The sequence below is a fragment of the Sparus aurata genome, chromosome 7, assembly GCF_900880675.1.
Source record: "Sparus aurata chromosome 7, fSpaAur1.1, whole genome shotgun sequence".
NCBI lineage: Eukaryota > Metazoa > Chordata > Actinopteri > Spariformes > Sparidae > Sparus > Sparus aurata.
This window is the reverse complement of record NC_044193.1, coordinates 28,330,438-28,402,526: the sequence shown is the minus strand read 5'-3', so window position 1 is coordinate 28,402,526 and position 72,089 is coordinate 28,330,438. Positions and strand designations below refer to the sequence as shown.

Here is a 72,089-nt window from a genome sequence, read left to right as displayed (position 1 = left end):
TGACTTGCCAGGAAAAAATGACTAAGGACTGGCTTGAGAGATGACTTGAGTCACATGTCTACATATTAGCTATAAAAACACCAACACATGAGCTGGTGTTAACTGTCGGTGATGTTTGAAGTGAGAGCCTTTTTAAATGATGTAAGTTGTACACGGAGTTCTGGCAGGTCTCTGCTTTAACTCACCACTCCACAGAGCAGAACAGCTCTGCAATGCACAGAATGCCTTTTGTTGTGTGCATGTGTTGGCTCATACAGTATATAACTATATATCTGTCTGTGCATTGTGTGTGCACTTTTTCTGCATGAAGGCGTTAATGAAGTGTTGAAAATGCCAGGGCTCACACAGTCATGGTGATCTGAAAGCAAAGAACACCATAAAACACATACTGTACGCATGGAAAGACACACACACACACAAAAAACGAAATGTATAGGAAGACATAAGGAAAGGCAGTCTTAGTGTTTCCTGGTTTTGATTATAGTTAATATGAGTCGAAAATAAACAGTGAGGGCCTGTAAACCAGATTTCCATAACCTCCCGGGGCTTTCCACCTCTGAATAGAGGGATAAAGGAATCCATAACTATAACAGGGATCACGTTACTATAAACTTAAATAAGACCAGGACCAGGAGCCTGTTACAGACAGATCACCCTGACGGACCACCATGCTGTCGACTCACTGCACCTGAGAGGTTTTTTCCGACTCACAGATCTTGGAAAATTGCTCTTCATACATGTCAACTCTAATATCTTAAACATTTTTTTACAATCTTCTGTGTTTTGATTGCAGCAGTTAGGAGTGAGTCTTAACTGTTCAAGTGTTCTTACACAAACAAAGTCTCACCTCTGGGATCTGTTTTTAGCCCTAGTATAAAGTTGCAAGTAGGTGAGAATTCTGCCAGGTGACTGGCTTTTTCTTTTTTTTTTTTTTTTTTTGAACGACTCTTAAAAGCAGCAAAGACATGCAAATTTATTCTTTTGGGGCTCCTCTCTCTTTAGTCTATGCTGCCATCTAGTGGACAAATTGTGATCTGTCATTGAGTAGTGAGGTGGCTCAGCAGTCCACTGCAAAAAAGGAGAGCTGTAATAAAAGAAATACACTCTGGTACTGAGGAGAAAAAAGCCATTATACCAGTGGGATTATCTGTCAAGGCAGGGAGATCATTTTACTCAACAAGACGTCTTGAAATAAGTCGATTCAGACTACAAATAGATAAGTGAACTTGCTTAAGGATTCAGGATAGTAGTAAGTAATTACAGTAAACATTAGCAAATAACTCTTAATTAAATTCAGGCGCACTGTGTGAAATTAAAATTCTGAATTGTAATAAATACAATATTATTAATGTATTAATACAAACTAAGTACTATTCATTTTATCCATAACTGAATGAACAAGCTGTTCTCAGAGGAAAATACGGTCCCAGCACACTGTTTGTAGGTAGAAAGGTGGCAGGGTCTGCCACATATAAACAAAGTAAAACAGTATGAAATTGTGTTGTCCTTTAAGGGTCAGTTTGTTTATCCAGTCCTGAAAATTAAGAGAGTTTGTTTATTTTGTTTGTTTAGGCATTTAAAAAATCAGTCAGTGAAGATCTTTCTCTACTAATTTACATTTCTCACTCAAAACTACATAATGCTCCTTTAATTTCAACCCACCAAGACAATGAAAGTCAAGGAACAAAAAAAAAAACTACCAGTCAATTAATACATTTTTGCAGGTTTTCTGACTAATTGAGGCATAAAAGACTTATTTCATGATACATTTTAAGAAAGGAAATACTTTTCAAAACTCCATATTTACATATTTCCCATAAGATTTTAAATCTTTGGCAGGCCCAGAACTTTTTGCAGTGAACTGTCAACTGAAAGAAGTTAACACTGTTAGCTAAAGAGTGTTAGCGTTGCTCTGGGGCACTTCAGCTGCAGAAACAGGGGAGCTGAATTCACTCGTTAAACGCCAGGAGGTCCTGCAGCCTCGACAGAAAAACTGGGGATGTATATTTGGGAGAACACTTGAGCAGTATGGTACAAATGATTAGCACGTGGATTGCCGCTGAGCTGCCCGGGTGTTGATTCATCTGCAGCCAGCCCTGCGTCGTGTTCGCTGTTAGTGAGGTATTTTTTGATCAGTTAAGTGCATTTTTTTTGGTTGATCTATCCATGTGGTCGCCTGCCCCCGAACAAGGCAAATCCACCCACTGCTATTATCACACAGCTCCACAGCATCTAAGTTGGAAACGTATGGACTCGCTGAGCTGAGCCAGCACACGGCAATGTTTTACTCTTAAAGGAACAGTTCACACAAAAGGTGAAAACTGCATCACGAGTTGGGTGAAGTTTTGTAGTCGACTAAACATTTCTGGAGCTTCGCAGAGACACAACGTTGCAGCAGACCCACTTCAGGAGGGGGCGCGCTAACACTTTTAGCTTAGCGGCTAGGGCGAAGATCGCAGATAAAAAGGTGTAAATAAAAAATTTTAGAATCAGTTCATGTGGTGAGATGAGTGTCACTTTTGTGAGTATCTGAAGTTTGGTTCAACTGTGAAGAAAAAATCCAAAACAACTTCAGGACAGATTTTTCTTAAGTTATTGCATACAGACGATGGTTCAGTTCCTGATTACTATATTCATCTTTCTGCAATCTGGTTCAGTCATTGTATTTGGCAGGTGTAGTTTGATGATATAACTGAATAAATGTGGTTACTTAAGTTCTGACAACATTATTAAAGAAGTTGATATTTACCTTTTAAATGAGAGGATTCACAATTTCTTTTGCCGTCCTCTCCACCGCCCTCCGCTAGAAGACAAAAGGAAGGAGATGGGAGCTACAGTTTAAAATATCAGAAACAAGGTCAGCACATCATCATGAAATGAAGTGTGGGCATGTCATTAAAGGAATGTATATTTACCATTTTTCGAGATTCTTCCACTCCCCTCTCCTCTCCTCTTCTTCTTCACACATGAATATGATTGATGACTGATATGCACATGTCTAGCTGGATTTCAGGTTCATGAAAGTTTATTTATGTGAATGTTTTCATGTATTTATGTTTATTGTGGGAATGTCAACATCTGGCGACCAATTTGATTCTGAAATGGTAGCTTTGTATTTCTATGAGGTAATGTTCTGCTTTCAGAGAGGCTGAGCAGATACATGGGTCTGACATTAAGCTTTATGTTACTAGAATCCAGCTGATTTGGTTAGATATGAATTCATGCTTCACATGCCTAAATTAACAGTGACAATCAGTGGTGTCCATCAGCCTGGGATATGATTCAAAAATGGAAGTTTGATACGTGAACACTGTTTGCTTACTGGAGTTTAGTTGAAATTGTGAAATCGGACTGCATCAAGATTAGGACTCACAATAAGGATATTGAGTTTAATGATTCTATGAGAGCTGTCCCTGACTTTACTTCCAGGCTCTGGTAAATTATACAATCCATATGTGCAGGTGGTGTGGGTGTACCAGGTGAGTTGACTGCAGAGGCACCTGACAGTACAGTCGTGTCCACTGCAGCATTTTTCGCACACAACAACTATAATAAAACTAAAATCTTACTTCCTCTGATACTGTTTTTATGTTATCTTGCATTTCTACCGTCAATTACGATCATTTGATCAGTTAGTTACCAAACAGTCCGGTCTTTTGCGCTGTGCTCCAGGGGATGGAATGTGAATGTGAGACAGTGCTACCTCTGATGTTTTAATATGAAGTGAGATTAAATCTGAGTTGCATCATTATGTGTAAAATAATGCCTTTCATATTTAAATTCTACATTTGGGCTTTAATTTACCACCTTTGTGTCGCCAGTTTCCACAGTTTCCACAATGTATGTATGCATGAGGAAAATAAATTGTTGTGATTTTTTTTTCTTCTCTTAGTTCCATATATGAAAAGAAAAAGTTGAACTGAAAAAAAACATTTTCTCATTTACCCCTCAGGGCTTCCGTAGTTCTGATTACAGTTCTAATTTCAATATTAAATAATAAATATTTGTATATCAATTTCAAATATAATTACTAAATTGAACATTAAAAAGGTTTTACCTATTAATTGTAAAGACCTCTCGCAGCTCGGAGTGTAGACACACTTTGGGAATCACTGCACTAAGGTATCAAAAATATAAGACAGGACACCTTGCTTATTGCAAAAGAAGAGGGTAAATGTCATTGAGCACTGAATATCTTTTTGATAATGAGTTATAATATAGCTATACCACCACAGTACAAAGCTGACACATTAATTATTGCTGGTACAGGTATGAGCTACAGCCAGCAGTTACAGCAGCTAGACATCAGATATGTCTTCAGAGCAAAAGTACAAGAAGACATTCTCACTCTGTCAACGAGATGAATAAAACACTCAAACGGAATCTGTAGACACAGACCTCTAAAGTATTAACACCATCACTGTGACATAAGCATTAAACGTGACAGTGATCAACGGTGAAAGGATCATCACGCTGCTTCATGTTACACAAGCAAGCTAGTGGAGGGCAACAAGTCAGACCTGAGTGACGTGACAGACGTGCCATGAGTCGAGAAGACATTCTTGATGAAAGATATTGATTACGTACTTCAATCACTTGCAAGTGGGTCATCCTTTAAGGGTAACCCCGAGAGTTTACCACATTCAAGTGTGTTTACAGCTCTTGGGGGGTGCCACTGCATCTGTGGAGCAAGTAGTATAAAGGTGATTGTGGCTCCAGAGGAAGCTGCGTGCAGAGAATTTTAAAAAGGATAAAAAAAAGGTGATATATTTTGATCAACTGTCTGTAATAAGTCGAAGAGTGCAATGATAGACCAGTGGCTGCTTCTCAAAACATGGTGCCTTCATTAGCCACAATGCAACATGGACATTGAGTGACATCACAGGAAGCAATTTATCAGATTACATGCAGCTTCCTCTGGAGTCACAAAATACTTTATGCTACTTTTGATTATCTTTTTCACTGATGCAGCAGTAGTCCCCGGGACCAGTAAACATTGAGTTGATATTCCCTATAAGATCAAAAGACGCTGATCTGTTTTTGAACCCTTCTCATTTTGCTGAAAACTGACTCCAACCTTCAACGTGACTTATCTGGTTCTAGTGTAACACCAGTTTCCGAGTCCACCTTTTACATTATAAATCAGGAGACGGCAGTGAGTTATCTGCTGTGCTGTAAAATGTGTTCTTTCTTTCGATGAATGAAAAAGTGACGGTGTTGTATCTGCCTGCTGCTGTCACCAGCCTACCAGAGATGGAAGGAGACAGGAGGAGGGATATCATTATCTGCCAATGCCATGAAATTCAAGACGGTTCTCCATGATGCATGCGCACTAGCTCACACTTTGCATGCACGCACGCACACACACACACACACACACACACACACACGCACACACGCACACACACACACACACACACTGAGATTAACGCACAGACGTATGGGCAAAAATGCCCGAGCAAACAGAAAGCGGAACATACACATAGCCCTAATATAGTCAGGCATTTACACTCACATGCACACAGCATAGCAAGCATACACACAGTTATTCTTGGGAGCTTGAGCTCACATCGCCTTCACACGCTCGGGACACAAAGGTAAGGACAATAAATCAAATCTTAGCCTCTAAAACAGAAACTTATCTCCACTGTGCATATTGTAAGCTTATTATCTATGGCCTAAGCAGCAGTAATGTGCTTTTCAAACATAAGTTAATGGTTTTGCTGAGCGAATGTCTTCATTTTCTATGCAGTTTTGGCAGCTCCAGCCGTAGACTAACCCTAACCCACTCACGTTAAGTCTCAGTGGGCTAATGTGTATGTGTCTGGGGAAAACCAAGGAAGTCCCTTCTAAAATAACTCCCCATGATTGTTCTTCACCTGTCCTTCTCATTGTAATTGTCACAATTGTAACATCTGTTAATATGATCAGTTTTTCCTGTTTTGGTGTCCTCAACATAAATAATTTTCAGCCTATTTGTTTTTATGAATAAAGATTGTATCATTCCTGACATGGCAGAATGTTTTTGTTTTTGTTTTTTTTCAAAGCATGTCTATCCATTGCCACTTAATTGTACTAAAACACCAGCGGCAGCAGTACTACTTTCCATCAAATTCATGCAGCTGCTCACTGTCTTCACGGGGGCGGGGCTACACGTTGGCACTACTCGAGCGTATATCCAATCAGAGAGCGCCTTGTCTTGTAACCTTAGTTACCGAAGCGGCAGTATTATGGTCTGTACACATGGCAGCTTCCAGTGGAGATGTTGTTTTGCATGATGTCAACAGAAGATATTTGTACATTTTATTGTTCTCACGGGCATGTTATGGGGCTGAACATAAACGAGGACATTTCGAGACATTTCCGGGACTCCGTCGTCGATATTTTGTGAACGGTATTTATATCTTTAACTTTAACTTGCTTACAGCATTTCAAACGTCAGTCATTTTACTTTGGGTTTGTCGCTGAATGAATGTGCTGCTGTCAGGCTTTGCTGCCAATAACAGACCCATGTATGAAACTCTTCGTCGTGTCGGGGTGAATGCTCAGCTACACTAAGGACGCAATGTTATCGTTTGCACTTGAACACTGCTGAACTGACATGGCAAGGGGTTAAATTAGGATGTGTCATGTGGGGGCTGAGGGGTGGGTGGAGGCTGTTCCACACCGTCCGATATTAACTTTTGACTCAGATGCTAGGCTCGCTAACCACTACATACTAGACACAGAGACACTTGGAGACATGTTGTCCCAAGAAAATGGTTGAGGTTCCTGATAACGATTATTCCCATTGCAATTTAGATATCCAAGTCTGAGGCAACACTGGTCCAATTTAACCCCTGATAGTGATAGGGGATAGTGTACATGTTTTTGACAGAACATTTGCCACAGTTTTGCACATTTGTCAAATAAATTGTAAAATTGTGTAATTAAATAATACAGTAATGTGACTTATAGGGTCTACCAATGGGAAGTTGAGGAGAGAGGCTTTGCAATTGTTCAAGGTGAACATTTAAGAGCTTATAATACAACAACATTTTTTTAATTGAAATATAGAAAAAGAACAGTTTTTCTATGTATGACAGTTGACAATGCTAATACAGGGTGGCTGTGGGTCCATGTTGCATCTTTTATTTCACTCACTTTGATATCAAACATTATTATTGGTCCACAGGGGTAACCATATCAACGAAACTGAAAGTTCCATGTCCATATTTTGATATAAAAATATTTATTTTTAAATTTACCTACTCAATGGAGTTTAAAGGATGACTGTTAAGTGTTGTATTTCTTTATTGATTCATGTCTACTAGCCTACTTTATTTTTGATTTGTCCAATAACCTTTTTCTGCTTTCTGTCAGTTTGCGGGCTTCATTCTTGTATAAAGGAGATTTTTGGGTACAAGCAGATTCAAAACAACCCACTTACTCTCCCATTTTATCCTGTATCACCAGATTGAGCCAGCACTGCCACACTCGTCATAGCCACCACTGCCATCATGCCCGGTGAGGATAAACCACAACAACATACCCGCCAGCGGAAAAAGAACAAAAAGTCCCGCTCCAAGGGGAAGAGCCCTGGTGGGAGTCCCACTGGCCGTCTGGGAGGTACCATAGACAGCCAAGATGACCTCCTCCTACAACCAGTTCCCCAACCTCCTCCTAAAAAAGTGGCGGAGGAGAGGCCAAAAGTGTCCGTTGCCAAAGTGGAAGAGGAGTCGTCCATTGCCATCTGTCTCCAGGTGCTTTTTCCCTACCTGCTGGCTGGGATGGGCATGGTGATGGCCGGCATGGTGTTGGACAATGTACAGGTTAGTGCACCATCACAAAGCTGGTTTTGAGACAGTAGTATTACAAATTTTATGAAATGACAGTGTGCACATTATACCACAATGGTGTCAGCTTGGTAGTGTTTTTACATTTACAGCAAAACTTGTAAAATTTGTCAAGCAATGTTATGCGTGCGGTAAATGACTTGCTTGTTTGTAAATGAAAAATCTGTATCTGTAGCTGGTGCATCCATAACCCTTACCGTGTACTCATTGTGCATGAATGGAGTCCTACACTAGGCTAGACGGGTATATTGCTAAAGATATTAGCGAGCTAGTGGCACAAGAACGGAAGAGAAATTGCAGCCAAAGTTTCCCAATCCGAACATGCTATCTTGCCAGCAGTGAGTACTAACAATAGCCATGTTTGTTGTTTACATTCATCATGACATTGATAGGTGTGTCCCTACATGTGACTGAGACATGAGGTAATTGGATATGGTAAGCGACAACAATGCGCTGCACTCAGACTACACTGCCTCTGAGCCGTCATTCAGCAGCTTGCTAATTCAGTAGCATTAAACACACAACCCATGAGCCAAAGAAGAAATAAGCGGCAGTGACAGACTTTTGTTTAGCAGCTAACCGAGTAGCAAGAAGCACACAGCCCCAGAGAGAAACAGAGCCACAGCAGCAGCCCCCTCCAGTGGCTAACAAACACAAAGCATGCATCTGTCGCACTTGGTATCCTTTTTTCCAAATGAGGTACATTTGTGATGGGTATTTTGCTGTGTTTTATATGACTGTTATTTAACAGAGTTAGAAATGTATGAATTTATTTGGTTAAAAGGCTAAGAGAGCTCGTGAATGTAATGAACTAGCCACTAACATATTTGGTCAGTGTGAGCTATTGGGCAGTCTGTTGGTGTAGTCAATGGGCAATATGTTTTCATGTGTTTCAGAAGAGTGGATCTGGAAGGAAGTCTTGAAGGAGGGGGTGGGATTTTTAGGGTTGGATACTTTGAAAACTTAGCTTGCTCTTACTGGTCTTACTAACGCAGGCTAAAAGATGGCTTAAAAATGCTGTAGATGATCCCTTCCTTTTTGCTGGAAAACATAATAAGGTGGTCCTTGTCTTTTAATTGATGTGGATTGCCTACTTTATGTGTGGCCCTGCTGTCTTTATGCTCTGCCAGGCGTTTGTTTAGCTGGGTTGCGGTGAATTAGATGTGCTGCTGTCTGCTTTGTAATTAGCTGGTACCTGTTTCCTCCTCTCTGTCGTCCACTGATTAACACACGTCTCTCCTCACATGGCTGATTCCCCCTCACTCCATCTGTTGCTCATCAGTATTTCCTCCACCCTCTCTCCTCTACAGTATCTGTTACCCTCTTATGTCTAATAGAGGATGATTAGTCATGAGTTTGGCCGAGGGCTGTGTCTCTGGCACAGGGGACAGTAGAAGGACATTGAGAGTAGCTTATCTGAGTGGAGAGGAGATAAAGACAAGAACAGTACACTTTCAGCAATTAGGATTGCTACTGCAGCCTGTGGTGGCTGTGGACCTTGTCTGAAGAAGTACATCCTGTTGTCATACCTACAGCGTATATCCCACATATTATGTCATACAGCCTGTCTGCCAACAGGCTTTTTTCAATTTTTGACCCTTGTGTTTTGCCATTGCTTTCCAATTAATCGCTCACTCAGCCTTACCAAGCTTTGCCTTAGTACTTAATTATGCTAATATATTTCTGACGCCTCCGTAACATTACTAAATGGACTCAAATGGAGCCTTGAAGCACTTGTTCTTAAACTAAACTGGTCATCATCACACCAAAATTATACACCCATGATGTCTTCTGTAAATAGCGGTTCTGTAGATGTAAATTTAAACCTCAAGGTGTCCATAGTTGGTCAGCCTCCCACAAGCCTGAGGCGTTACATGCTGTGAATGTTTGAGGCAAACAGATTTAATGCCAAACTGTTAGAACACACACCAAGCGTGTGGGCTGGCCAGAGACTATGATCATTATATTTATTAACATATATGAGCAAGCTGTGTAGGTGAGGGAGCAAAAAAAAAAAAAAAAAAATACAGTTTGTGCAGTCGAATGGGGCATTTATTTTTATTTATTTATTTATGTTGTTTATTTCGGGCATGTCAATTCATTAACATCACATTTCATCATTGTTCAAATAATACATGATCCATGAAAACTCCAAAGAACTCTTCTTGTACAGTCAGATACAGTCTCTTGTTTAGAATAAACATTTATCAAATGCATATTGATTGCTGATATCAGTCTCAAATGAACACTGGTGCTCTGGCTGCAGTTTAAGTTTAGCTTAAGTGTCACTTGTTCTAGGCTATCACACTTGGTTGTTAACTCTACTTATTGTTACTATGTTGTCGTAAATCATAGCAACATGATGCTCAAGTTTGGTTGTCCCACTGTGGGGGAAGAGTTAACTATTGTTGTTGTAAATCATGTTAAGATCAGTATACTTTGAGTAAAGGTCTGTTGTTACACTTTTGGTTATGATGACGATATAGTATTTGCCGTGAATGTTTAATTGAGTAGAATTTAAATTGTGCACATAAACAGGAATCCACTGACTTAATGTGATTCAGTCTTTAGCAATGCCACATGACAAGACAATAAAGGCAGACATGTTTGCTGGATGTGAAAGTTCTATGTACCAGTTAAACCAGGTATTACCTGTTGGCTTATGATTAGACAATCTATAAATTTGTAATACATGATTTATTGACTTGTTGTCAGATAAAATACATCATTTAAGAAAAATTTAAAACACATGAAAATCTGAAAAGTTTAATTTCTTACCTAGCCTAACTAGCACTAGATCTGAGGGCAGACAGTGGCTTTGTTTGCATGCTACTTGGAATGCAAACGAAATAGGGATGGGTCAATACCACTTTTTCATGTCTGATACCGACACCAATAGGACAACATTGAGTATCTGCTGGTACCGATATCAATCCCATTTATCCCTCTCTCAAACAACAAAGCTATAGATAAGAACATCTGTATGAAGCAGATTTGCTTAACATAGCCATTTAAAAACATGCTCAAACTGTAGAACAAATGTTCTGCTTCTCTAAAGGAAGAAATGGATAGAAAACATTATGAATCAGTTTTGCAGTAGTGCTGCTTCTTTTTATTTTGACTTCTTTATACACAGAACTACTAGCAGTAGCTCCTCTAGTTCAGTTAAAAACAACTTTAATTTACTATTACTTCTTCACGATAAAGCCCCCCATTATTTAGTCATTTTAAAGGACTTGGACTTTTATCAAGTTCATAGTGTTGAAGTTTCCAACGGTGCTGCTTGCCACCGAAACACACGCCTTCCATAATTTGCACTTTATGGCATGTCATGCATAGTTTAAGCATTTATTTAAGCGTTTAGGTACGGATTGGTTGGGTCCCTTAAACGTAATAATATAATGGAACAGAGCAGTTCTTATTTAAACTGAACTAGATTTCATTGTGTTTCATGGTGTTTATAGATTAGAACCTTTATTGAAATTACATTAAGATAACATCGCCTACAAGATCTCACAGGTTCTTCGGGATGTTCTAAAAAATATCTTGATAGATTATTTTAACACGGTAATTCCTTTCATACATCGGTTTCATTGCACAGGTTTTAAAGTGAGGTGCCACTGCAATAATGGCAACTTGTTTGCTTCTATCCTTTACTTTAGAAACACTAAGGGGTTGATAATGGAGGTGATAACACACAGCTTTAAAGGCAATAAAGATGCCTCAATAGTGTAGCTGGGATTAAATTAATGACTTTGTAATAGTAAGGAAAATAATAACTATTAAAGTAATTGTAAATATTTAGTATATTGTATCGTATATATAAGTATTTTACGCATGTTTGCATGAAAGCAGTGAAGAGAGAAGTGATTTTAAGATTCTTGTGACCTGAAAAGCTCTAAAATTAACATTTTAGGTCAGGGAAGCTTCCTAAAAAGCCCTGCAATCACACAGTACAGTACGTGTCAGTTTGGTGTTAGACAACAAGGAGGCACAGTGCCAGGACCTATGACAGGACCACACTGCAGATATAGCAGATGGACCGGAGGTAGAGATGGATGGACTGGATGGAGAGAAAGTATGAGTCATGATGTAGAGAGAGAGAGAGAAAGAGAGAGAGAGAGAGAGATTAGAAAAAGGGGGATGTGAGAGGGAGAAACGCAGTAAGACTGGCCGACGTAGAAAGCAGGATGTCACATGGAAAGAGGGAGGTGGGATGAGAGGCAGACACGCAGCAAGAAATAGCAGGAGGGGGAGTGCGAGTCAGTAAGCCGGTCGTTTCCCTCATGAGTTTGCATGTCGGGCAGCGCAGACAGCCCTTCCTCTTTCTATGCTACGTCACAGCAGAGCAGAGCGGAGGGAGCAGGACTACCCTGATGCTGACAGGAGGAAAGGAGCACTCCAGCCTGCCAGTAGCCGGCTGCTGCATCTTGTCAGTGGAGGACCTTTTAAATCACCTATTGACATCACGGAGCTCTTTTTGTTTTCTCTTCGACCTCATTGTGAGCCTGCCAAAAGAGAGGAGCTGGATCGACAAAGACACAAAGGAATTCTGCTGCTTCTAACTCTGAAGATCTTTTGGACTGTTCCTCATCTTCTTGCTGCTGTCAATCATTCAGTTGTCACAACCAGCTTTACTAGCATTTGAAGAATATAGGCGTGCCTTTACACTGGAGGTCAAGTGGATTTCAGACTGGATCAAATGAATTGAGCATAGACTCAATTAACACTAAAGTCCATTTAAAAGACTCTGAACTACATCAAATGGATTTGAACCCTCCATTGTCAAGTTCCTTCTCTCGTGTGGATGTCAAAAGCCATCTTACCTTGACTTAATAAGGCAGGTTGGTTGAAACAAACCCACATTTTGACAACTAACAAGGATCATCAGAGCTTGTAGATAGAGATTGTGACCTATGAGTAAGAAATGGTGGTAATGATTGTGCTGACAAATGGATACCTCATCACTGCTGACTCACGGCTGGGCCAAAGATGCCATGCTCCATTGCCCTCGAGTTACAGCCTTCAGTTTTGACTTTGACTGGGAAAAAACATAATTAATTGGAATAAATGGAAAATTAAGTGACAGGTCATTGTTTCCCCTGATTGTCATCTCTGAAAATCTGAAGACATGGAAGTAGCTAATTACTTGATTCTTTCTTCAGAGGTAAAAAGTCTTCAAGGTAAATTATTTGAATTACTTTCATTGTCAAGAATTCATTGTTAAGAGGGATTGAAGAAGAGCCTGAAATTTCTTTGGAATCCTTAGAGAGCAGGCCAACCATGCACTTACAAATCGTGTCTCTCAGTTCTCCAAAAAAAGGCCTCAGTGAAGGCTAAAAACCAATTTGCCCTTGATCTAAACCAAGGACAACAACATTGACTGTATTGGTTCTTCAGCATTCACCCTACTTACTTCGTAGAACAGGTGAAACTCAAACCAAGTTTGTTTGGACATATCAGAAGCTGATTTTTCCTTTACGGTTGGATTGTACTTACCGTTGGATAACTATACGTTGAAGAAAGTGCTTAAGTGACCTCTCATTCAACATGGTGGTGACTCGTCTGGAGCTGGAGCTACGCTACCAGGGCAAGAAGTTACGTGGCGTGACATGGAAGTTGACTCGATCAGAACACGGGTTCCTACCGGAGAGCTCCTGGCTTATTGCTGCCCAGGTCATAGTCCCCTACCTGGTGTCGGGGCTTGGAATGGTCTCCGCTGGTATTGTTATGGACCTCATTCAAGTATGGAAATCTAAGAAAAAAAATTTGTGCAATTTGTTTTGAGCAACTGATTTACAGATGGATGAATAGGGTTGGATTTCATCTAAAATGTTATAATACCAGTGCTTCTGACACCAGAACATTTACTAGAACGTATAATGTTATATTAGAGTTAAAAAGACAAATGCGTTTTCTACAAAAATCGTTCAAGAGAAACTTGAGTTCTTAAATGTAAAATGCTGTGACAACACAGAAAATGCTGATTGACAATTGTCTATGCCTTTTTATTATGATTTTTATTCTTAAAAAATATGGCTAAAGCTTTGGACGCCCCATTCATTCCTATAAAAGCTGCTAAGTGGCAAATGAAGCCAAAAAACTTTGACTTCCTGGGTGTAAAATGACCCTGGACCTTCTTTGTAATTTTCATACTATGGGGCACACTTAAGACTTCTGCTAGCTGAGCGGCTAACTTCCAGTCCAGCCCTCCACTTGAATTGGAATAAAAGTACACAATGTTGCAGCTTTTCTTGACTTTCCAATTGATATTCAACAGAATAGATGAAATTCTAATCATGTAATTAGTCATTTCTCAGGGGCTTACTCTCAAAATAATTTATCCTACATTTTACAGCCACTTTCTTCATCATGTAAGCTTATCTTTATGGGCTAGTGGGCATCACAGGACATTGCAATTACACAATTTGGCCACTATGGTAAATTGGCTTTGAAGATCGGTGTTGCTTAACACCTAGTTAACATTACGCCAAAACCAGGTCTGTGACGGGACCTCACTCCAATGTCCTGAAATGCAGACTTGCTGCCCACATGACCATGACCCTGACCAACATTAATCTCTGTATTGGCACTGAAAATTGCATTGTATATTAGGGATGCACCGAAATGAAAATTCTTCGCCAAAACTGAAAACCGAAAATGAGGACCATTGCATTTATGGCTATGACTGTGTACTAACCTCACTAAAATCAAGGCATTGCAATTCAAAGAATAAATCAATTACAAAGCATGAAAATATTTATTTAGGACTGACATTACAACAATGCACAATATAAGATAAAATTCAAAATAAAATGTCTAACTTGACCCCACTCATGTGTATATTAAATACATAATATGTACAGGCCTTTAACTGACTGAACTGCTGAAAGTTTGTAAAATTAAATATGTTCTCTCATAAAAACATGAAGTGCATTTAAGTTGCGCTGCTTTAATCCCACATCCAAGTAATGATCTTTATAACGCGGATCAAGTACAGTTCCGATGAGGTGCAGAGGATCCGAATAGATCTCAGTGAAACGTGTGCTGACAGACTCTAAGAGTGTACTTGTCATTGTTTTCACTCCGTGGTCCGTCTCAACCTCTTTGCTTAGAAGACGCTTTAGTGCTGTGAAGAGAATGTCGTGGGGAGCTCGTGATCTGCGCTGTATGCAGCTAAGACTCGTGGGTCTTCCTCAGATATATTGAAATACGTCCACACCGCAGACATGTTGGCGCTTATCCAGACAAGCGTTTGCTGGCTGCGTTTTTTGTTTGCATAATCACAAATTTATGTTTTGGCCGTGTTGTTTCGGTGATAAAAGTAATTTTCGGTGGCCGAATATTCGGTGCATCCCTATTGTATATACTGTAAGTCAGAGCAAAATCATCTAATATGGACACAAGTAGACCTACGAGAATTTCTGTGAATAACATTTTTTATTTTAATCAGTTTGATTAAAGAATGAGTGAAGAGGATGAATCTGAGCAAACATTCGGTCCTTAACATTTGTCAATATTTGGTCCTATGAACACATTTCGGTCGGTACCATAGAAGTGCTGAGATTCAGTATGGACATTCCCAGCCTGGCGAACAGATGGGTGAATGGACTGACTTGATTTAGTTTACCATGGTGGCGTGTATTAAATATTATTGAGAGATCTTACGTGGTGTGCATAGCATACTGCATACAAATCGCAATCCACAAGGGGAATGGGTGATTGATGTTTGGAGTTCAGATAAATGGTAGAGCAAGATGCAAGGATTGAAGTTATGTGCTGCTCTTATAATTTCATTTAACAATAATTTTCTTTCAGTCACTTTCACCTTCTTCATGACTCAGCTCTTGACCACATTGAGTTGACTTAAAATTATTAAAGTTTCTATTTATAAGAAAGTTGATTTTTAGGTTTATTTTCCAACCCATCAAATACCCGTCGAATGGTGTTCAACCCGGCCTACAATCTCAAAGCGTCAGTATTTGACGAGTTAGGAAACCAAAAGCATCATCAGTTGGGAATGAGACTCAAAAAATCATTAATTCTTAGAAATAGGAGCCTAAATACCCACTGAAGTTTACTGGCTCATTGCACTTGTATCATTTTCAACAATGGGTTTAAACTCTAAAATGTGTATTGGTAAACTGTAAAATATCCTGTTTGATAACCTCATTGAAGGGTTCATTGCAAAATATGTGAGTTTATATCTGCCCATATATTGATATCAGAATTATTAACTCCCAATTACTGGTGTTGGCATCTGTTCATGATGTGACTTAGGTACTTCATTGATAAATTGCAGAATTTTGGACTAACTGAATAAGTGAATAATTGAATGCACCATAGTTTGAACAGTCCTGCTTCCCCACTGACTGAGCTGTTTTCTGATCAACATAAGGAGCCTTGTGCAACATCCACCCTTCTGAGCTTTTCAAAGCAGATTTAGATGTGGGAGGGAGAGGAGAGCTTTGGGATAAAAGCAAACGCTTAATTTAATAAGTGGTTGAAGGATGAAAGAAAGGAGGCCAGAGAGAGGGAGGGGTAAAAGCAACATTGATATCCTGGCTTTACATAGAAGAAAAGAAAAACATTCTGCATAACCGAGAACTGGAATAAAAGAAAACTGTCTGCACTGTATGCAATATTTCCAGTGTTTCTTACATAATCTTAGCCTAAAATATAGCTGATCATTTAGCTAATGATGTCTCTATTGCTCATAAGTATATATACCCATAGTTATATTGACAATAAAAGCAAAAATATTATTCTCCTGAGAGATCTTGAGTAGCACAGTGTTTAGGTCTCTTGGCTTTTAGCCTGTCACACTGAAGCCACGGCCGCCGCCGCAGCAGCAGCAGCAGCAGCAGCAGCAGTAGCAGCAGTAGCAGTAGCAGTATTACAGGAAGTGGGCCATGTCCCAAGATAGCCTCCCAAGATGACAGCATTCAGCTAGACCTGCCAGTCCAGAACCAGAGAGCAGTGTGTATAAATAGAAACACACACACATACAAGAACAAAAAGGCACACCTCTGCCCTATACTACTCAGCTCTTCTTCCTCGTGGTCCTGTTATAAGCATAGGTGCACCATAAGGAGGTACCAAGGAGGAACTCAACAGCCAATCCCAGCTAACATTGGACGAGCAGCCATTCACCAGCCATTAGAGTGACCAATTAACCTAACCTGCATGTCTTGGCACTGAGGGAGGAAGCCAGAGTCCCCAGATAAAATAAGCATATGTCATATATCACAAATAACTCAGGATTTTACGACATAGTGTACCAGAGAGCACAAAGGTTTTATGGTCTCTGTGATTGAGTAACATCCTGTTTGATAACGTATCAAAATAAAAACCCCATAAAATTGCTCCAGATTGCTTGTTATCCCATATAACATTGGCTGACTGTCAGTTTTGACAAAATGCTCCACAGCATAACAGATCCCTATCTCTTTTGTTATATATATATCCATTATTGGCAACACTTTTCACTTTTTTTTAAAAAGAAAATGTATTGTTTTAGCATTGCCTTGTGAGGTCTGGGCAGTTATCCAGTACAACATTTTGTGACGAAAATTTCTCATTATAAGTTAAACTTTGTAATACGTTCAATGAATTATCATATCACTTGATAAACAGGGATTAATACATTTAATATATCAGCTTTTTTGAAACATTTTTCTTATTTTTGCCTTTGGATATAAAAATGTCACATAATTTCTGATTGAACATTCATAAATCTCAGCTGGGCAGGCTAGTAAAGAGACATATGTCCTTTCTCTAAAGGAAGCTGTCCTTTCTGCAGAAATCAATCTTGTCAAGTTCATGCAAAAATACCTTTGCTGGATAAGCAAATACACTATATGAGTTTCAGATGTGCTCAGGCTCACTGGCTGAACTATATATATGGTCAGTTTTCGTCACTGCTCCACCAGCATTATTTCATCTCACTGATTTAACTGAATCACTGATGACATTTGTGCTTCCACGACATGAAATGTTTGTACATATCAAAACTTCTTATCGGACACTTTTCCCCTTCTTCCTTCCTCCATTCCCAGCCTGTCAGTCCCTCCTCTCATCTTCAATTCCCTCCCTACCTTCCCCCTGCTCAGCATCACTCAGCTCTTGGCAGCTGCGTGCGTTCTTTTATGTGAATCTATTTAAAGATCTAAACCGTCTTGGTCCTGCCAACTCTAGTTGTAGTCAGAAAATATGAGGCAGACTCTGTGAACTGTACGTCTAAACCCACTGAACCTGCGTGATATGGCGTGGTGTCAGAGGATGCTCAGAGATGTGGAAACAGGAAAAGTAGGCTACTGGGTTAGTCAAGAATATGTGATGTGCTTATTTAACTGCGTCAGTGAGGCGCTAGGTTCAGCGGGTTCTTCTGTGGTGGTGGAGATAATACTGTTTTTTGAAATACTGAAAACATGTCCGTATTAAGATGAGAGACCTATTGTAATTTATTGAACTCAAATATGTTGTGTGTTTTTGTGCATTGCTTTGCAACTGTTAATGAAATAATTATTTTCCAATGTGTGTGTTCCAGCACTGGGAGGTGTTCAAGGTGATAACAGAGGTGTTCATCCTGGTGCCTGCACTGGTCGGACTCAAAGGAAACCTGGAGATGACACTGGCCGCCCGCCTCTCCACTGCTGTAAGAAGGGCTTGGTGTTAAATATTTGTAGGTCTTCACGCAGTGTCCCATTCTTTTAACGACTTAAAAGCTTTCTTCAAGTTAACTCTGCGTTTGTTGAATGTATTTGTTATTATTTAGGAATACATTGTTGTATTACCATACGTACAACATATCACGCACACGATAAAAGCTAATCAATGTATCTTGGAATTATATTGGGCCTAATGCAACATTATTCAATTATTTAGATACTTCCTCACATTCTGATCAAATTTTAATTTCATTGCTGCTATCTGGGGAAACACTGACATTACTACTGTCGAGTCGAGCAGGAAAAGGAGCACACGCAGTCGAACAGCGTTCAAACACTTTTGATTGAGGCCCACATATTACTGTTATTTTTTGTATGCATATTGGATTTTTAAGAATATACTCACTGAGCGTCTTTACCCAGCAAATTTGTGTAGAGAATAAGACATACATTACACTGTAAGTATTTTTCTGCCTAAATACCTACTTAATAATTACAGGATACAGTTATATTATTACAGTATAACAAGACAGGAAAAAATAGGTGTAATCGTGCTAATGCGGCAGGTCAGATATTGTAATACTCGTATGTTGCCATGGAACAAAACATTATGCTCAGAAGCAAGTATCACTTTAAAGATACAGCTATAAAATAGTTCAAGTGTGTATGTTTTGAAACCAGTAAAATACTTAGGAACAGTAATGATGTTTCAAGGTCCAATGTAAAGTCCTACTTCCACTCACACTATCCCTTAATTATTTAATGTGTACTGGGTCATTAAAAAGTACTCAGAGTAAAATTTCTTTCTAGGTGCCTCTTAAATGCCGATATGTTACTGCATTATTCCCTGCTCTTGTTCCCTTGTACCTGTAAGTAAGATGCCAGTATATACAAAAAGATTACGCTATAATTTGTGGGCAAAGTGTAACCCAAAACTGAAGTTGTAAAAATATTTATTTGTCTTTTGTTGATTGAGTTTCTTCTTTCAGCATGAAACAATGAGCTTTAAAATTCCACATCAGCATTTAATTGTAACACTTGTAATTGTAATTTTGATTTTGATTATGATTTTGAAGCTGTTATTTTGAGATATAATACCTTGAAATAACAGCTTCCAAACTGAGTTGCTTTAACTGTGTCAAACCTTTATAACTTTGAGATTGAGATTGCCTTTTCCCCCTCATCCCGAGTAAAGTAAGTTATACGTATCTCCATGTTTTCAGGCCAACACGGGCCAAATGGATGATCCTGACAAACAATGGACTATGGTTTGCAGCAATCTGGCACTTATACAGGTAACATACTTACTGTATACTATATACTCACATAGCTTGCTGTGGTCATTTGTAGGCAAGCAGAAGAAAATACACATTAGATAACTTTGTTGAGATATTTTCTTGTGTCTTACAGGTGTCATATATACAGTAGCTGCTCAGCTATGGTGTCAGTTTTTATCGTTATTGAGTTCAAGACTAGGGTAAAATGTCAATCATGGATCCATAGTTCTAACTGACAATAGGCTAATTACAGTAAAAGGTGGCATGCTTTGTACTTTGTGGTGTCTGTTTCCAAAAAAACCTAGGGATGGAAAGTACATTTGTTAGTGCTGTGCAATATTGTTATAGCTTACTGAAAATAATTTTTAGTTAATACAAAATTCATAACCGATGCAACATTTGAAACATATTGCACACATCATTACCAGTTTAACAGTTTCATTCATTTTATAGCAACAACTGCCAAACCTCCGGATTTTCTTTGTTTTGTCTTAACATCTTTGGGGTTTGGACTGTTGGGTTCTGATATATTTTAGATTGAACTGTTTCATTGAGATAATCAATAAGCTTAATCAATAATAAAGATAATTGTAAGTTACAGGTCTAACTTATTGTCAACATACTGTCACATGCATCGTTCCACTTGTGTGCACTGTTAATATAGTGTCTCTTAATTTCCTGCAGGTTCAGGCGACTGTGGTGGGCTTCCTGGCAGCTGTGGCCGCCGTGTGTTTAGGGGCAATTTCTAGAGGGGGGATTGAACTGGACCAGGCGGCTGTTCTCTGCGCCAGCAGCATCACCACTGCCTTTGTAGCCGCTCTTTCCTTAGGTAAGTGGTTACCACTGGAAGCTTCCTTTGTTTTGCAGTAAGAGTTGAATAAAACTAAACAGTCATTATGGTGTTTTCTTATTATTTTCTGGCTCGAAACCTACTTTCAGTTTGCAAAACTGAACACAGATGATAAAGTACTAAATTTGGCCTAAAAATCTCACATGGCACACAAAACAAAAGCCTGTATCAAGTTACGTGACACATGACGCAGAAGATCAATTAGAATATCCCAACAATTTACATGTTCATCACTGAATACTATCATCAGTGATGCGACTGAAAATAAACGTTACTACATTGTCAAATAGTGCTGTCAAACTGTTGGTAATTCTAATCAAAGCAGAGCATTAATGTCATCTGACATTAAACTCTTGGTTTATTAGGACCTACACTGTGAAAGATGCGTAAAATTGCTGTGTAAATGCAATAAAGATGCAGTGATAATCCGGTCAGCCAGAATCCAGGGGAAGCAGTCTAGCACAATCATTTAGTAAGAAACTGTTGCCAAACAAACTGGCAGGGTGCTCAGATAGTAAGACACTATTTTCATACAAATCTTTTTTTCTTCTGTAAAGGTGCTATTTGTGAGAAAGTAGATTTTTGAGTCTTATTCCGAACTTGTCAAATATAGGATGGTGTCCAACCTGACCTGCAGTCACAAAGCGTCAGTTTTTGACAAGCGGAGAATGAGACCCAAAAACCTACTTTCTTTAATTGGACATTAAAGGTGTAATGGTTATTGAGCTGCTTTATATGTAAATTCAAAAACATACAGGAGATCTCTAGGCGAGACAGATGAATCACTCTTAACTTCTTTCAGAGATGCCCTGTTTATTGCTGTTTATCTCTTTACTTTACTTTGTGTCTTGTAGATGATCCAATTCTTTGAACTTCCTTTGAATGGATTTAAGGAATCGTTTTCATTTTACCCTTGATCAAATTATTGCAGAGTAAGATAAAAAAGTTGGATACCACTTCCATATCTGTCCGTTTATTGTCCATTACAAAACTTGAAGAATAATAAGCTTTAAATGCGTTTAAATGTTTGCTTTTGAACCTTTTGACAGAGCCAGCCTAGCTTTTCTGTGCATCCGATCTTTATGCCAAGCTAAGCAAACTGTCCAGCTTCATATTTAACAGACAGACCCGAAGGTGATATGGCTCTTCTCATTAATTAATCCTTCAGTAGAAAGTAAAAGATACGTATACCCTTGTGTTATATATTTTTATAACCAACAGTGTTAAACCAGACACCATCAATCACACACATTGAGCAGGTTTTTACATGGTAGCAGGTGCACCTATCCCCATATCACCCTTTCCCTTCATGTAACAACTGCACAATCCATAATTTATCCTCATCATAAATGTTCTAGTGTTTCACAGGCTTTATGAGTGAGAGAACTCAATCACCCCTGGTTCTGTTTTTCTGCTAATGTCTTGAGTCATGTCTCAGCAGGGAGTAACATCTTTCCAGTTTTCCTCCTCCCTACTGCCATTTTGAACATTTCTTTATAAATCAGTTATGCTATTTTGTTCAGCTTTAGCTGCAGCTTGTTTTTGAGATCTTATTTTCTCTTTTCCAGCATGCTGTCACTCTGTCAGGCCGGTTGATGTTCTGAAAATTGTCTTTACCGACATAGAAAAATCCAATACTTTCAGCTTTGTCCACATTATGTCGTCTTGTAACCCTGATGAAACCTCTCTCCTAGAGCACAATGAATTATTTCTTTCTGTAAACATTTTTCCTTTTCTCTCATCATGTCCAGTGATACATTTTTCTCCATCATCCTATTTCCCTTCTCTGTCCTTTCAGATTAACTCATTCCTCCCCCGTTTCTGTTTCTCCCGCAGGCCTGGTGATGATCGGAGTGATCATCGGCTCCAGGAAGGTGGGGATCAACCCTGACAACGTGGCCACCCCCATCGCTGCCAGTCTGGGTGACTTGATCACCCTGTCCCTGCTGGCCGGGGTCAGCAGCACTCTCTATGAACATATAGGTGAGGAAATAAAGTAAGATTGAAGGTGATGTCATGAAGGAAACTAGTCATTCCTGGCAGATTTAAACACCTGCTAAGTATGACAACAACTCACATGTGGATTTATAAATGTTATCCCAATCAGAGGAAACCTTGAATGTCTTTGTCTTGTAGTCAGGAGAATCTGTCAGATGATAGGAAACATTTTGACCATTACACAAAGTCCTTTTGGAGTTCGTCATGAACACAAGATGGCAGCAGAAGTCATGTTTATTTTCCCATGGTGTGTGCAGGCACTGATGTACAGCAGTCTAATGTGCTTGCATGTATGCTTTTTTACTATATCTCTGTCTGTTTACATTTCTCAAGCTACTTAATGCTAGCGGCCCGCCCCTCATCTGTTCCAGGCCCAGTGTGTGTAAATGTGTGTGAGCGTCTTGGCTCTATTTTCACTGTTTGTGTTCCTACATGTGTGAGTTGGTGCATTTATACTTGTTGATCTTTCATGTGCATCTTATAGTAGAGTGTAGGATAAAACTTTACCTTTACTTTAAATGTATCACAATTCTTTTTAACTTGATTTAATAAAGGTTAACTCCACACGATGAAGTGTGTTTACAGCTATTGGGGTTTATTACTGCATATGTGAAAAAAAGTAGTATAAATCCTTTGTGGCTCCAGAGGAAGCTGCATGTACTCTAATAAATTCCTCCAGTGATGTAACTCAGTGGCTGAGTTTCATAAGAAACCATTCAAAAATAATAATGGACCTCGTAATTTTACATTTTTTCTCTTTAACTTCAAGGAACTTGAACAAAACCAACTGACTGGCAAAAAAATGAGGAATGAATAAATTAATGCATCAAAAAGAAACAAAAGAAGTTGCATATAATGACTGACCGTGAGGTAATATGAGTGAACAGTGGTGGAGGTAATAGTAGTACATTACTTTCAACAGTAACAAAGTAATATAACCCAATATTTGCTGGATTTCAGTATCAGTAGCAGGCACTGCATCGCCCATGTAAACTAACATGTTGAAGGAGATACACGTGATGAGAACGTGCTTCATATCTAACTTACAATATCTGCAGCGGTCCTTTGAATCGTCCTCCACTTCAGGTCGAATTCAGCCCTTCAATATGCTCTCTTTCTCGAGCTCTGTGTTATATATTTTCAATTTTTTTTACCCAGTCGTCACCGGCATTGTTAGCTAAGAAGCTATGGTGCTATTCTGATTTGAAATGTCACCCATCCTGCGTGTTGTGCATGAGGTAAGAAGATGGCCGGAGGAAATGGATCTGTAGAAGGATCCTTCACCAGGATAAACTATTCAGGAGGGACAGGAGACATGGCAACTATATTTGACAAACAAGCCCCAAAATAACACAGTCCATGCCAACAATATTTGCAAGCAACTTCACAATAAAAAAAAAAAGCTCAAAGTCGATTACTGTATAATAAACGGACATGATATATGATTGCATAGTTAAATATCTAGTACTGACTGTGACACTGATTATTGGCTTCTCTGAATATATTGTTGTTTTTTATTAATATACATTTGTAGGTGACCATCATAATAAGTAGTGCATAGTATAGTAATTGTACACAATCTATTCATGCCTGATCCTGCCCCACAGATATATGGTACCTGTCCCCCCTGGTGTGTCTGGTCTTCCTGGCTCTGATCCCAGTGTGGGTGGTGGTGGCCCGACAGAGCCCTCAGATCAGGGAGGTTCTCCGCTCAGGGTGGCAGCCTGTTATCGTAGCCATGTCCATTAGCAGGTATGAACCCAAACACATTTTAATAATCATAATGAATCATTCATTAATAATTAGCATGTGGTTCTGAATCCCTCTGTGTTTGTGATTTCCAGTTTTGGAGGCCTTATACTGGACAGGACAGTGTCTGATCCCAACTTTGAGGGCATGGCTGTCTTTACGCCCGTCATTAACGGTAAGCTAATTAATTAGAATTTTTGCGTTTTGTTACATTATGTTGTCCAGAGTTTGGAAACACATCACTCAAACCATTGTTGGTCAGATGTCTTTGCAGTAGTGTTGTAAAGTACATATTCTTCTATGAGTGTGCTGCCTGTATGACTCTAAGCAGAATGCTGATGACTCAGCAGAGTACAGGTGAATCCAAACAAACACATATCACTAATATTGATGGAAGCAGCAGGAAGGACTCGTGTAGGGAAAAAAAATCTGAAGCCTAAGCAAACAAAATATAAATTATTCCTGACTGGATCATCCGATGGTCAGTTGATGTGTTGACAGTAATTTAAGCCAGATACACTTGGTTTTATACTCAAACCTGTTCCTGCCTCAGAAATTGTTTGGAGGTGCAGGTTGTGCTCTTTGTTTGCTTCCTGTGTGAGTCTGAGCAGCATACTAAACACTGACTTGACAGCGCAGTCCAACACTCACAACAGAATAGTAATGCTTCTCCCTCAGATTTCACTGAGATTTGGTGTCGACTGCATCACTAATCCCCAACAACACAGCTCCGCTTCATCAAATGACTTTTTTGATTTATTGCCTTCCTTCCCGGCCAAGCCACTGGCAGCTGATCGTTTTCATTTTTTTCACCTCAAACTTCTTTCCTTGCTCACAAATTCTATTGTGTGGTTGTGAAGTTATATGGAGTGAGAATTTTGAAAATGCAAGTGAGTTTAAAGATGCCCGACACGTGATGCTAGAAAACTGTAAAGCATTTCTTTTTAAAAACAGTGTAATTTCCTGTCTGCCTCTTCAACAGCTCTCTGTGGGTTAAAAAATAGCTCAGGCTGCTGCTAAGAGCAGTGTAACCAGGAAATAGAACAACAATGTAACTAATTGCTAATGTAGATTTGTTCATTTGTATTTCCTCTGTATGAAAAATGTTTGTCCCGGGGCATCCGAGTTAGCTCAGTTGGTAGAGCGTGCGACCCATGTAGAGAGGCTGTGTCCTTGCTGCAGTAGCCCTGGGCTCAAATCCGACCTGTAGCCCTCTGCTGCAAATCATCCTCACTCTCTCTCTCATCCCAGTTCCTGTCTATCTTCAGCTGTGCTGTCAAAATAAAGGCCGAAAATATATTTTAAAAATGTCCTTCATAGCAAGTGACTCTGAAACCATGGAGTGTGCCTCAGTCATGTTGTACATCAACGCTGTTTTAAGAAACATTTCTAATTGCGCACCAGAAGAGAAATGTGAAATATGGTCAAACATAAGTAGCTTTAAGAAATCCTTTTCCTAAATAACATACATTTTGAAATTTGCTAAATTGCTAAATTTAGATTTAGGACTGATTAAAACGACTAAGAAACTGAACAGGAATTTGCAGCCAATTTATTCAGTCAGTTCTAAAAAAAACTACGGTACGATATTTGATTTGAAATGAAATGAAACCAGTGTAATTCTGCAAGGAAGGAAACCAGTCTTAAATCATATGTGATACTTATTTGAAATGTTTGGCTCTAACTTGAAAGTGTACATGATTTGGAGTTAATGGGCTAAAACATCTAGAGCTGCCCAAATGTCTGGTAAATGAAGCCTTAAAACCACTGGAACATTTTCAGGAGGACTGGTTATTTCAGATGCACCAAGGCCACCATGAGGAGCATCAGAGTGGTTTGATGAATCACCCTCAAGTTCCATTTTTGCCATCTCAACAGAATTTCAAAGCAATTGCGCAGTTTTTCCAAAATGTATGAGTTGCATTACCAGTGCATGCATACACCCTTTACAGCTGATCAACAGTGCTGGTTTATACCAGTTAAAGGCTACGTGACACACATGAAATCAACAGTGGCACTGTGGAGCTTATTAGCATCTTTCAGTTCACTGTTTTGAGTTTACTGCCCACAAATGTAGTGGTTTGTGTCCCTCTCACCGCTCTCATCTGGGTCATTTTCTGCCAATAATAAGCTTGACAAACCACTGAACACTACTTGCCCTAGCAGTAAGTTAATGACTAGATCACATACAGTCGCAACCCAAACTATCAGCATTTCATCCTGTCACTCATTCTCTATTTGGTGTGGTTACAGCGCATTCACTGTGTAGCATCAACATTTAGGCAAACCTTAGCGACCCTGGACTGCTCTTTATAACATTTAGGACATTTTACATTTCAGTAGCCCCAGCAAAGCTCATTATTTGAACTAGTGTTGCGTTCACAGGACACATTGGATAGCCCTCATGCTAAATCCTTTTCAAATAAAACAAATGAAAAGCATGTCCAACCTATTTGTTATGGTCTATAAGCTAAGCAACCAAATGGGTTATGGTAGAATGAAATACGCCCTGATCTTATATTTGCCTCATCATAACACTACAAAGTGCAAGTCTTTGTCTCTAAAGGCTACCCAATAAATACTTTTTTTGGTTGGGTGTTGAGAATGAGTCGAGGATTCTCACAGCCTATAGAAAGCAGCTGCTCTGTACTCAGTGTGCCAGTGGTATGGCAGTGGATACGTCTGTATCATTTGCCAGATGGCAGCAGGATGAACATACTGCTGGGATTGGACATTTAGCATTTAGCATTAGCATCTTTTTTAGCCTTTTTTCATGCTTGAAGCCATCAACTCGATATCTAAAATCCCCTTTCTAGGGTTCTTGTCTTGAAAGGTGTCAGCTTGACACTTTAGAAAGTCAACTGAAGTAATTGTTTACAAGTTCTGGAGCTGAAGTAAGCTTAATTTGCTAGGTAACTGCTGCTGCCGTTTGTCATTTGAGCCAATTGGAAACAAGAAGCCATCTTTTGTCCATCTCTGTCTAAAATGAATGACCCATTGGTTCAAAAATTACTAAAATCTTTATTACTTCATTACTAAACCCCCTGATTTGCCAGCAGGTCTTTTCTTCATGAGAAAGTCTTATTCAACTAGAGAAATCAGACAATGAAACTGTCTGAAGGTTTGTAGGTACTTAAAGCGCATAGAAAACAGATTTCCACTTAATGCTGTTCAAGAATGATGAAAAATGAACAGAGACATTGAGAAGTGGAGGCAAAAAAGAAGCAGCCTTCAGAATAAGTGGTTTGGCTGTGAAGTGGCGCATGCAGTAAAGGAGAAAACTCGATATAAACCACTAATGGTGCACACCCAGTGTCCTGGCACAGCTGACAGGCTCTTTAATAACCATCGACTCTCAGTGTCACTGTTTCTCATTTTCTCTGCCCATCTTCCCACTGTTTCACAATCTGCCTCTCTCTCCCTCTCCTTGCACTGCTCTCAGTTAAGTAGTAAATTCGCCAATCTGGTTTGAATTTCCCATTTTCCTCCACCAGCTTGCATAAACCAGTATTATGTTTTACTAAACGTTCCTTCAAGCCTTTTCCATCTCACAAAAGAACATCTGTGTCGATTTCTGGGGTAAATACTTGGAAAGGTGTTTGATGTAACTGAATTAGGCACAGATACTTTCGTCAACAGCAAAATGATAATGTAATTTGAAGGCCGGTGAGATCTGGTTGTTGTTTTGCATTGGGCAGAAACACAGCTTTTGAAGAAGTGAATGAAAAAAAGCTCAGCTCAGGCCAGAATGAGAGGATAAATCGTATCTTATATCTCAGCCTTTTTTGTTGCTTTGAATCACGACACATCTGGGACCTGGTTAAAAACCTGAAGATGACCTATCGAACAGATCTGACATCTTGACACAGAGTCAGTCAGAAACAAGTTATCTATCTGAATTTCACAAAAAGGCGCATAATGGTTTTTGCACAACCAGAGTCGTATTTCACTGTCGGAACCGCGCAGCTGCATGTGGATGATCTTCTTTCCATACGCACGTGTTGCTGCTCTCGTGTCTGAGAGATATCGGGTGGAGTTTGTGTTCATCTCTTTGATTTAGTCTAATGCTGTGACTCCACTGGCTGGGTTTTAGCTGAGCTTTGGCCTCTGTGGCTTATTAAGATGGACTGTGCTCTCTGTAAACCCCTGCTGGATCATAGCTGAGCCAAACTTGTGTCATTGCTTGGCTTCATTTGTGAGCATGCGATGATGAAGAGATGCAGCAAAGACTGATTCTAAAGCTGTTGCAGGACAGAACGTTCTGTTTCCGTTGATTATATTTATAAAAATTAAGCTTTTTAAATCAGTTTAATATAGAGGACTATATCTGATTTGTAAGAAAACTTGTATAAAATAAGTCGCTGTGTGGCACTCCTTTCAGATATTCCCTCATTCACTGACCCACTCAGTCTGTCTGTGTTCTTCCCCTGTGTAGGTGTTGGTGGTAACTTGGTGGCCATCCAGGCCAGTAGGATCTCGACCTACCTACACTTCTGGACCATCCCAGGGGTGCTGCCGTACAAGATGAGGCAGCATTGGCCCAATCCCTGCGTCACCTTCTTCTCTGCAGGTAACACTGCCATGCTGAATGCAAACCTCTGTATCTGATAACATTAAACCTCCTGTGTATACCTAAAGCACTAACACAGTGTGACTTACAAGAGGAGAGACTGTAGGAATGTGAAATCTATCACAAACTCCAAGAATAGGGTACCTTTACAGCAGCACTTATCAATATTTTCATTTGAAAGTGGAAATGGATAATGGCTCGCCAGTCAGCCTTCCTTTTCCATTTTGTGCCTGGTGGAGGTCCGCTCATTGTTTTGAGCTTACTGCCCACAAATGTACTGTTTTGTTTCCCTCTCACCGCTCTCGTCTGGGTCATTTTCAGCCACAGCAAGCAGCAGTTAGTAGTTAAGAAGCTTGACAAACCACTGTACAGTACCTGCCCAAGCAGAAGACAGAGTTAATGACTAGTTGGTGAAGGTAACTGACTTAATGGGGCATTTTGCTTCTAAAGAGCACATGCAAGCTTTTTCTGCTACCCCAAAGTAGCCAGAAAACTAAATTGTCAAGTCATCCCTTGGAAATAGTAAAAGAGAATAGTCAGAGAGTAGTGGATATTATTTTTGATAGCTAAAGAGACCTTTAGTAGAGAGGAAAGTCCTGAGGAGCTTGTTTAATCGTAGCTAGACTGGCTCTTGTTATTATAATCCTTTTTTTGATTCAAATAGAATGTCTGAAAACGGAATGTTCTCTTCTCTGTTTCTCCCAGGGGTGAACTCCAAATCAGCACGGGTGCTTCTGATGCTGGTTGTCCCCGGACACCTGGTCTTCCTCTACGCCATCTCTCTGCTGCAGGGAGACGAGGCGCCTATCTCTGTAGCCTTCAGCGTCTGCTACCTGTGTGCTGCTCTGTTACAGGTAACTGATGCAGTTCCATACATACATGTAAGAAGAAAAAAAATCAGTCTTATATTTCTGTAGTTAATATTGAATGCCCTGAGGAGGCCCTGCAGTTTCAGTTAAAAATGGCTGCTGCCACCTGTTACCTAACTGTGAAAGGACATATGCCAGGTGTTGGTGTTTCAGCAGCACGGTGAGATGAAAGATTTGTTCCAGTACAGAACCAAAAGTACACCGCACTCCTGCCACGGTCACCTGTCTGACCTCCTCACCATGATGTCCTCTCAGCTGTTATGTGTTTGCAAAAACCTGCGCCTCATTATGTTTTGACAGTAATGTAAGTACTACAAAATAACATGTGTCCTTTGGTACAAAGTCAACGACCATCTGCCAGTGTCTTAAATATCTTGGAGGTTTAAATAAATCTCAGAATTATTTATCTACCCGAGTCCAGAAAAGCTGACTTAGACCTCGAATGATTTCACAGCTTGAAGGATTCATGGAAAGCTGTGATTGAGGTCACTTGTCTGGCAGCGGAAAGCAAACAAAACACGAAGCGTTTGCAGAGAGAAACACGCTTATACATGTCCATTATGAGCAGCTGAGGTACACAGGTCCAGTGGTCATCTACCTTTTGCGTTTGATGTACCCCACAGCCCTATCAGACTGGAAGTGCAGTGTAAATATGTTCTTCTGAATGGTGGTTAAACTATTGGTAATACAGAAGAGGATATTATTGCAACACTTTGTCATAGAACTGAATTGTTTTCAATGTTCACATTGGTTGGTCAAGCTGATGATGATATTGTTTGGAGTGACTGACACGTTACATTTCAACCTTTCCTCTATTACTTTTAAAGGTCTATCTAAACTGGTTATTTTTAACTATTTGGGAATCACGACACTAGTCATGTGTTTTGATTCCATTGCTTAAAATGGGTAATGTAGGCTTAAGAAGGTTAAGCCTTTCCAAAATGTAGCTCTTTAGTCAATTATTCATATAGCGTTGTGTTGATCGCAATTAAATCCACAGGATAATCCGCACATTGGGTGGCCTGTTCATCGAAAGTTACACTGATGGGATGACAGTGTGTGGAATAATACCTTTTTAATGAGGAAAATATTCATTATATTACCTGCAGCGGTCCTCCAGCAGAAGAAGCGATCAGTACGTCCCTTGTGCCTAACTTGTCAATGATCCAGGGATCCAGTGTTAATTAATGTTCTTCTACACACCCAAAAAGTCAAACACACAGTCCAAGTTCATAAAAAAGCCAGCCTCCTGGTAAATCTGGAGCTCCATCAGAGCTGTCTGAAAATATTTTATTTCAGAGGTTTCAGTAAAAGTTTAATTCTGTTTCCTCTGGAGAGTTTCCACTGTCCTATCAAGTTTTATAACTGCAGCTTTCAGTTTTGCTGCTTAAATGTGCCACAATATTTGTTACAGCTACATTACTGCATACATTAAAAAGTTTTAGATGATTGAAAGCAGCCGCTCTAATTGATAAAATATATCATTAAAAAAACACTGTATGACAGGGCTTGATTTGACAGACCCTGCCTTGCTATTGAAACTATTCTCAAATCATTTGTTTGACTATTTTGGATGTATTTTTAAAATTATATTAGACAAAGAGAGAGAAAAAAGAGGTCCCTTGGGTACTCCTGAAATGTGTGATATATTCACATGTCACATGAGCTATGCTGGCATGTGGTTTAATACTTTGGGGTGACTTATATTTTGGCACATGGTAACTATTAGCCCCACAGCTAAGAAAGAGGCGTTAGCGCTTTGAAATGTTGAGTAGAGTATGGATCATCACGAGGTGCGTATGTGGGTGCGCTGCTGTCCATAGTACTGAAACTGAACGGAGCGGATCGATTGATAGACTTGTTTCGATTGCTTTTAGTGGTTGTAATCCATAGACTAAGGGAAACGGCAGGAAAGTGAGGAGTCAGTCAGAGAGGAAGAGAGACTGCTGGAAACAATAAGACCCCCTGTTGATTTTGAGTGATTATTGTGAATAATCTGATAAATGTGTTTAAATACATTGCTTTGCTTGTGATGTTTCATCATGCTCAACCCTTTTCAGCTCAGTTTTCTTCTCCCTCCAGGTGACCATCCTCCTTTATGTTGCCGACCTCATCATCCGTGTGATGTGGAGACGGAGTCTGGACCCAGACAACTTCTCCATCCCCTACCTGACCGCCCTAGGGGACCTGCTGGGCACCGGGTTTCTGGCCCTCTGCTTTCGCTGTGTCTCACTGATTCAGAGCCTGGGTCTCTGAACTTAAACCCTCTACCACTGAACTCTCAGCCAGCCACTGTCTTGTTGCTCCAATTTTGTTACATTTGCAAAGAGATGCTTTTGAACGGACAATAAAGCATTTTCTGATGGTTATCACTGCACCAGTTCACACCGACAGTGGAGAAACAGCACTGGTGACACCCACCCATCTACATCCATCCATCAGGGTGAAGGGTTTGCTTCTTTAAAATGTCCAGCCAATCTAATATTTTTGTTTTACCACAAAAGGCTTTCAAGTATTTGGAGTTTTAGGTTATCTGTCCTTATATACACCATATTGAACTTTATTTTGTTATCATTCCTCTTTATCTGTCCGTCTCTTAATTTTCCTAAATGTGAGTTTGGTGGCTCAGTGCGCACCTCGTCTCTCAGATCATCTCTTTAGCTTCATCAGAGGAATATGTAGCAACTTAGCATCATAGCAGCGAGACTGAACAGTGGTGGACATTTTGTTTGAACTTGTGGACAGAACAAACAGACTTAAAGCAGTCCATGTTTGGGCGGGCTGTATTATGCCTGGAATTTAACTGGAATTTTCATTGATGTATATGTCCAATATATGAGTTTGGAATTATTGTGAGCTATTTTGAATGAATTGTACAGGTTTACTTTTAATGAGAAATCAGGGTTACATATCTGTAACACACAGGGGAATGTTTCATCATCACATGAAAAAAAAGTCCAATTTACATTATTATCCATGTGATGGACTTTATGTACTATCTTTTTTTTCTTTTCTTACATTTGCTGCTAATCAATAGGATTAATCAATTGATGAGGTACTGTAAAGAGGCAAACAGACAGAATGACGCAATGCGTATCTTTGTGCTAAGGGCCAAATGGCTGCACAGTGGAAACAGCACGATTCGGAAAAAGACAATATATTGAAAGATTTGGTTGCTTTGTTTATGGGAGCACTATTAAAGGAGAAATTTGTAAGATATGGCCAGAAGTTTAGTTTAAAACATTAAAAAAACAAACTGACGTTATCAAACAAAGAAACAGCCGAGTTGACAATATGTCAAAGATATCTATGTACTATGTGCAGACATTTCTACTAAAGTTAGCATGCTAACCAGCTAGCCCAGGCAGTCATCCCTAAAAATAGCACTTTGTACCGGCAACAAACAAGTCCGATAGCTACCATGGTTTCAGCTGGCAAATATATGCCAGCTTTTAGCGTAATAAATGTTAACAAATAAACTCATAAAATGTAAAGAAAGAGACCTTGTAAATCACCTCCATACCATATCCCCTGTCTTCTAAACTGACCTCAGTCGGACTTGAAAGCTGAGTTAAGTCCCAATTTGGTGTCCAGCTGTGTTCACTCTCACATCAGGCTACCAAAACCAGTTAAGCTGGCAGTCAAGACAGACTTGAGGGCCACCGGCTCCAAAGCCACCCAAGCTAATTAGCCAACAGTAGCTAACAGAAAGCAGCAGCTGCTGGTGATCACATTGGAGCTACCTGCAAATTCTGGCCATATTTTAACAAATTACACCTCCAAACAATGTTTTAGTGAAATGAGGTGAATAAACAAAGAGAATTGACCACCAAGACTGTTAAACTGTAGGAGGGAAGGCATCCACCAGCAAGTTCTAGACTGATATAAAACCATGTTTGTATCCAGAATCCATATTGTCATGGCACCTTCTGGCATACACAAATGTGTCCTGACAGCTAGAACAAAATCAACTACAGGAACTGGGTAACATTTTAGAAAATATTTGCCTTCTCTCTGAAAGTAATATGAGAGGATTTGATGCTGGCTATTCACATCATTGTACAGTAGAACTCACCAAGTATTGGGTTATTTACTCACTACTAGGAAACTAAGCCAGTATTAGCGTTTTACCAGATCTTTTAGCAGATTTGTTTTATCTCTGCACTCCTTCCACTGTGGACAAGTAATATCACAGCAAGTCACCAAACAACAAACAGGTGAGAGTGGGGCCTTTTTCTACCGTTTGAAAATGCCACAACTCTAACGAAAATCGCCATGATCCATCACAAAAACTCCAGAATGAATAATATGCAGATGATGTATTGCTTTTTGTTGCACATGGTATATGGTTTATAAATTATTGTGGCATTTGCAAAAAAATACCTTATGATTTCAAGCGCTGAAAATGTTTCTAAGAGTCTACATTATGCTAAAAATTGTTCAATGGCCCAAACATCAAACGGTTTTGTTCTAAAGCACTGTGAAGCACAGAAAATGTGTCTACACCTCTCACTATTTGTATAGCAAGCTCAATAAGACATTTTTCATTGTGGATTTGTGCTGCCACTGTATGGAAAAAAACCCCCACAAAAAACAGCAGTGAACTGATGCAGAAGACTCGTCCGTCAGCCCAGGTTTATGTGTTTACATCGACTGTGTAGCTGCAGAGGATCTTGGGTATTCCCCTCACTACTTGATACTAATAGTCCCTTTAATGGAGGGTTCACGAAGCCTTACTGATTTTTGTCAGAACCATAAAACCTCATCATTACAGCAGTGACTGCATGTACATGTGCATATTAATCTTGAAGGGTCACTCAGTCAGAAAGTGAAGTAAATTTTCAGCTTGTGTCATTTGCACAAATTGACTGTTTTCGTTCAGTTCAGTCTCTGAATGAATTCAGAACTCACCTTTAAGTCTTTTTCTCTTGTCTTGAGATGCAGTTGGAGTTCTCGCTCATCAGCATTTTCATTTCACGTTGCAGTGCAGGTGCATCAGTTTACACCACCCCAGGAAAATTCATGCTTGCTCACACTTTTTAACTGATTGCGTTGCACCATGTTTAAAAATGTTCATCACATTTTGTCCGACTGCAGAGTAATACTCAAGTCATATTTAAGCATCTTCATGTTCCTGTTATTATTTTAGTTTACAGGTGCAATAATTAAGAATTGGAGTCCTGTCAAATTCATTCTCAAAAAAAGATGGGGGGCGGCATAACACCAGAAAAACAGCTAACTGCCGATGATTGTAGCTACGGTTAGCTATTAGTTCAGTTAGCTGTGCAGCTAGCAGTCCAAACTGAAAGCTTAGAGCATTTGTGCTAATACTGCTAGCACAGGAGCTTTGGACTGGTCTCAGCTGTGGCTAGCTGGTTAGCATGCTAACTTCAGTAGATATCTCTACAGCACAACACAATACATAGATGCCATTACCTCAAAACTGTTATTACGTCACATTAACGTTAATTTTTGAATGTTTCCATCTAAAATTCTTACATATTGCACCTTTAAAAATGAAAACAAAACACTACATTTACTACATTCACACAGTGTTCAGGATACAGAGTTTACAGTGTAAAGTACACTTGCTCTCTCTATCCTTCTTTTTTGAGTATGCATATAAAAAGTTTCATCTCAAGATTTACATTATTCCTGAAAATAATAGTGCAAAATGGGTGTCAATGCACTCATGAAGTCACATGGAACATTTTTGCTGTGTGCTGTTACTAGTAAAAACCTATTTTTTGAGATAAACCTCATGAACACTGAAATCTGAGACATTTCTAAAAAGAGCCTGTCTTGTCTTGTAATCAAATTTTTTTACGTGATGTATTTCAGTGCTGATAGTGTTTCGCTGAGAGCTTTTATTGTGACACTGTTACACGGTACTTTCTGCACTAGAGGGACAGTGAAATCTCAATATCTCAATGTCTGAACCACAGTTTATTTCAAACGAGCTTACTGTACGAGATCTGTGTGTTAACTGTGATAACTGTGACAATTAGACCACAGCTAAGGTTGTGTTGTACCAGCACATACGTGTGTCTTATACAATAGGGCTGGACAATATATCATAAAGTCTTTATCATAATAAAATGTCACATTAACATAGATAACAGTGAATGTAATAATAATCTTATTTAAAAAAGAACTGTATTGTATTTATTTACAAGATGGCATGGGCTCACTTCAACTGATTGATTTTATTGGAAGTTTTGATTATGACTACAGTTAATGTCAGTCAGTCATGACACAGTAATGCAGAGGAATAGTTCTATGTTTTGGGAGATATGTATGCTCACTTTATTGCCAAGGTTGATAAAGAGTCTGAATGAAACTGGATCTTCTTGTTCCAAAAGTAAGAAAAAACCTGTTCAAAATCCAATAGACAGTTTAAGATCAAAATTCCGCCACGAGACAAAATGTCACACAGAAAATGAGAGTAAAAACAAGAAGTTGTGGTTTTTTACAGGGAGTTTAATCTGGTGTTCTATCAGCCTATTAGTTCCGGCACACAGCACCCCATAAAAAAAACACATCTGTGTGTTTGAACAGACAAGATGTAACAATATAATCAGTCACATTCAGCTGGAAGGCAGATTTTTAAAACTTTTTCAAAGTTAGCCAGGCTTATGAAAGACTACGCTAACTGCCTCCTGTCTGCAGCTTCATATTGATCTCTCACACAAGAGCGGTGTCGTTCTACTCAGCTAACTCTGAATCAGCATGTATCCCAAAATGTTGAGCTGCTCCCTTAAAAAAATATTGATCTATCATCCAGCCCTGTCTAGTATGTAAAAGAGATTGATGGACAAATTTGCTAAGTTGCACTTTAGTTTCAGCAGTAGTCTACAGTTGCCTTGAAAACAAAGTTAATGTCGGTTGTGTCTTATCTAACACCTCCTCCTCCTCATCGACCGCGTCGGTGTCAGAAAAACAGCTTCATTTAAATGTTGCTCTCTGTAGACACAACTCTGTCCAGCCCTTCAGTGTCTACACTGCCACATTAAGACTGTGGGGGCTTTAAAAAAAGAAGAAAAAAGAATGCCTTTGTTTTTCTAATCTCGCTGTGTTCACTGTCACCCCACAGCTCCCACACCTACACTATGTCACGTCTTATGTGTGCGCAAAGATGAACAGTGGAATCGTAAAAATGTGACAAATGTTCGGCGAGTGTTGATGTACTTTTGTGGCTACGAACAGTTATATTTTAATAAAATCAACAGTGTTATGAAATCTGTGTCGCTTTGGTAAACCAGCCCAGAACGTCCGTCAGTGTCTTCAGTGGGTATCAGTGATGACGCCAGCCAGGTTAACACAATTAGCATCTTTGCACTTTGACTTGGTTATGAAACCATCTAAATTTAATAGTGATGACTCTCTATGACCTACACAAGCAAACAAGATCATCAGTGAGAAGATTGGGGGTTTCCATATAACTAATACAGCGATTTTTAATGCCTATCAGCAGGTCAGGTGTCTTGGTTGAAATTAAAACAAGTTTTTATGGTGGAGTGCTGAGGAGGAATGACTGAGCCTCACAGACGACAAGCAGCTGCTCCACGCCACATTTATAATAACCGTCATTAGTACGTGGTCGGGTTTTGGTTGGTAAAAATCCAGTTAATGGTTATTTCACTGTTAATGAATTGATTTTTAAACCATTTACTAAGCAATCGTAAATGTTTATAATCAGCTGCAACTTTATCATGATCCTCCATTTAATGTTTTAAAATGAACTACACAGTATTTATTACTAGTAAGTATTAGTAAGCATTATAAACATCAGCTGCAACTTTACAATAAAATAAATGACATTTCATTCTTTTAACAGTGCAATAATTGTACTGTTGGTTGGTTCTATGTTGGTTATTTGAAAGTGTAACCCTGCTTGTAGTCTAGTGGTCCGGCACGAATGTATGTATGTACTTTATTCCACCGTCATCATTTGAACGCGGAGGTCACCAGGATTCCATTGTAGTAGCTTTAAAGGCGCACTACGTAACATTTATCATTTCAAACATTAAAATGTTCAGAAACAGAACGTGACGGTGAAGAATTCACAGCGTTGACTTTATGCCATAGAAGTCTGTGGTCCCCCTGCACCTGACCAAGTTTGCCGCCTGGCGATCCAAAGCCTGTAACACACAGACGCTTCCTAGACTAGCTGCACTGCTAACTGAGCTAAATAGCTAATCAAACAAATTGAGGGCATTGTATCACCCGAGTCACTGCTGTTAACTGTAGTTGGTGGAGTATTAATTCAACATGTGGCAACTTGTAACATATTGCACCTTTTTTTAAAATGAAAAATGTTTTTTTTTTTTTTAAATGTATCTTTAAATAATTTCTCGATGTATTGCAGCTGCGTGACTCATGCAACAAAACTTAGCAAGGACAATTTTTTTCCCAGGGCTTCCTCGTTCATCCTGCACCACAGCCACCCATGAGCAGTGCTCTGAGGAACTGAACAAGTTCATCTTTGTCAAGTCTGACCGAGGACAGCTTCCCGCACCATCACGGGGGAAAAACTGCCTTTGGGAGAATATCCCTGAGTCTGCGATGAGGAACAAAAAAAACACCACACACACACACAGTCAGCGGTGCTGTTCAGGGATTGTATTTGTTGGAGCTTCAGGGTAACCAGCCAGTCAATCATCACATCAGCAAGTGCACTTCACTTATAAATCATCACATTCACAGTTTTATGGCACGAGTAAACTGGTGCATGACAGATTCTCTCAGATTGTGCTCTCTGTTCGCTATTTCACAGGTCGGACTAAAGGAACGTTTCCACACAAAAAAAAAATGGTCTGGAGATGTGACTAGCTGTGTCCATACACAGCAGCGTCCGCATGTTGTATCCCTTTGAAAAGAACAAGCTATGTGTTATTGTGTATTTTCCAGAAGAAGAAGAAGAGAAAAAAAAAAAAAGAAATTAAAAGGTAAAACATATATTTTGTGCAAGCGTGTCGCCGAGCCAGTAGGACGATAAAAAAACACGAAGGGTGTGATCGGGTTTTTTTGGCAAGTCGCATCTTCTCGCCAATTATGGCTTAAATCACACACTGCCACACAGGGGAGCATTAAACTGAAAAACCCTGTAATCCACGGCTGCAATCGCGGCCGAACGGAAAAATAAAATGTGGCAGAGGCGCGGTGGCGCAGATTGAAGGCTTGAATAAAAGAGGAAATCACTTATAAAGATACAGCTTTTAACACATTACAGATACTCACACAGATATTGCACTTTTTCAAAGCATGACTACAGGCGTACAAAAGCAATGTTTCCAGACGGGGGCCTGACTGGGCCTGTCTGACCGTATTCTTCAGCAAGATGAAACATTTTATAAAAGAAATCTGGAGGAGGCGAGATGAAATTACCGCCCGTTCCATGCCAGCTTGTCTGGACATGCACCGAAACAACTGTGCAAGCCTTCGGAGCAAAACTGGAACTAATATCCTGACTCTGGCACACGACTTTTTCGTGGAAATGATGACTTTTTGTTATTAAAAGGTTATTTTCGTGTTCTCAGGGATAACTAGCTATGTCAGGTCCAGATGAATCCCAGCATGCAATGTTTCCAATTCATCCAGGCTGGACCGGTGCCCTTATAGGACAGGTCCAGAGTATGGGATGGGACTTTGAGAAGACAGTCGTTACAATGAAAAAGTGATTTGACTTTTTTAGTTAATTGTTGCCAATCGACTGAAATTTTCATGAAACCTCCTCAAACATTTTTAGGAATTAGTGAAGATCGAAACATTAAGCGTTGATATCTTTACGTCAACAAAAAGCTACAGAATAGAGTCGTCTTTACATGTATTTCTTATAATTCTTTTTTCCTTAACAACATCCCCCAACTACATAAAGTAAGGCAGCGCTGTTTACCCTGGTTACCGGTATGATACTGGGTTACCAATGCACCGGCAGATTTGACTGTTTCAAGTGAAATTTTAAGGGTTTTGTGTGATTTTACTTCTACTTTCAAAAATGAATGGGCCTGAAGGAGAATTCAACTGATTTAGCATTACACTCTTTACACATTATGATGATTGTGATGGACAGTTTTTAACTCCAGGCATCCTTTTTCCTTCGATACATGAAGGCAACATTACCCACCATGCAACACAAACACTGTATGTTTGTTTGAATATTAATGAGGAGCAGCTACAAAGGTAACACCACTGATTTCCCAAATAAATTCAATTCTGGTTCTCAAAGGCCACACTTGATTTCCATTTCCATTCAATACCATTAAGTTGGTTCAGCGATTTCAGTTTCAATATCAATTTAGCTTTGATATGAATGCAATGCTGTCAACAAGTGATGTAAATTACACAAGGAACCATCTGGCCATGATACATTTTTATGTTAAGAATTCAAACGGTTCTGTGGATCTGTGGTTTAACATCTGAGTTTGGAGACATTAGTGGGGTAAGTAATGACGGATTATTGAGTATTAAGAATTTCAACGAAGGATAAACATTTTTTTCTAACTTTCCTGTTTTAAATAACCTTTGTGACCATTCAAATAGAGTTCTGAGTTTACAAAGTGCACCTGAATGCACCTGGAGTCACTATCAAAAGTGCGGTAATGACTCTCAGAATAGTTCTTTATGACGTGAATATTTTGGTTGAAGATAAAAAACATCAGCCCACATTTCCTGCATGTGGGACTTTTCAAGTGTTTATTTTGGACCCAGTGACACAATCCACAGGAAACATAGCAATTATCAAAATATTGATCTCTGACATGCATAAATATTTATCCGATCATTCTGATGAAGATCGATTGGAATCGGAAAAAACAATTTGTAAGACCCCGGCCTTGGTAAGGTCACTTCATTTTCAAACTTGTAGTCTTCTGTCCGAACAGACACCGACTCAAGTGACACCACTTGAGGAAATGTACTGAGCACAAAGAAGCTTTCTACACTTGTTTTCACATAAGCCATACAACTCCCCAACACCTGCAAGCAGACTTTGATGTGCAGAATCGATGGAATTCCCTTTAAAACGTACATTTCAAACTTGATGAAGACGTTTATTAAACCGGGTATTTTCACAGTACAGGCCATTAATAAACTTTTTCCTACATTAACCTCTGTATTATTTACCATAATTTGTGTCGTATTTGCTGAACAGGGCCCTGCAGTGGAGATGACTGTAGGTGGATTGACCCCTCAGCTGCCTGCATTCACCCTAACAAGGAGAGCTCTGACGAGGGGCAGTGCAGGGCTGGACCCGGTCCTGACCACAGCAATGTGGTTGTTTGTTCAGCCTACCTGCCCGGAGCTAAATACAGACGGTGATAGAGGAGGGGTGGCAACAAGCTTTTACTGGAAGTAAGCGGGGACTGCGAGTTTCCCTGGGAATTACTCTCAGGTATACATTTAAGATAGTGTCGGGGAGCGCTGTGATGAGTTAGATAAGACAGGCCCAGGGAACAGGGATATCATAATATCTCAACAGTCCAGAAGATTTCATATTTGGCATGGGTTCATGTGCAAAAGCCAAGACAGCAAGTAACTTTCCATGCAAACACAAATAAAAAACATAACCCCTCCCCTCTTTCAAATGAATCTCATTTTCACAAAGTCATGAGCCCAAAGCCTCGCTGCCTCTCACGTTTCCGCGACAATAAATACTTAATCCACTGACATACATAAATAAACGCCATCCAGTTATTATTGTGCTGTAGGTGCTTTGATTAAACCTGCTGTGTTCAGTTTCACAGTCAGCACATTCACCTGTATGCCTGTTCAAGAGGAGAACCTGCTCCCCCCGAGCTCTGACTTTCATTTATGGCTCATTAGTTCTCAAAAAAACAAAGAAAAAACAAGCCATGATAGAACCTTCGCTGTAGTGGGCACCTCAGGGTTGCTGATAAGGCTTTATCACACTGACTCAACGACCACATGTGACAGACAACGAAACTGAAAGAACGATATGCAAAATTTGACAAAGCTGTTTGTAGATGAGAAATGGTATTCAGGTGACTAAAAAATAAATAACTGAATTCTAACGAGTCCTGAAAGGAAGGACCTGTGAGTAAAGACATGTTCATGTGTCACCTGCAATTTTAAGCAACCTGCGTCTGCACTGTTCTGCTAGACTTCAAAACAGTTCGGGGTTTTCACACTGGAACGCAAACTGACAGATATGACATATGCTTGGACTTCAGCACAGACTGCTGTCAGAAGAAATGTGTTTCCATTTTCAAAGTTCCACTCACTGAAACCAGAAAATCGAGTTTTTGGGGGGGGGGAAAGTCAGCGTTTGTGATGGACCACTCACAACAGGGATGATAGTTTTACAAGAGTCCATGGCAACCAAAAAGTGCTAAATGATCCATCACTAACAAAAAGTCTGAAGGGAATGTGAAAGAAAAGCATCATCCATCCAGGGTGCTGATGTCTGTCCTCTGTTCTCCACCCTCATCGAGTCCTGAGGTACTCTGGTGTGGAGTAGTTGAAGAGCAGGAAGTCCATTCGATACAGGTTGAAGAGTTTCTTCTGGTAGAAGGGACTGATGTGCTTAAAGTAGCGTGCTGCCATGTTGCCATCAGTCCTGGTGCTCTTACCAGATGTTGGAAACTGAAGCGTTCCCTCCACTCCAGCCAACCTGAGCACAGCCTGAGCGTCTGGCTCCAGAGTCTCGTACTTCCCCACTACATCATAGTGGATGAGACAGGGGTGGCAGAGGGAGTGCACCCGCTCCCAGTGCTCATTCAAAGGCTCCTCCCGCTGGGTCCGAGGGTCCACGAGGTACTGGACGAACTCATGGAAAGAAACGTCATTCCCTTTCTCCAGCGCTTCGGCCTCCGGGTTGGCCCGGTGCCGGCGGATGATCTTTGTTCCGTAGCGTTTGTGGAAAGCCGTGTTGTAGCTGCGGGTGAACTTGTTCCGGTAGGCGGACACCAGTCGCTCAAAGGGCTCCCGCACGAAGATGAACTTGAGGTAGCTGCGGAGGCGATGGTTGATCTCAGGGACTGAGAACTCGTTCAGTGTGTGGAGGTTACCTGCCACGTGGGCCTCGTTTGCAGGGATGGAGAGGGGGTCGGTGTAGCGACCGTCACTGGTGAGGACCATGAGGACGCGCTTCCAGTTGGTGCAGGCTACCTGGAAGTGATGACAGAGAGGAAGATTTTCACATTCACACAGTGTTCAATCTAAACTATAAATACTATTAAAGAGATAACTACTTGCAGTAAAACATTTTTTTTTTTGTGTTTGTCTGTTTGCTTTTATCTAATTTATTGCAATTGCTGCTGGTTTTAACCTGTTATTATTTTGCAGTATGGAACAGGGGTTTTTAAACTCTGTGGGCACCCCAAGATAACTGCAATGAACACCCCCACCCACCTCCTTGTCAGCAGGAACTGCAGCGATGCCATGGATTCAGTGAGTTGGTGCTATGGGCTACAACTTAAGCCCTATTCTTTTGTTTGTATCCTGTATTTGTTTGCATTTTGGCAAGTTGGCCCCATTAAAGGTATGCCGATTTAGTTGTTAGCAGTTCCTGTTTGTAACGTGTCCATGGATGTGCAGACGACAATCACTAGATTACTTTCATACTGACAGAAACTTAAAAACATGATGATTCTCAGGCAGGTTCTGGAGTTACAAGAAGCCTCTTTCTATATGATTTCTAGGCAGAATTATGGACATTTAATTACAATGGACTTCTGGGATGATGATATTCTTGGCAAGTGGAAGTACCTAGAAATATGTGCATCATCAATAAAATAAATTAATTCATTTAGAAATGCAACACTTTTTGATCTTTTCTCTGTCTGTTGTCTACACTGACTCTGGTCACACTGAATGTCCCTATCTGATACAGGTTACAGGTCACAAGTAATAGCCTATTCACACAGAATAATCTGAATTTGGACAGACACTTTTTGATCCACATCAGCTTCTTTCTGTCCTAATCACACATCCACATCAGCTTCTTCTGTCTTTCCCTCCATGCCCCCTCTCTCTACTCTTCCTCTTGGGAGGCACACCTCACAGTTTGAAAACCTCCGGTCTACAATTTCAACCACTCTACTTAATCTCATGGTAACCAACCTTGGGCACATAGCAGTAAATAAGGCTGTGTTTATCATCCACAATGAGGTGTTTGAGATCCTCCGGCGAAAGCACCTGCCGCTTCCTCATGTGGCTCAGACACGTCTGCTCCAACAGCTCCCTGCGGCCTTGGAGGGACCTCTGAGCTGCCGACAGCTCCAGCTGCTTGTAGAGATGTGATCAAGACAATGCAGGGGGCCAATGACGGACGGCCCGGATGGGTGATTGAGGAAGAGAAGAGGCAGAAAGCGAAAAAACCTTGAGAAAAACTGTTAGAGACTAGTTGTGTGTTCAGAGAAATTCCTGTAAACAGTGTTATTATACAAGAGTGTGCACATTTGATTATCACAAGATTTAGTTTTATTAGTTCAAGACAAGTTGATTTCTCTTTTTTCTATTTTAATAAATCATCATAATTTAGCTGAAGCTTTGTGTTTTGGTTCTGTTTTTTAGTCTTGAGGGAATTATCTGCCTCCCTAAATGCGTCACTATGTTCACCACCTACTTTCTAACTGTGTCTGTTCGCCATTTGGTGTTGAGAACATGTGAATGTTGAAAACAGCTGCCAACTGCAGCCAAAATGTAAACCAGAACAGGACATTTGAAGCCAAAAAGCTAAACAACATTGTGAAACAGATTCAGATGATAATTCTCTGTAAGCTCATCGCTACGAGCGAACACGCATTGTCATTTGTTACATAAATATCATGAATGTCACAATTTTGATTTTAAATCAGAAATCTTTCAAAGACAAGCCTTCTGACGGGCAAGTCATGGTGCGTTCATGTGCAAAAAATGGAAATAAAACTCGTCAGGCATAAAAGTTTAACAATAGCATAGCCGTCGGTGCTGAAAGTGTAATCAAATTTGGAGAACCATAACATCCTTTATAAATACTGATTAGAATTGCTATTGCTGAATGTTTCCTATGCATCAGAACGCTTCTACTGTACAGCCTCAGAATTGAGCATCATGTTTTCAATGAGTCGGTGTGATTCAGAGTCAGAGAAGTATTTACAGAACGAGTTTCAACAGGAGTTATCTTCAGCTACCCAGTCAGGATTTTCCTTAACCAGTAGTACTGATATTGATTAATTTTACCCGGATGATAATCATACAAAAAAATGTATTACCTACACCGGAAACTTGTTCTCACTCATCCCTAAATAATGTCGATTTCTGGATCAAGTCAATCATTATTAAGTTGGCAAAGCCTGACAAATATATGTTTAATATGTGTGTGTTTATGTCCTCACCTGGTCTCCATTGTATAGAGTCTGCAGTGGACTTCTCCTGCTTTTCCCTGGTGAACTGTCTGTCTTCAAACCAGCTTCTAGAATTAGAAAAATCAAATCAAAACACTATTTGATAGAGGAGTTCTGTTTTTCTTGATTTTTCATCGTTCCAGTGCATTTCTTACTTTTCCACAGGATTTGTGAAAAATGTCAAATGGATAACACATCGGCAAATCTTTTACATATCACACAATACATGTGTTATGTTAACGTAAGAGCACATGTGATGGATGTTCACTGCGGGTGCTTTGTTGACGCTGTCACCACTGATTTAAGCCTGTCCACATGACTTCTATTTTTTCAGCAGCCTATACCTGCAGGTCATACATTTAGGTTCTCAAATAAGAAACACCTCTTTATAATGCGTTGTGTTTTTGCACAGAGGTTTAAATTGCCTTATAAAGATATCCATACAGCATTAGTGGGAGGGTCAGCCAGAGCCAACTTTCCAACCCCCTCTGCTTCAGCCTTTGTCATGACGTGTTGAAATCCTCCCTGCTTTCACTTATAGATTCCATGGGAACAGTGTGTTCTTCCAAACTCTTTCTGTAACTCTTATATAAGTTACACCACTCCGTCTCTTGTTGCTCTAGCTGCAATTACGTTTGTTATTCATACACAGCAAATTAACTGGACGACAAAACAGATCAGATTTGGAGACCACCCAGTTCCAGTTTCCTAACATTATAACACTAATCCAGGATGCATGCAACACTGATTGGTTAGTGGGTTACACCAATACTAGGCTGCATAACATGTAATGATGAACCTGCTGACAGCTCTGCAGGTTTGAGGAAAGTATCTGGATGGAGACTTTGTTATCGTCTCTCCTCCCTCCTCCAGTCTTTATAAACACATCTGTCTTCCCCTTCAATGCCCCACTCCCATCCCCCTCCTGTCCAGCTCCCACCCCAGCCTGATGGCAGTCAGTGTTTGGGTCTGCAGCTAATGGAACTGAGCAACTTAAGTGATTTGTTTTGCACATGTGGCTAAACAATGCCTAGGATTGCTTTACATCTTGCACAATAGTGGAATGTGTTGGAGGTGGAAAGAGGAGGGGGATGTGCTTCATGTAAATTAGCACGGGGGAATCAGCTTGAGAGACGGCCTATGGTATGACAAGAAAATTCCAGATACATATGGAAAGTATATCACTTGGCAATAAAAAAAAGAAGATGGGGGTTATACTCTGTATGGAATCCAGAAGGACAAAGAGTATGTTCCTTTTCTTTTTGCCAAGTTCGCATTAAGCAACTTTTAGTACAAAACTGTTTTGAAATGGCACCCAAATTTAATAAATCTCCCTGTCAGCGCAGGACTCGAATCTCATAAAAAACATATAAACAACAGCTATTCTCAAGCTCTTGAGATAAAATCAAACTCTAAATCATAACTGCTTCCTGAAATGTTGAGGAATCAGAAAACAAAAAAGAGAACAATTACAGTACTGGTGACTAAGCAGATATAGAAAAATATGTAGTATAAGAGGAAGTAAGACCGAGACTGTGTGATGCAGCCTCTGCCTGTCCCTCCTCTCTGCCTCAGCCCACATGAACCATCAAAATCCTCGACTTCCTCTGGCTGAGTCTGCCACATCATCTGATCACAGAGATAGGCATCTAAATCTTGTTGGACCATGTTGAAAGCTTTACTAGACAGATACAAGTCACATCTCAGGCCATGTGTGGACACAAGACAAACATGCATTACATCTAATTTTATATGCAATTTTAATGTAGATGATGAAAACATATATATATAAATAAATGTGTTCTGCGCAGCACTCCAGAGAATCATAGTTACAGTGCATTCCTGTTAGGATTACATGTTGAAGAGAAAGGAGACAGAATGGTTTAAAGAGGCCACAAAACAGCAAACTGCATCCCGGAGGTTGGAAAAAAAAACTTGAAAGCTCATCATGCACACACATCAGACATTCTTCCAGGTAAAGCTGAATATAATGTATGAGGTGCCTAAGCCCTCAGTCAACAGCACTGCAGCTCACATTTTAAGCAGCTAAGCCTTCTGCAAACTCAGGACGCTTCCTCAGGAAGCTAGAAAGTAGGTCACAAGACACTTGTGGAGGCCCTACTCTTATTAATGGTTTATTATCTGTTTTGTATAAACATCTTTAAACACTTCATGATGGAGAGGAAAGGCGTAAGAATTTCATCCATTCTGATATATTGAGGCTGAAACAGTAAAGAGGAAAGTATATGTCAAATAAAGAGATAATCTGTGGATGGAAAAACCTAAGGTCGCACTCCTGTTTTGAGTCCTCCAACCTTAACATAAGTTAATAATATAACTAGTTTAAAGTCAGAAAAGGCTATGTGGTAATAATATTCAAAATTACGTTTTCATTGTTTAATAAAACACCTGTAACTGAGATTCACTGTGTGTGCGTTTACTGGGTGCTCTTCCATGGAGTCTGCCTTGTCGAACCACCATGTTTCTACAGTAGCCCAGAACGGACACACCCAACACTGGCTCTGTAGAGGGCCCTTTGCAATTTTTTTAAAATCTTTTTCTAGCAGCCTCCATAGCTTCTTCTACATGCTTGGAAGTGAAGATGAAGAGTATTCATTGGTTGCAGTACTCAAACTCACTGCTAGATGCCACTAAATCTTTAGTTCTTGAGCTACCCTTCGCTAGCTAGTAAGCCCAGTGCAGCTATTGGTCTTACTACTGTGGCTGACTGGACTCTGCCTGGACTGCAGCGTCTGATCACTGAATTAGTCAGCCTTCAAAACTGGCATCTGCCAGGTCGAAGACAGGGGTCAAGCATGGATGTGATTTACACCGATGAGGACTATGACTCCAGGGACAAGAAGACACAGCAGGAGAGGACAGGAGAGACATGAAGTGGCAGAGGGGCGAGAGAGTGCAGAGACTATAGTTTGGCTTCTTTATTTTGTTTATATTAAGTTTGAATCAAGTGTGTTTTACAATAAGTTACCATGGCAATTATGTGAGTGTGAGTTATGGGTGAAACTGGAATTCAGATGGTGTACAGTTGAATTTTCTGATTAAAAAGGGGAAATTGATGGAATTAGCAATGCACAATATGTGTTTTTTTCAGCTGATACCAATAACCAATAATTACCTGCTTCCTGCATGGCAGAAACCGAAAAATAACAAATAAACATTACTGTACAATAAGTTCATCTATCTGTAGCTTAAAGTATTGGAGACTGCAACCACTGCTACTTGATTTACTTCATTTATTTTCTTTCCTTGTGCTTTAGAACTGGAAAAGTCAGGTGACGAAATGTTCATATTATTAGCTTTCAAATTCCCCTGGGGGATAACCTGTTTTAACCAGTTCCTTTCAAAGTGGCATTTAATCCAGTAACCAACCTGATACCCAATCTGTATCTTTTCTAAAGAAAGGGGAAGTCATGTAACGGTCCTTTCCAAATGGTGGCTGCCATTGCAGCATTAGTCTGTTATGGGTATAGACTTCTTTGCTGCTCAAGTGCAGACTATGTTTTAGTAACATTGCTCTAGGGATGGCAATGATGGTCTGTCGAGCCATCAAATCACAGCACTGGACTAAATTGTAGATTTCAGCAACAATGGAATGGGTTGCCATGAAATGTGTATTATTGTAATATAACAATATTGTAGATAGATGATAGTAATAATAACTGTGAAATTAATTGTGAATCATCTGGACACAACCTACACTGACTAATTGATTGATTGATTGATTGACTGATCTACAACTCTATAAAATGTACAATTACATCCAGCTAAAGTCATTCTATTGGTAATTTCTCTAGAACTTTAATAATCTATATACAACCCAACCTAGAGGAGTTAAAATGTTGCAATCAGGGCATTTCTAACCCTTTAAACTGCATCTAAGCTTCTACCTGCACCCACAGGGTCAATGTTTTCTCTGTTAAATGGAAAAGTAAACGTCAGAGTTCACTCCACTCTTATCATCATAAACCACATCTTTTCTGTGTTGTATCGCATGCACCAGAAAACCACCATTTCCTCTCAGATCCAGGAAGTGACACAATATAGGCAGTTGAAGAACAGCAGAAGAGTCTTATTACACACACAAACAGGCACATGTTGAACCTAGGTCTGTCTGGTTTGTCAGGCATGTGAAGCTTTGCTGATGTTATATTTCCCAGCAAACAAGGTTCCATTAAGTCTGTAAACTAGTCTGAATCACTATAAACATAGAGCACTATACTATGACTAAGCAGTTGACGGGAAGTTAGTGTTAAAGTATGTGAAACGTATACTAAGATGCTTTCACAGTGTGTGTGGGCCCAATTTATTAAAACACTTTTGATAATTTAATGATTGTTTTAATTAATAAAAAATCTCTTCCCTCCTCTGCTGATAAATGAGCTTCCCTTTTTTGAAAAGACTCTTCCTCTCTGTGATCGTAATAAATGGTACAAAGGACTCTGTGGCATCGATAATGTAAATGTTTACTTAAAGAGGTAAAGTTACACTTAATTGCTCTCGATATAAAGGTCTTTCTTTATGAGGGTCACGTACCAGAAGTTTCCATTGGCTGAAAGAAAACCCACAATGTAATTTGATCAAGGTATATAAAAGTCTGAAAGTGACCGAAAGAGAAAATAGGACGTCACAAATGAGAACAGCTGGAGGCAGGAGTAGACGCTGGGATTATCAGGAGGAACAGGCTGCCAGACGTTCTATGTTTGGTCCAAGCATAGCTTGACTCAAAGGTGTCACACCATCCACATGCTATGAGCTGCAGATGGTGGTAATTAGCCCAACAAGCTGAGGTGACTTTACGATCACTTTTATCCTTTGTAGTGCGGCAGGCAGTCCATATGCTTACTTGCACAGTACTTTCAAATCAGAAATGGTACAGAAAAAATCCTGGAACAGATGTAATTAAATTACTACATCAAAGGTGTATTTCTCACTTCAGAAAGTTGCACCTCGTAAAATATGTTAGCGTTCAGTTTGACCCCCTTGAGCAGTTTGAGCAAAAGGCTAAAGTTTGATGGACTATGAGTTCACTCGTATTAGACATGAGAGCAGAGAGGCTCCCCTCAATTAGTGAGGCCCTAACAAGTTTAGGTTATTATTCAGCGCTGTGTAATTACAGTGTGCGTGTTAGGGCCAGAGTGAGAGTAGCCAAAGGGGATAAAGCAACCCCTGTACTTGTAGTACTTATACTAGAGCTGTATACTTTTATTTATATTAGCCAATACCACTTTATCTAACTATAAAGCAAGGAATCTGTCCGTCTGTCTGTCTGTCTCTGTCTGTCTGTCTGTCTGTCTGTCTTGAGAGCTGTTTATCACCTCTACTTCCCACTTAGCAGGTGTGTTGCTGAAGACCAAAGATAGTGAAGCACCAATGTAACATGTTCAATATTAATAAATTTTGAATAAACAGTGAACGCCACCGGGAGTGGTGCAACGCTTCCATATAATCGATTATGTAAAAATGTCAATTTACGTAACGTGCGTTGACGCGGAGGATGTAAGATGGCTGCGCTTATACAGAGAATGGAATCCACATAAGAGCAAGCTGAAGAGAAAAAACCTTGCCCACTATCAACTAAAGTGTGGGAGTATTTTAAGCAGAGACTTAACAACATTGTGAGCTCTGCAAGTTAGAAATTTGGCTTATCACAGCCATGCTTGAGCACTTCAAGCAGAAGCATCCCAGGGCAATTTCTTAGGGCAGCAGCTGGAGAAAAAAAGCACCTGTTTACGTTCAACCCCCACCCAAACGTAATATATATTAGGGTTATAAACATGAGGAATGTGTTGTTGTTGGTAGTAATTGATTTTCTAATGTCAAATGTTTGTCCCCCCTGCATCACTGCTGCCACTAGACCTAACATTACACCACGTATCATCTTGCATTGTTATTTGGCTGTTTTACATTTGCTCTTTACTCTAGTAGCCACGTTTAACAAATGAAATGGCTCCAACTAACACTGAAGACTATTGTTACAGTCTGTGAGTGTTGTTACGATCAGTAAATCCTTTCTGATTCTCCAGTTCAGGGAAAGTCTTGTTATCACATACAAATTATTTCATCAGTGTATGTGTAGTTTAATCAATAAAAAATATCATCGTTGTGCTGCAGCGGGGCGATGGCTTGAGCGCTCTAGCTTCATGGTTCTGCAAAAAGACAGCTTGGCTCACACATTTTTCCTCTCATGTGATCTCACAGGGAAGCAGATAAACCAAATGGAGATAAGCATGGTGCAACAACTTGGTGTAGTAAAGCGTTGTAGTGAAAAAAAAAGGCAGAAGGTCAAACAAGTCTGAATGAGTGGGTAGATGTGGTCAACACAGATTTTCTCTTCTTCAGTGAAAACTGTAGGTGAGATTTTAAGTTAAGCTAGCCTTAAGGGCTAGAATGTTAATTGCTTGCTTGGCTGCTTGGCTGCTTTCGGGATGCCTCTCTCATTGGTTGTTGTGTTCGGGTTCAAAAAGACCCAAAGTAAATTGTTAGTTTAATTTATATCACCATTAATACAAACCAACACATCAGCTCCTTTTGAACAACCCCTTTTGCTCAAGCACTGCACCAGTTACATGTTCAAGTTCAACTTGATTTGTCCTCACTGGATAATTGGTTTTGCAGCAGACAGTTAAACATGAAAAAAGCAACAAATTGTAACTTCTTGCAGAAAGGTAGTTGATTGTTGAGTCTCATCCCAAGATCATCAAATATTGACAGTTTGGATTGGCAGCTCAGGTTGGATGCCAACCCAAAGCGTCTATACTTGATAATCTGGGGATGATCTCAATTAACAATCAACTATCTTTCTTCAAGAGGATACATTCCGCTGCTTTAAGAGCTGCAAACAGGAAATCAATTTAAATAAACAAATTCTAAATTTGCACTAGTGGGTCTGGCGGCATGTTCCCCTGGGCCAAAGTGTTTGTCTTTGGTCAGTAATGGTCAAAATTTAAAATCCTTCATTATCCTTCAACATTTCTGTCAGCATTTACAGTCATGTGATGTGTCTATTGATGAAAGAAAAGTATGGTAATGTAAGTTAGTTTCTCTGAGAGGGAATGAGTCTAACTTCTGGTAAGAGTGTAAGCACTTGCACTCTAAAATGTAGTACTTGTAGTTTGCAACAGCAAACATGAACAATCAACGCTACTGTTTTACAATAGAACAAGTCAGCTCTGAGGCACAGTCCAACCATGACCATGAAGCACTGAAACCACAGCCACATCTTTAACTACTTCAGACACCGGCCTCCAGCCCTTTTCTTTGCATAAAATTCCCTTTACCCTTAGTTCTTCATCTTTTTAAATAAGTCCTTAATGTTATTCTTTATTCAGAAGCCAGAGGGCTTAACAATTTACAAGATAAAGCATATTAGTGATATTAACAAATAGACTTTTGATACACTTCATCGAGTGAGGCAGAACAAATGGCCAGTGGGTGTAGCATGAGGTGTACAGCACTCTCTAAAGTGCCATCAGCATTGTGGGGGACCCTACAGGTATTATAACATCCTTTGTTTGTTTCGCAGCCGGCCTGTGGTTCAATTACAGGATTGCACTGTATGAGTATGGATGGGTGTGTATGTGGACGAACAGTGTGTCTGTGGGTAAATGCGTGTTCACTGACAAAGATTACAGTGTGTGTTACAGTGTGTGTGTGTACAGTAGGATTAGGTATAAAAATGACAATGTGAATTGTGCGCTGACTCTGTGTGTGGGCAAGGCACATCAGAGCAGGCCTTGATGTTGTCTGTTTACAGTTGTGAGGTGGAATCCATCACCGTCAGAAAGCCGAGTGGATTCTGCTTTGTGAACTTGAGTGGCGAGCTTCAAAAACCTGTCACCTATCTGGAGGGGTTTGTTTTTCAAATCCAGCTCAGATTTATTCAGTATAGTGACAACAGTTTTGACAGTACAGCTGCATGGTTTAAGGAAGAACCTCTGCTTTAAAATATGTTATTCAGGTGCCCATGGGGCACAGCTAGATCGGACAGTTTGCTTTTGTTTCCCATAGCTGGGAAACAGAGAGAAGAGTATTCCCACCCGCCAGTATGTGAAGCCGTGTATAATTGCCTAGCAAATGGAGTGGAAAAGTTGGAGAGGATGAATGTAGAGCAAACAGCACCATCAACACAGAATATGTTCATGGCTCAGAAATACCAACAGCAGACCAGAGACACAAGTCCTGGGTCTGCTCAAGGACAACATATGTCAAATCAGTTGGTTGCCATGTGATATCATAGCCATCTAATTTTCACAATAACAAGCATAACCATATGTTTAATGTTATGGTTGATTAAATAATGGCATGTTGTAGTTCTTAAAATCTATGAGCTCTATATTTACATATGTTGGTGTATAAATGATTTACACTTAACCAAAAGTTTTTGAATCAATCCAACACATCACCTTAGGGCCACTGCACAGCTGCAATGGCTGCAATGTAAACCTTTGGGGCAAAACCGATCATCAAAGTTACCTCGACCAAAGGTTCTTGTTTTTACCGCTGACAGGCTGAGGTTGTTATCTTAAGTGTCTGACAACATTATGGACACATTCCTCTGTAGATAGACCTTTTTGTTAAATAATAAGACTAGAGGTGTAGGATTCAAGGAGAAGATTCGCTCTGAAATCTCTCAAGGTGAGTTGTTACAATTGTCATCTAGATTGTCAAAATCAGTTCAATATTCAGCCATGACTTTGGAAATAAATTCCTGCTGTCAGTTCCTCTAGGTAAACTCCAAACTCCTTTCTCTACCCCTGACTCACATTTCCACTGTAGAATTGCTTGCAACAACTCAAATCTCACAAGACTTTGGAGTGAGACTTCTCTTCGAGCATGACATGGGTTTATAGCTCAAAAACAGATCTTTCTTTTAAAAATAACATCTTTGTTGGAACTGCTGTTGTTCTGTAATGTTGTCAGACACTAAGAATAATAATCTCAGCCTGTCAGTGGCAAAAACAAGTATTTTTAATTTGTTGGTCAGAGTTGCCCCTAAGGGTTACGTTGCACTCATTGCACCCGTGTCACGGCAACCACTGAGGCTAACTACTCGAACGATTCCAAAGGTTTTTGTTGGTATGAATCATTTACACACCAAAACATGTAAATACAGGGCCCAGGTTTAAAAATACCTGTAACTCCACGTTAAGTATGGTTTTGGTACTTTGGGTGTTGTTAGAAAAGGCTTCCTGTGTCAAACAGCCATGCTGACAACTTGTCAAACTACCACAAATGTGGATTTCACTTATTCTGTGAATGCTGACAAGTTCACTCCCCTTTATGTCAAGTGCACACATAGTGCACCGTCCCTCTACACTGAGCCAGTATACTTGGCATGACAGATACACTCAAAACCACACACACAACGCCACTGCGGCACAGTAGTGCTGAGTCAATGCCACCACATAAAAGAGAGTCTGAGAGGGAAGAAAACTGGGTGTTCATCGCTATTTTTGTTCAAATTATGATGCATCTAATAAGACTGGCTGACTGGACTGGAAATAGCACATGTCAGGGAAATTTCCTCAGTTTGTTGAAAATGTTTTCACACTGGCTTGGGAAAATCAAACAATTAAGTACCAATGGAAGTGCTGCTGATGGAAATGCAAGACATTTCAATTTTATCGTTAATAAAGAAAGAAAAAACTTGGAAAAGCTGAGGGGAAAAGGGTGATTCTAAAGAATCATTTTTCCAATTTAGAAGCTCTCAAAGCCCAATATTTATGTGCCCAGATTTGATTTAAGGGTTGTGATTACAGGGTTGATTTCCTCTTGCCAATTAGCTATAACTAGGTCAAAAGCATGCAGCAAAAAGCAAAGAAATGATCCGCAATCATGACTTTAAATGCATACATAGGCAAATTCTGCTGAGATGCTGACCAATCCTTTACTGCCGGAAATACAAACCAAATTCTATAAAACTCACATTAAGCAAATCTCTTCTTGCACCTCAGGGCTATAACTAATGGTTATTTTTTCATCAATTATTTTGTTTTTTACTTAAATCTAATTGTAAGACCAGTGTTTTTCAGTCCTGTTCCTGGAGGCTTCCCTTCCTGCATGTTTAAGATGTTACCCTGCCCCAACACACCTGATTCAAATGAATGGATTGTTATCAGGCTTCAGCAGAGCTTCATGGCGAGCTGATCATTTGAATCAGGTGGGATGGAGCAGGGAAACAACTAAAACATGCAGGGCAGGGGGCTTCCAGTAAGATTAAAGAAACACTGGTTCGAGTTAGGAAACATCAGCTTCAAACAAGTCCAGGGTAATCCTCAAATGTGTAATTTTGTATAAATGTTTACTATCACACAGGACTAAGAAAACCTTTTAAATATTCACAATTGAGAACTCGGAACCTGTAAATCTCAGCAACTTTGCCTAAAACGTGACTTAAATGACTTATCATTTTACTTTCATCTCGACAATCCAGCATGCCTGCTGCCATTGCAATTTTTTAGGTAGTTTCAAGACACAGCAGAAACTGGAGACACAAATGATCTGTCACATTTTCAACATCATACATAAATAAATAATATATAAATAGAGAGTATAGATAAATGACACATCAAGTCCACATGTCATGGCAGTACATGCTACAGACAAAAGGGACGAGACAATTTTCAAAGAATTTTGATTGGTTGCCATAAGCTTTTTTTTACCTTAATATCACATTTTCTCTATTGAGCTAACATAACCCCAACATGCCTGTTATCTTAGTTACTCAAAATGTAAGGTGACTAAAACTGGTAACCATATTTGCAGCTCAACCAAAAGCTGCTGCCTTGCTGCCAACCTGGCAAGCACTTTTAAACGTTAGTGTTAAAGTGAAACTCTCGCCGAAATGCAACCTAGGCTTTTTTTGTCAATGTATTTGAGTCAAACCTTCATGTAAATGCATAATTTCGACGAAAGAGGAACTTTTAAGATATACCGTGGTTTTGTTATCGGGTCAAACTAAAAAGAGAGTTTTTGGACAACTCACGTTAGCAGATGCTTCCTCCGCTTGCCCCCGTCCTGCCAGTGAGAAGTATCAATCTCCGAATGCGATGTAACATGGAGGACAGTTAAGATGGACCGCTCCTAAAGCTTAGTTCCATATAAATGCACAGATTGGTTGTTTTGTCGTTAGCGAAAAACAATATTGACCTTGAAGTTGAAAAAGGAGCCGCATATAAGAAACAGTAGCGTTCCACCTTGACTCTCCTCAAAGTTACGTTGCATTCTGAGATCGATATTTCTCGGCTGCCATGACGACTGAGAGCGGAACAAGCTACTGCTAAGGTGAGTTGTTCAAAAACTTTCTTTTTAGCAAACTCTACTCTGTACTCTGTGTACACAAACAATGTTCTCAATGCCCTTGTTCATGTGTAGAGACCCTGGTGATACTACGAGCAAAGTTTCATGTTGTTTCGAGCCTTCTTAGTGTTTTTAAAATAGCTATTTTGATGCTATCATAAAAGTGCCCCTTCCACTGAAAAAATGAGCTTGACCCAAAAACAAAACTACTGTAAATCTTAAAAGTGCCTCTTTCGTCATACTTATGCTTTTACACAAAGGTTTGACTCATATACATTGATAAAAAAAAGCCTAGGTTGCATTTTGGCGAGAGTTTCACTATAAGGCCATTTAGTGGAAGTAGTTTTTGAAAGGGGAATTACGTTTGCCGTCAGACAAAATTTTTCTATGCTACAACCTATTTTTAGTCATACATGTGTCATGTCTTGAAAACCAAAGAGAACCTTTAAACAAAACTTGAGAGTGCTGTATCTCACGGCCAAACTCCAGTGTTTAAATTTACATTATCCTGCCCGCAAAGGAACTGCAATTAAATTGGAAAGAAAGTGAAGTATCTGTAAAACTCAAATAAATTAACAGTGAATAGAAAAACAAATCTAGTGTGACTTAAGTAATGAGTTTATAATAGTACATTGGAGAGCACTCATATTTCTTTTCTGAGTGCCAAACCCAGGGTGTTGGCGCAGGAAGGCAGACAATGGAAGCACAACAATAATATGCACTGTGCTTCCTGTCCGGTATTCAACAGCAGGCTTAATTGGGAGATGTGGTTCCGTAAGACAAGTGGACTGGAAACATGAGGGTATTTTAAAATGACATCTAGTATGCCTCTGTTCAACTTACTGTATAAGTACCAGACATTCTTCATACTATATAGTTTTTGTAGCATTCATCTGTCTTTGCAACAATAGCAAAGATTATCCTCCTTCTGGGAGGGATAGCTTGACAGAGCTTAGTGTGCAATGAGGGTTTTATAAAAAGCAATGAAAAGAGGAGAAACAGATCGGAAGAGGAAAGACGAATGAAGGAACAGAGGACAGACAGATATAGTGATATAGTGGACAAAATATGGTACAAAAACATGTAAACATAATTCATACATTCATAAAGGATACACAAGTAAGAGTGTGTAAAATATAAGCCATCAAACTGGGACAGTTACGGCAGTACCACAGTAATATGATGCCATCCACAGAGTTAAGCTCATTACCATCAGTACCACTTTCTGCTCTTTAGTCTCAATCATACACCCAGCTCTCAATCAACAGTAAGGCACAGTTACTGGAAGAAAACTCACATTTCTCATCCTCTATATTCTAGTGGTCAGTGGACATCAAACCTCTAACACCTCAAGAAAGAAACTGCGGACTGTGCTTACTCTCAGTGTCTGATCACACCTGTGTACGTTAGATATTCATACTGTACTGAAATGTAATAGCTTCCATTTTATCACACCTGACGACTGTCATTCAGTTTGAATAATCATCTAGTTTGGGGTGTGACATCATATCATGGAGAAGAGCCTATGAGTTGTCAACAACAAGTCTATCAAGTCTACAATCTTTTAGTCCTCTCAAAAGTCCTCTTGGGGTTTTAAATCCCCAACAATGTGTTGAGCATTCAGCAATTTTATGAAGCGTGGTAAACTGTAAGATGGGTATAATCTATACTGAACTGATCTAAATCTCAAATAAGGAAAATGTACTATCTTATCTATCATGTAACTCAATTTCTTTATTTGAAATGCCAAAATTAATGTGTCAAACGTTTCTCTGACTAATAGTTGAAACTCATTTACTTACAAATAGCAACTAGCTACATTTATGAAGCTGGAACCAGCAAATGTTTGACATTTTTGCTTGAAAAATGTCAGATTTTTTTCAAAACAGCTGTCAATTAATGACACATTCGTGCCTATTAGTAATGAAAGCTAGATTAGCATATTTTATTAAAAGTATAGCCCTTGTGAGCACTCTTATTAAAAGAAATATTTAGATAGCTCTACATTCCAACAGTTATCACTGTGATAGAGTGTTTGGTCAGTAGCCCCTGCTCATGCAGTAAAAGTGGAATCCCTGGCCACTTTATCCAATCAGGACAGACCTCCATAGAGAGGTCGTCCTGTCAGCTTGGGGCAAACACAGAGAGCAGGATCCTCCTGCTCTGGTACCTACACCAGCAATGGTTGAACAGGGAAAACTACCAATTCAGGCGCTCAAGATGAGGGCATACACTACTGAACAGGCCAAGTGATGAAAAATGCTTTAAGAAAAAGAGAGGCAAAGAGAGTTGCCTCTAAAAAAATAAAGAAGTTGTGCAAGAGCGGTGACGTAGAGAGGGGGGAGGGGATGCTACCTGCAAAACAGACAGGAAGTTATCTAAAACGCTGACAGCAGCTATCGGCTATCAAACCTCAATAACGTCAGCCTACTTTTTGAGTCCAAATACTTTGGATATTTGAAAACTATTCACTCAGATTTAGTGGCATCTCAGTTTCACCCAGTGTTGGCAGTAAGATGGCAGTTAGCTTACCTCTGAGCCCTTGCTCTTTACCACAGGGGGCCATCAATAAAGTATTGTTTGAATGACGTGTAACCAATTTTATTTTCAATACCTTCATGCTGACCTCCCCATACAAGTGAAAATTATAATTAAGAATATGAACTATAGCATTGCATACTATGACATAGCACCCATTTTAATTATTAATGTGTAATCAATTTATGTAACGTACATATTGGAATAGAAATTATTGCATTTTGGCTTTCAATATACCTTATACAGACCTCAAAAAGCCACTGGCTTTTATATGAGAGAACCGGATGTGCAAAACTGCTACTTATTTCTGGGTTTTAGGATTCTGCAGCACTCAACCGAAAAGCTCTTTTCCTTTTTTCCTTCAATTTTTCCATCAGGCTCTGAGCCATTTTGTTTTATTTCTTTAAAAAAACTGCACAATTTGCAACAGAGTTTCCTTTTTTTTTTATGTTGATTCTTGTGCCAAGATAAACGCAGTCTTCACTCTTCATCTTTGTGTTCCATCTTGGTTATAATTAAAATCTCTATGGATGCTTTCTTTGTCAAATCGCACTTAAGCACTTTCTGTGCATTTGTCTCAAAAAGATGATAAAAGACTCTGTATTACCTTACCTTTTTTAATTCTTAATTAACAAAACATACATTCTTTAACATATGGTTACTTCTCTAGATTGTTCTAGTTAGGGACTACTGGCTGCTGTCTTCTCCCCTGTTACTTCACTATGCTTCCGATAAAAAAACAGCAGAAGTGAGAAATGACGACCAGGAGATAACTAAACAAGACATTTGGTGTTGCTTTTCATACTGTCTCTGATGAGATATGCAGTAATTAATGATGCCCTGTGCTTCATTGACATCCTGTGAATTATTCATCTCTAATGTGGCTCCAACATGCTCTTTATGTGGTCTGCATGTCTACTGGTGGGGCTGTAAAAGCAGACAAGTTTAAACAGGACAGACAGTAAGGGTACATACACCTAGCTTGTAGAGGAGGGGTCAGTGGGAGTGGTGAAGTATGCTGCATGTAGGTTTGGCTACATGTGGTTTGTGTGTCTGCCACTGACAGTTACGCACATATTCAATGTGCGGCGGTCTATAAAAGTTGATTTATAGCAGAGGTTTGAACTGTTCCATCACGGGCATGCGCTGCAGACAATTCAGGAGAGGTTAAGGGTGTAACGATGCTTTATAATGTTTTACCGTATCAATCATCTTTTTATATACTATGAGAACATATAACAAGTGCAGACGCTCAGTATGCGCCTTGACTTGTGCAGAGTTTTCCATTTCATCAAAAGCCCACATATATTGATCCAGCTCCTGTTGATCACAAAATCCAGGGCACTCCTCTCTGTACCCCCTCCTCCCCTCTTTACCATCACAATGGAAAACACATCTTTTTTTCATCAAATGCTCCTCCAGAGCCTCTGCTCTGCCCATGTGCCATTTTGCTTCGGCATGTACATCAAATCAATCATCTAAGCCATTTTTTTCCCTCTCTCTGACTCCTCTCCCTGGGAGTCTTCACTCCCCTGGGGGCAGATCTGTCTTGCAATGTCCAGAGCAGGCAACAAAGGGAGAGGAGAGGTAAGAGGAGGAGAGGAGGCTAAAGCCCAGGAATGCAGGGGGTCTGTGGGAGGGGGGGTTTCAAAACATTACAGAGTTCACAGTCAGCTTATTCATACTTCACTTCAGTCGCACCTGGTTCCGTCTCTCTGCACATGGCCTTTCTTTCACATACGCACATTAACACACAGGTGTGCCACTGTTTCTGGATTCAAAAATTGTCTTTAGGATACACGACTCTGGCTAAAACCACACAGCCCTGTTTAACGGACGAGTGCTGCGTTAAAAGTGCATGCAAGACCACCACACTCCATTATCTGCTCGTTATTACTTCTACATTGTATGTATAGACGTGTAACAACTGCTTTTCTCGATGACCCCCATGTGCGATTTTGACTGCAATTATCCTTACATTAAATGTCTATTAAACACAACACCAAACAACACGTTGGAGCGTGAATGTCGTCTTGCTAGCGTCAATACAGTGCAGACAATGCGTTTATCACAAACGATATAGTTTTACTTTCCTTATGCCCCCCTTCACTGTTAAGTGTAAGGCAAATACATAACAATAAATGAAATAACATTACAGTACGGTTATTGTACTTCTTTGAGTCACATTGTATGAGTGAGGTCTTACCTGGCTTGGTGATGCTCTGGAAGTACAGCACGAGAACGAAGAGCGAGCCGAGGCACGTCGCCAGAAACAGGCGTCCTCCTCTGGGCATCCTCATCCTGAAGCCCGGCTCTTCTGGCGGAGCCCCCGACCCCTCGTCGCTGCCTCGACGCGGTTCATGCGAAACGGAGAATTAGGAGCCTGTTCATTAACTGTGAGGAACTTAAAAAAATAGAGAAAAATAAAATAAAAGCCCACAGCCCACCCTGGAATAACGTTAGCTGGGCTGCTGAACGACAGAGCAACAAGCCGGTGATTTCAACGTGAGTGGGACATACATTCAGAACCGCCCGCTCTGGTCTTTGCCGGTTATTTAGATGACGTTAACTTAAAACTAATGACAAATTAAGCAAGGTGACTTTAAATTCAGCGTCAAATAACGTTTCGTTGATGTAAAAGGCCTAAAGCAAAATGAAAACTTATGAATAAACTGTCTCTCTCCTCCTAGACTCGAGTTGTGACTCAAACTAATCGTGTCTGGAGTTTGTCGAAGCTACACAAACTTCTTCTTCTTCTTCTCCTTCGTCTTCTTCTTCTCCGCCAAACATGGACGGGGCACCATGCCATGACGTCACGCCCACCCCTCTATCGCGCCCTCTCCCCGATTCACAGCGTCCTGTGCTGCCTTCACGTAGCGCCGGAAATTTTAAATCTGCACCCTGAACGTCGGGATTTTAACGTGATGTAAGCTCAGCTGTCCATTATGTAGAGAGCGTGTCGCACATGCGAGATGTTTCATCACTTTTTGGTAAAAAGTAAATAAATGAATAAATTAAGTCAACATTTAGCCGATCGAATCAAAAATGTAACGCGCGGTGTGTATTTCAATTGAGCCACATGACTATCGACTTGTGAAGTTGGGGCTTACGAGGAGCACCTAAAGGCTCCATTAAAGTCGCTCGCAGGGATTTCGACAGTGACTCGAGGTACAGCATGTCCGGTTTCATGCGACAACTGACTGTTAAATGACGCTGTATGTGAGACGTTTCATTAAATGAATGAATTAATACAAATAGATAACTTGAGTCGCGTGAAACTTTCAGACTACTAAACACTGACCAAGATAGGCAGAGAGCATACGTACAACACACACAATATGGGCACAAATTTGAATATACAAACTCACAGTTTATCACTGACAGAATATCTGATACAAGGACATTATATCAAATACATGTTAGTGGTGTGGATCCAGGAGGACGACTGAGCAGGCAGAGGCATCGCCAAGAGGTGCCCAGCTCACATGACCTCCACTCTGCCATGCTGACCTGGAAGAGGACAGACCATGCATTTTAATGAGCAATAGTAAAAAAAAAAAAAAACAACTAAAAAAACATCAGAATGAAACATGCTGTGGTTGATATCTAGTTTTATTTCTTCAAAGTCCCATTTGAGCTTGTTGACTGAAGTTACAGGCTGCAGGGAAATGCCGTGTACCCATGTTGTGTCATGTTGGAAAGTTAATATGACAGCAGTACTGTTCCTTTACTTTTTATGTTGTTTACCAGTGTGCATTGAGATATACCTAGGCTACTCTCCATCATACAACCCATCCATTAAAATTTTCTAATTCCAATAATACTTTATATCATGTAAAATAACAGCTCATTTACAACTGTTTAACTTTTGGAGTTTATAGGCAGTATTATTTGAATGTGCGCAGTTCTTCACTTCACCATCTGGATATGTTCGAATTCCACTGTGCTCGACTTTCTAGACATCAAATGCGTTCTATACATTGCATCCCTCCTGTCCCTTGAATCAAAAAATCTCCTTCTGAGCTAGAGCACATGCCTTAGAAGTTAATGCAGCACTGAATTCAAGCAGCGCTTCGAGTCACGTCATTACCAGAGCAGAACGTTTTGACAAATTGTAACACACAGCCAACAGAGAGTGATGAGAAATAGCCAGAGGACGATTATAAACACAGCTATGTCCTAAAAGACTTCAATATGTTGATTAAACTCTCTCAGAGAATTGGACATTGGAGATTGTATCAGTTGCATACCTGCAAAGATCAACTCTGTGCTCTCCAGATAGTCCCCCCAGGCCATCTGCCCGCAGCATTACATCATGTCAGTCGGTCTCACTGACTGTATAGCACATTTCAAACAGAGTGCTTCACATGAAATATGATGAATATACAGTAACTCTGAGAACTGCGCGCATACACGTCAGGATGGTATGCAAGTGAAGTGTGTTCGCTTTTGCACAAGTACATTTTCTTTGCACATTTTTTAAATGCAGTCTACAATCGTATCAACAGCAAACTGAATAATAGTTAATCAAAGCTAATTATATTGTTTGAGTAGATTGCTCACTTGCACACACATTTAAATGTTGATCGTGGAAATGCTCGATCTCCACTCCCTACAGAACTTACTTTCATCAGTGGCAGAATGAATAAAATGAAGCGCCAACGTATACAAGCGAGGCCATGACAGTGCACTAGTACTGTAATGTCAGTGCTTGATTTTCCTTCAAGATATAGTCCAACTGCTTCCTTTCTGAGGCAGAAATGATCCTCTAAAGACTATGCAGAAATCTGTGCCACCGAGGAAATACCAGGTCAGCATATAAACTACCTAACCATCCATGCTGCTATATCAAAGAATGCTGTAATTACCCACATGCCCATCACTACACCTACAAGAAGCACGGCCTCCTGGGATTCTTGGAAACACTTAACAGGGATCTCAGACTTGAGAATGAGGGAGGCTTGGTTAAGGACGGCTCTGCAAATTATGTGGTTGCGTGCGCCAATGTTAGCTTTTACCACACAACTCTCACCAGCACATGGTTTACTGACCACCCACTGGGTCTTGATCTAGTTCCTCACAGCTCATGGAGGTAAGTGATGCACAAAGCAGTTCTTTTTAGTGCAATGACGGATTAGAATCAGTTAATTTATGATTTGTTCAATTGACCGGAGCGCTGACTGCACAGTCCCACTCACTAAGTGAACGACGGCCAATTCTTCAGTTCAGATCGCAAACTAGTGAACTGAGACTTTAGTTGGATAAAGATGTCATTTGCAAACTGAATAACTGCCATAACAAAGTGCTACACTGTGGACTATGGATAGCACAAATATCTGGTGTGACACCTAATAAATATTTAGTAGTACTTCCTAGTTTGAGAGTTCACCGTAAATGAATCACCAGACAGGCTCTGTTCCATCTCAGTGACTCAGGCTCAGCTGCTCATTTTTTTCATATCACAGGCGACATCTATGGAGAAATTATTACATATTTTTTCCCATCCAGGAAGGTTACTGCCGAAACAATTATTGCGCGTCGGACGGTTCTTAGGCCTCCGCGTCCTCCATTAATTCCTGTTTATAGACACCTCGTCGGGCATTATCCCTTACTTATACCATGGTCACTTGCCAAAGAAAAGAAATTAAGACCATTAATTTATATTTTCATGAGTTTTACAATCAAAATATAAAGTTTTTCATAAGCCACAACTAAGTTTCCCTGGTAACGCCTGAGGGTTTGACTAATACCTGGAACAGTCATTACCCTCCCGTAAGGTTCTTATGCAACGGAAGCGTTGTTCACTCCTCCAGTAAATAGGACGGATCATAGATACGACTTGGCAACGGGAGATATTCTAGTCCGCTCAGCTATGAGCCAGAAAGCTAACGCTATGCTAGCAAGATTCAAAGTCAATAACATTGCGTTCGGTTGACAAACAGTAAATAGAATTTGACAGTATGTTTAGCAACAAGACTAGCTAGCTAACCAGTCATGTCATTGTCCCCAAATCAATAGCAAGATTTTCACGAACAAATGATCGGCCGTGTGTAACGTTAACGTTACTGTGGCCGCAGCCTGAAGCAGAGAGTTGAACAGCGAACGGGATGTGAGATTATTCACGTATCAGTAAGTTTAGAGGGGAAGTGTACTTTCTGCAGCTTGTGTGTTACAGTCGCCACCCTGTGGTGTTCAGAGGATAAGACACTGACGGACTGAACTCAGTGCAGGAAATAAAATATTCAGGTTTGATACGCCAGCTAGCGCATTCATTTAGAGCGATGAACAGTCAATTTGACTGGAACTACTTAGTAGGTGTTCACAGCCAATCAGAATCAAGTATTCCCCCAGACCATGGTATAAAGTTGTTTATGCTGTGCCAATCACTCGAAGAAATGGGATAACTGTCCTGGTTCTTGCTAAAGTTGTGCTTTGTAAGAAAGGTAGATTTGAGTCTTGTTCCCAACTCATCCGTTTTTGAAGCGTTAGGAATGAGACTCAAAAACGTGTTATGGCGGCCGACCCGTCCTATAATACCAAAGGGTTGAGAGTTTGGAATGGGACTCAAAAATCTACTTTTCATACAAAAAACTCCTTTGAGGAACAGATCGTGCCAGAAATTGCACCCATAATCTGTCCAAGCTATCACAGGGGCTAGATATTAAAGGAATAGTAGGATATTTTGGTTAATTCGCTCATTTGCTTCTCACTAAGTAAAAAAAAAAATCGATGCTTTCATGTGACTTTATGGAGCTAGAACCAGGAGTTGATTAGTGTTGCTTGGCTTAGCATATAAACTGGAAGCAGGGGGGAAGAGCGAGCTTGCCTCTATAAAACTACAACTCACCGTTTTTACGTTTCAGTTCATGCACAGTTTGACCAGGCGAGATAAAACAGAAAAGAAATCGTTTGAATGTGCAAACAGTACCCCATCCCTCCACCTATCACTGGTGCTTCTCCAGCTCAGATAAGTCAAAAGGATGGCTGTGAATATCTACAGTGTGAATCATTTTGGGAATGCTAAAGACCAAAGAGTGCTCTGAATCTGGCAGACTATCAAGATTCAGGTTAGCCAGATTTAGTTTTGGTTTCTAAAGGAAGGCAAGATAGGAAAGCATTGGGAACCGCTGCTGTATACTGTACCACTAGTTTCCAAGAAGGTGCCTATAATCTGTAGCTCTACTGCAGCGTATCAATTTGAATGTAGCAACCCACAAAACACAAATGCTGTAGAACATACTGTGTAAGGAACAATAATGGGCGTCCAATAAAGGCAGTGTTGATATGATAAATATATGTTCTTTTCAGGGGATTGGTCAACAGCAAACCCATTCTTTTCTCCTAATTTCTCTAATCCTGTCCCTGTGGGATTTGTAATGCAGATGATTATTCTGCCCTCACTAACTACTACTGTGACTAACTAGCTCTCAACTAACAAATCCTGATCTAAACCATTCAACAATTATGAGCACACACAACCGATCAACAAACAGGGAAGAAAGGTCAAAATCACCATAATCACCATTTACAAATATAAAAATCAAAGTGTTGCTGTAGCTAGTGATTTTGTCATTCAGGGGCACTGATTGTAGGTAAATGAATCCAAGCTGGAAGGCATCACAGCCTTAAAATGTATTTAATTTGTGACTGATGGAACTTCAGGGAAGTAAACGTTTGCAGTTTTCCTTCTAACATGTGCTGTAAGACCTGCAGTTAGCGGTTAGCTTCATTACCGTCCTTTGATCCCATATGGTTTTCTGTTTGTGGTGCAGGGATGGGCTGGGAGGACTGGCCTTAGTGTGGAGACATCCCCTGTAAAACTGCAAGACAATAATAGGGCCCTAAAACATGCTGCACAACACTGAGAGACATTTCCCTGGACCTGACCTTGAGTCAGTTTTTAAGTCTTGGAAAAGATTTAATCACAAGCCAGTAGGGCCGGCCTGTAATACACCAACTGTATAATATCAGCTCGTTTCAGACAGCCATGCCAAATGAATTGCACTCAGTCACATTGGTGACAAAGGATATGAGGACATGTTGTAGGTTTGTCGGAGATGGACCGAAAACAGATCTAGTGGAATTTAGGGGTAAGAAGTGATTTCTTAAGTACATTAATTTAATCAGCAATCCAATTAAAACAAAAAACAACAAAGAACTCCACTGATTCCCACAATGAGAATAATGCTTGATATGGCCAGGCTGATAATTGGTCAACCCACAATATACCTTTAAATTACAAAAGTAAATATAATGCCTTTAATATCACTTAATTAAGACATTTACTTAAGTATGATTCAGATGGATGAATTTCACTTTTACTGAAGAAATGTAAAATAATATTTTTTTACTTTTACCCGAGTAGGACTTTTGCCCTCCCTCAGACAACCCCGGCGACCCTTTGACCTGAAGTGAGAACAAGAAAAAATGCCCACAAAAACCTCATGTCATGAACAACCTAGCTTGTACTTTAGTGTTCTCTGTGTAATAAGCATGTTCCTTTTAAATGCATGTGACCCACTAATCTTGGCAACATCAATGAGACCAAAAGTTTGGTGTAATGTGTAAACATGTTACATGTGCCGTACATGTGATGTGATCATGATGACCTTGGCTCAAAGCCAACCAGAGCTTTCGTTGAACAACTAAACATGTCATGTATGTTCTCTTCCAATCTCACTTGTCAAGCATATCTAATAAGGTATTAAATCAAACCAAAAACTAAACTATGTCAGTATACAGGATGTCAATACTTCGGATTTAAATCATCATATTTGGATCTGTGTCCTTCATTGGCCACAGCATGGTGGTTATAGAAAATATCACACTACTTTGTGGTGGACAGTTGACTCTCCTGTTTGGCCGGAGCAACTTAGGGTATTAAATGTCTGTTAATATGAAGCAGTGTATACCGTGTCATCAGTTCAATCGAAGGGGATTTTCTGAGGGATGCACTCATTTGACTGTTTCTCCGTTGACACTGATCCCGACAGACACTAACTCCTTGTATCTGCTGATATTGAGAACTGATCTGATACCAGAGCTCTCCTTTCCCACTTTTTTCAATTTAAAATCTGTGAAATGCTTCCCTGTTGCATGAACCTCACCGGGATCATTGTTATGAGGCTGTAACTGTAATTTCTTCAAAAATAAGTGGAGACTGTCATTCCAGCTTGATCTACACAGTTAATGAGATTGCATTGTTGTAGAGCATCAATCTCAGCTATATCTTTACCATTTCCTGACCTGAGGGGAGACACTAGTACTTTCAGCTAGTCCTTTATCCGTAATACACTCGTACTCGTACTGGTGTTGTGAAAAGGCAAACAGCATTGAGCGGATGTGACAAACGGCGATCAGGTCCCATCAGATCCACTTGCTGTTGTGCGTCCACAGTGCAGCCAGGGGAAAAGTCATTATTCAGCTTGATGGCATGGTTCTGCTGCTCCTCTTTTGTCTAATAACCACTTCATTCATTCCTGTCATCTGTCCTTTTGCCTTTTACCGACCTGCTAAACTCAGATTTCACAGCAGCTGGGGTAACTTGATCAAAGAGGATATTCACACATTTGACTGACTCAAAAGCAGGTGCGTTGGAAGGCGTCACTTCAGTCTTAAAAAAAGAGGATCCCCAACACTGCTCTTCCTCAGTGTCACGATTTATTCATCGCCCTGACGTTTCAGTCCCTCTGGACCTTCCTCGAGAGGGTTTCACACAACAATGTTCTTAAAGGGCTCCTCCCGTCAGTTTTTCTTCCTGTCTAAAAAGTCAACGTTCTCCCCCACAAAGCGGTATGGCTAACAGTTGCAGGAAATTCTTTACCACGGCAACCAGATTGTCACCAGTAGCACAGATATTAGCATAGACAACGAAAGCAGTCACTCTAATTAAAGTAAAGAGGTGGATGATTTTTCTCTACCATCTTCACCTAAAAAAGAGGACGCCAGTGATACGGTCCCCATCAGGCCATATACACTTGAGACAATGCTCCACCTATGCACTGTGCACTGGTTTCAATAGCTGCAGTAGCTAAAAATGTATTGTAAATGACATAGATGCAGCATCAGTCCTTGTTTTCTGAGTCACACTCCTTCATTGCACTTTGTTCAAAATATAATAGTAAAGACATCAGTTAATTTAAGTTAAGGGGAACTTCTAAGAAATCAAGAAATAAATCACTACTTATTTAATTTATAAACATTGACTCACCATATTGATGTAAATATTAAAAACTTTGCAGTAGATGTGATCCTTTACGTTGAACTTAGACAAAAGAATTAGATGGAAAAAGTACGTGTGAATTTAAATACTTGCCATTGTTTTAGGCAAATTATTTCTTGAGTATACATTCATAATATGTAACTATACATGTCACTGTATACTTGATTTGATTTGATTTAAATTTGTGTATTCTAATTGTCTAATGTGTTCTTTCTATGTCATGAAAAGGCTCCAACTTACATTTCAATGTGCAACCCTGTGTGGAAACTTGATACCTTTTGACCCCTAACGGTCATTTTGCAACCCTTTGCTGCTGCTCCAGCTCACACTGTTGCGACATTTGATCTCCTTCCCCCCCCTCTGTTCCATCTGATGAGGCTGTTGAGTCACCCTATAGGAGATTATTTGACTGTTAAAGCACTTTTATTGAACCATTACTTGCACCATGGAAAGCGTGAATCACTGTGTGTGTGTGTGTGTGTGTGTGTGTGTGAGAGCGTGCGTGCGTGCGTGCGTGTGTGTGTGTGGTGGGGGGTGCACACTTGTTTCCTTCTAGCTGTTATGGTTGTAATGGGTCATGTTAAACGCTGCAGCAGAAGAAATGAAGCGTCTAAGAATGCTGAGGGACTTTGTCTAGAAGTCTTCATGAATTTGTGTGTTTATGCCAAAATACAAGCTGACCAGCATTACATGTTTTTATGGGGTGTTGTACTGTCGAGGGATGCCAGAACACCTTCAATATGTGTCTGAAACTCAGTTGGAGAGGCGCAACACCATCCCTCCACAAACCATGACATCATCCAGTGTTCAGCTGATGACTGTGGAAAATGCCGTCTCTCCCGTGGCACAGCCCAAGTGTTCGGCTGTGTCCAGTTCTGTGCTGCCATGTGTGTTTATTTTGTTGTTGTCCTTTTTTTTATTGTATTTTTTATTTTCATGGTCCACAAACCATTTGGTGACCATTTATGGCAGCTGCAGATTCAGGGCAAAAGTCGACTCCTATCAAGACTTGAATTACAGGACAGGAGAATATGCATATATGGATGATTTGTTGTGGACAGGAATGTGCATGGTATAGTATACTCTGTATAGACTGCATATTTATTGTTAACATGTGTAAGGGTATGTGCGAATGTGTCGGAGGCAGATGTCCCCTATTAAATGTGCAAACTGACTCAAGAAAGCTTATTAGGCCCATTTGGTGAAGGGAACAAATCAGGGCTGCATGGTATATTAGATTTTGTTATTTAAAAATTCCACTTGTTTCCTTTTATCTTAAATTACTAGGCTTTTCTCTTTGATGGAATAAAATACAATATAATTTCTGATGATGATTAACCAGGTTGCTTTCTTATATTTGTGGACATAGAGTCGATAAGAGCAGTGAGACTATTACTATGGGTAGGATTGGAGTGGTTTCAATGCACTATATGTAACTTCTGCCACTAGGGGGCTCTCTATCAAGACAAAATATGAAAGTGAACCTGAACGTTTTCAGGTGTGTACGTACTGTGACAACTGAATACGCTACATGCATGAGCAGTGTGTGTGCATTGAAACGCACCATTACCTTGAGTAGGCTTGTGGCTTTCTCTGGGTTTGAACATTTGCGATAATGTGATGACACACCTCAAAAAAATACAGAGCAAGGTCTTAACGTGTTCAGACATTTTAATGCAGAATTTGTTCATATTGTTAGGGTACACATATGGGGTAGGGACAAGCAGCATTGCACATGTGTTGCTGTTTGAACAACACCAGTTGAATAATTGTCTAGACCCTAATATTTTTGAGGAGAATCTGTTTTTAAAAGTCAGTACACTTCAGCTTTCTTCCCTGTTCAGTGAGCTGAAGTCCAGCGCAGTGAAAGCAGTGCTCAGCATGCAGTAGCACCAGCAGGTACAATACGCCAGTGTTGAGTTTCACAGCCAGTTTTTGATGTGAGGAAATGAGTTCAGTAGGTCTATCCTGTCTGTAATGCAGGCAAGGGGCCCATCCAGAGAAGACGTCAACCAGATTCAGGGTTGACAATTTGATGTGGTTATTTTGTGTGTGGTTAGAGAGGTGCGCTAATTATTTAACCCACACAGCGCTAGGCCACACGGCTCTAAAGTGAAGCAATTATCCCCACACTGACTTTACCTATTAACTGCACTGCAGTCAAATAATGGGAATAATGGGGAAAGGACAGGTTAAAGACAGTTAAAGTTTAATTATCCAAATGCTCACCCTGCATTTGACATTATTGACAGTGTGAGCCTTCGTAAGATACTGTATATGCAACCCAGTCACCAGAAAAAATGTTGGTAATATGTGTGCACACCATAGATATGTTGAAACCTTACAATTTCATTGTATGACCTGTGCTTATGCTCGGGTTAGGTTTCAACATAAAAACCACTTGGTTCAGGTTAGGAAAACATCCTGTGTTTGTCTCAAAATACCTGTTTTGGTTGGCACAAACACAGCTAGGAATTGTCCCGAGGCATTCCTTAAAAATATCCTGTGTTGTCATGCTTACAAATGTTCAACAGTCTTGAACAGTGGTCACTGGCTTGGCAGCCTTCTCTGTAACTCCCCCAACATCCCCTCCATCTCCAGATATGACAGTCAGATACTGGATGTATTTCCTGCATGTATTTCCAAGAGTTTCAGACAGCACCACCACCAACATCAGACAACATGATGACAGTGAAGGAGGATGTAATAATGTATGTTGCTATGAAGAAAGAGGCTAAAGCATAGGCAGCGTTGTAGATGAAGTGGTCTGCAAGGCCAGTAAACAAGTCAAACAAACTTCTTTGTCGTGTCCTGTAGTGATCCTGCTTGGGCTATTTGCTATACT

General features: G+C 40.0%; 2 protein-coding genes across 7 annotated transcripts; one reads left to right on the top strand and one right to left on the bottom strand.

Moving 5' to 3' along the window:
• Positions 1 to 5,405: 5,405 nt before the first annotated feature.
• On the top strand, positions 5,406 to 35,969 carry LOC115584786 (solute carrier family 41 member 3). Of its 4 annotated transcripts, XM_030422515.1 has the most exons (12): positions 6,207 to 6,394; positions 7,456 to 7,811; positions 18,385 to 18,492; positions 19,729 to 19,800; positions 20,467 to 20,611; positions 22,469 to 22,615; positions 24,238 to 24,382; positions 24,475 to 24,554; positions 28,815 to 28,949; positions 29,655 to 29,803; positions 29,957 to 30,122; positions 31,901 to 32,027. In XM_030422515.1, exons 2-11 carry the CDS (start codon positions 7,500 to 7,502, stop codon positions 30,113 to 30,115), a joined length of 1,452 nt encoding a protein of 483 aa, XP_030278375.1. In that variant the 5' UTR covers positions 6,207 to 6,394; positions 7,456 to 7,499; the 3' UTR covers positions 30,116 to 30,122; positions 31,901 to 32,027. The 4 variants fall into 4 exon arrangements, with proteins under 4 accessions (XP_030278374.1, XP_030278375.1, XP_030278373.1 ...); XM_030422514.1 differs by lacking the exons at positions 6,207 to 6,394; positions 29,957 to 30,122 and adding an exon at positions 5,406 to 5,597 and having other exon boundaries at positions 31,901 to 35,969; XM_030422513.1 differs by lacking the exon at positions 29,957 to 30,122 and having other exon boundaries at positions 6,209 to 6,394; positions 31,901 to 35,969.
• Positions 35,970 to 38,425: 2,456 nt separating this feature from the next.
• LOC115584788 (carbohydrate sulfotransferase 11-like) lies at positions 38,426 to 61,861 on the bottom strand. Of its 3 annotated transcripts, XM_030422518.1 has the most exons (5): positions 61,543 to 61,861; positions 61,229 to 61,426; positions 45,157 to 45,233; positions 43,901 to 44,065; positions 38,426 to 42,946 (listed from the first exon to the last, which is right to left on the bottom strand). In XM_030422518.1, the coding sequence occupies exons 2-5, from the start codon at positions 61,320 to 61,322 to the stop codon at positions 42,263 to 42,265; spliced, it is 1,020 nt and encodes a 339-aa protein (XP_030278378.1). In that variant the 5' UTR covers positions 61,323 to 61,426; positions 61,543 to 61,861; the 3' UTR covers positions 38,426 to 42,262. The 3 variants fall into 3 exon arrangements, with proteins under 3 accessions (XP_030278378.1, XP_030278377.1, XP_030278379.1); XM_030422517.1 differs by having other exon boundaries at positions 61,229 to 61,861; XM_030422519.1 differs by having other exon boundaries at positions 43,901 to 44,062; positions 61,229 to 61,861.
• Positions 61,862 to 72,089: the final 10,228 nt, after the last annotated feature.

Coding starts and splice junctions, on each gene's coding strand:
- LOC115584788 (XM_030422517.1), bottom strand. CDS start 61,322: ATGAGGATGCCCAGAGGAGGACGCCTGTTTCTGGCGACGTGCCTCGGC. Junction 44,066..45,156: donor CTCTATACAATGGAGACCAG/GTGAGGACATAA, acceptor CATCTCTACAAG/CAGCTGGAGCTGTCGGCAGC. Junction 42,947..43,900: donor TTTACTGCTATGTGCCCAAG/GTTGGTTACCAT, acceptor CATCACTTCCAG/GTAGCCTGCACCAACTGGAA.
- LOC115584786 (XM_030422514.1), top strand. CDS start 7,500: ATGCCCGGTGAGGATAAACCACAACAACATACCCGCCAGCGGAAAAAG. Junction 7,812..18,384: donor TGGTGTTGGACAATGTACAG/GTTAGTGCACCA, acceptor TGTGTGTTCCAG/CACTGGGAGGTGTTCAAGGT. Junction 24,383..24,474: donor GTAGCCATGTCCATTAGCAG/GTATGAACCCAA, acceptor TGTGATTTCCAG/TTTTGGAGGCCTTATACTGG.